Genomic DNA, 72,089 nt, shown 5'->3' on the forward strand with positions numbered 1-72,089 from the left:
ACAACTTCTCGGCCTCGACCGCCTGCATTTCTGCCTCCCCGTCAAGTTGGGATGTTGATTTTTTTTTTTTTAATATAGGAGACAGCAGATTTGAAGCATCCTCTGAGGTATGCCTTAAGGGTGTCCCATTTTAGGGCGTAATGAGTGTTTCCATCATGGATATGTGGATGGGGGTTTGATCCTCATCTTTTAGGATTTTAAGCCAGAATGGGTGAAGTTTCCAGTTAGGGGTTATCTTGTGATTGGGAAATTTCAGAGATCATAGAATTGGGCTGTGGTCCGAGATACCTCGGGTACAGTGGGTTATGTTAGAAGAGTATATAGCCAGTGTCGGGGAGCTTAATATTTAGTCAATTCTTGATAGGCTGTTATGGCCTAGAGAGTGACAGGTGTATTCGAGAGTATCAGGGTGGTGCAGACGCCGGAGGTCAATCCAGGCCACACTTTCGATTAGCTGTTGCATAGGAGAGCTAGTTATGTTGGAGGGGCAGGGGATGTCTGGAATCTGTCTTTAGCCGGGTTCATTACTTGATTGAAGTCCCCCATACAAACAACATATGCCAGGGGGTATTGGTGGGCAAACGCTATAGCAGCTTGTAGAATCTATAGATTGTTGTGGGGTGGGATGTATATGCATAAATTAATGTAAGGTTTGGAGTCTATCTCTGCATATACAGATACAAATCTCCCTTCAGGGTCTCTGCGGACGGTGATAGGGTTCCATCTCAGGGATTTATGGATAAGAATTGAAACTCCCCTAGAGAAGGAGGTATGAATGGAGCGACACCCATTGGACCCATGGTTTTTGGAGAGCATCAGCTTTGTCTATGGTGAGGTGGGTTTCCTGCAAGCTCACAATATGGGGGTTGCTTTGCCTGATGAAGGGGAAAACGGCCTTGCGTTTGGCGGCAGAACTTAGACCCCGCACATTCCGACTTAAGCAAGTTATCGACATTGGAACATATAGTTACATGAAATGCAGTTACGGTTCTCAGGTGGGCAAGCATATGGCATATACTAGGAGAGAGGTTATACCAGCACAGACAATAACCTGACCAGAACTAAATGTAACCAGTCTAAACCATTAATATTTGACGACCCGTTTAGTAATAACTTGACACGGGTGTCAAAGAAGAGGAAATCAGCTACAATCTTGTCTTAAGAGTAGCAGATGTTATGAAATTCCAGTGGCCTATAGGAGAACAAATTCCAATTGAGTCTATTGAGCATGGCAATGGGCTAGTACCATAGTTGTGCCCGTGTGAATAATTAGAATTGTCGTGAGTGCGCATTGTGGAACGATGTGGAGACAGGAACTAAATGATGCGACTCTTCTTTTCAAAGACAATCAGCGTCACCCACAGGTCAAAGGAATATGGAGACCACTGATGGCAGCGGAGACCATGTCAGCAAATCAAACAACACAAACCACCCGCCACAATCCGCAGACGGGCCGGGTACGCCATAGAGTATGGGATGTTTCTGTCCTTGAATCTCTTTTTGACTTCAGTGAAGGTAGCTCTCTGCTTCTGTAAGTCCGCAGAAAAATCAGGGAAGATGGAGATCACCGAGTTGTTGTATTTAAGGGGGCCCTTCAGTCTAGCTTGACGAAGGGCAGCGTCGCGGTCTCTACAGTTTAGAATTCTCGCCAGGAATGGACACGGAGGGGCGCCTGGCACCGGAGGCCTAGTGGGGACACGGAGGGGCGCCTAGCACCGGAGGCCTAGTGGGGACACGGAGGGGCGCCTGGCACCGGAGGCCTAGTGGGGACACGGAGGGGCGCCCGGCACCGGAGGCCTAGTGGGGACACGGAGGGGCGCCCGGCACCGGAGGCCTAGTGGGGACCCGGAGGGGCGCCCGGCACCGGAGGCCTAGTGGGGACACGGAGGGGCGCCTAGCACCGGAGGCCTAGTGGGGACACGGAGGGGCGCCCGGCACTGGAGGCCTAGTGGGGACACGGAGGGGCGCCCGGCCCCGGAGGCCTAGTGGGGACGCGGTGAGCTCTCCCTACTGTAAAGGAGGCAGAGAAGGTGTCATCACCCAATGTAGATTTTAGCCAGCTTTCTGATTCAGGTTGAGAGCCTTCAATTTTTTCGGGGAGGCCAACCATGCGCAGGTTGTTACGACGCAAACGAGTCTCCAGATCGTCTGTTTTGGATTGATAAAACTTTGATTGTCTTATTACCCTCTGTACCGCCGCAGGGAGTCCTCCACACTAGAAACGCGATCCTCCATCTCCGGCATTCTGCCTCGCATGTTTTGCAAATCTTGTCTTAACAGAGTAACATCTGACTTGACCTCCTCTATGTTGCCTGTGAGGGAGGACTTGCAGGCATTAATTGCTTCTAGGAGTTGGCGCACAGTTGGCTCTGGACCCTGTCCATGGTCGCCCTCTGCCTCCTTTGGGTGAGCAGCACGCGCCGAACGTAGCGTATGGTCAGGTGTGTTGGAGCAGGACGATTCTTTCAGTTTTTCGGCCGCTGTGCATCCCTTGGCTCGGGTGCCCATGATGAGCGGATATATTACAGAGGCATCTGAGTGTGTAATGGCTCTGTTATGCGATGGTATAGAGCAGGCGGCGCTGCCTGTGTAGCCCAGAGGAAGGGCTAGCTGGCGATTCAGATAGTATGGAGGGTCACGCGTATAGCGCCGAGTGAGTAAAGTTGCGGAATTCAGGAAATTGTGAGATTATAATGGCTGATTAGGGCCAAGAGTCTCTTCCAACGTCATGGATTACAATGTAATCGGGTCTCGTGAGGAATTCGTTAAAACGTGCAGCAACAGAAGGTAAGACGGTAGTCTGGTAGTTCGTCGCGCCGGCGGATTGGGGTCCTTTCTGAATAAACTTTGATTTGAAAGTGGTATGGTAAAATGTCACATATAAGTGTTGCTGCGTGCAGCCGCTGGTGAGCTAGGCCTCCATTGTGCGCACCGCGCCCGCCTCAGGAGTCAGCAGGGTCTCTCCTCCAAGGGAGCCACAATCCCAAAATGGTGGCAGATGGTAAAGGGGGTGTCTTCCAGTGGTTTATGTGCAAAAAGGGGGTCTCAGAGTAGGCTCCAAGGCCCGGTCGCTTCTAGGTCTAGATACAGTCCCCCCCACTGATATTAAGCACAGCCCCACAGTCTCTGGCAGGGACTTATTCGCCATCGCCGTCCTCAGAAGCCAGAGTCCAGGTAGAGGACCTCCCTTCCAATCGACACTCAGGCCGATGTGAAGCACCGCAGTCCCGCTGGGACAACTGGGTCTGAGGAATGGGGAGGTCCAGCACAGCGGGGCGACCGGTGCAGGAGGGTGGAACTCGGAACCAGGAGGGTGGAGCTCGTCCGGCGCCGCCTTAGCCGGGTCCAGGCCAGGGAGGGATCACCCCCTGGTCAGCGTAGGTGGCAGGGAGCCGCACGTATCGGTGAGCCGACAGGGGCCTGTGAGGCAAAGGATTACAGCAGCGTCGGGCAGGGGATTCCCCGACCGACTGGATCTCCGGTCAGTGTTGAGCGCCGTGGTCCCAAGAGAGCAGCAGGGGAGATCCAGTGCGGCAGGGCAGCCGGGGCAGGTAAGTGATTCCGCTGGATTTCGTTCGGTGTTGCCCCAGATGGTGCCCAAGTCTGGGCTAAAGAGGGATCACCGCAGGGTCCGCGAGGCAGGGAGTTTCAGCGGCGCCAATAGTACAAGGCGGGAGGCGCCAGCGGGTAGGGTGTTGGCGTGTGGCTCAGTTCCCGCTCCGGCCAGTGGCCTCCACAGCAGCGCCGGAGATAAAGCAAAAACTGTTCTCACCGAGCCAGTTCTCTTCAGCAGGAGCGATATGTCCGTTCAGGCTGGCAGGGTGTCAGTTAGGGTAGTGAGGCCAGTATATTTAGCAGGATTATGAAGGTCCCCCGGGGAGCTCCACTCAGATGCGACTCTCCATGTTGGTCGCTGGCCACGCCCCCCGCAGACACTCATTATTGTGCTGCTCTCCACCATGCTTCACTGCTGCCTGGAGACACTCATTATTGTACCGCTCTCCACCATGCTTTACTGCTGCCCGCAGACACTCATTATTATAGTGCTCTCCACCATGCTACACTGCTGCCTGCAGACACTCATTATTGTACAGCTCTCCACCATGCTTCACTGCTGCCTGGAGACACTCATTATTGTACCGCTCTCCACCATGCTTCACTGCTGCCTGGAGACACTCATTATTATAGCGCTCTCCACCATGCTTCACTGCTGCCTGCAGACACTCATTATTATAGCACTCTCCACCATGCTTCACTGCTGCCTGGAGACACTCATTATAGCGCTCTCCACCATGCTTCACTGCTGCCTGCAGACACTCATTATTGTACCACTCTCCACCGTGCTTCACTGCTGCCTGCAGACACTCATTATTATAGCGCTCTCCACCATGCTTCACTGCTGCCTGCAGACACTCATTGTACCGTTCCCCATGCTTCCCTGCTGCCTGCAGTCACTCATTATTATAGCGTTCTCCACCATGCTTCACTGCTGCCTGCAGTCACTCATTATTATAGCGTTCTCCACCCTGCTTCACTGCTGACTGCAGACACTCGTATGCTGTCATTTTTCTGCACCCCATTTTCTATGTTTTCATGTATAGTCGAGTCGCTCAGCCTTGTTTCTATGTGGAAGATAAGGCATTTTGGCTGCAGTTCTTCCATTAGGATCACTTCTGGGCAGACTTCTCCGAATAGTAGATGGTGTACCTGGTCCCACTGGTGTCTGCCAGATCTGAGCTGATGGCACAGCTGGACATCTTCCAATTTCAAAAGGAAATGAGCATGATGTGCCTTTCATCTGCTGCACTAAGTTTCCATGGCCAACCGCTGCAGCTACAGTCCTTAACATCGCCGGGTTTGGGTGTTTCTTCCAAAGATCTTGAACAGCCCTTCTTGAGACCCCCGTCTGCTGTGAAATTTTTGCCTGGGAGAGACCTTGCTACTGCTGTATAACTACCTTGTGTCTTCTTGTGATCAGTCTTGCCATGGTGTATGAGCTGTGACAGGAGACTGCCTGTTTCATAAATCTGCACACCCTCAGTCTAATACTTGGTGCCCCCTGTGACATTATGACATCATTCAGTCTTTTGGGTCGGGTCCATCGGCACGGCGCATCCTGACTTGGCAATCTTTGACGCATTCGGAGTGTTTCTGCAAGAAAGAGTGAGCAGATTGTGATGGCATCTTGTGTGTAGCGCCCTCTTCAGGTCACCTGCAGATCTTCAATTGGATCCAGGTCTGGGCTGCTGGGGCCATTCCAAAACATTGACCTTCCTCTGGTGAAGCCATTCTCTTGGTGATTTGGCGCTCTGCTTTGGGTCGTTGTCTGCTGAAAGGTGAAATTCTGAAGCCTGAAGGTTTTGGGGCAAAATGGAAGGATATTTGGGACTGTTCATAATTCCCTCCCCCTTGACTAATGCCCCAGTTCCTGCGGTCTGGGGGTCTTCTGGTGACGGCAGTGTTGGCTTTACACCAAACATCCCTTCTGGGATTCTGGCCAACAAGTTCCCCTCAGTCTCATCAGACAGAACACGTTCCCCACAGACTGCTGGCAGACCGGATGGAGGTTTTGGTAAAACATGGCCGGGCTTGGATGGTCTTCTTTGTTAGATATGGCTTCCGTCTTACCCCCCACCACCCCCCTGCCTTACAGTCCAGACATATGAAGAATACGGGAACTGGTGGTCACATGACTACACAACCAGGACTTAACAGACACTCCTGCAGCTCCTTTAGTGTTGCTGTTGGCCTCCCGGACCAATTGTTTTCTTGTCCTTTGATCAGTTTTTGAGGGACGTCCAGTTCTTGGTGAAATCACTGTTGTGGCAAATGTAACCCACTTCTTGCTGACAGTCTCCCCTATGCTCCATGGTACATGTAATGCCTTGGAGATGTTGTGGTCCCCTTCTTGCTGACGGTCTCCCCTATGCTCCATGGTACATGTAATGCCTTGGAGATGTTGTGGTCCCCTTCTTGCTGACGGTCTCCCCTGTGCTCCATGGTACATGTAATGCCTTGGAGATGTTGTGGTCCCCTTCTTGCTGACGGTCTCCCCTGTGCTCCATGGTACATGTAATGCCTTGGACATGTTGTGGTCCCCTTCTTGCTGACGGTCTCCCCTGTGCTCCGTGGTACATGTAATGCCTTGGAGATGTTGTGGTCCCCTACTTGCTGATGGTCTCCCCTGTGCTCCATGGTACATGTAATGCCTTGGAGATCTTGTGGTCCCCTTCTTGCTGACTGTCTCCCTTGTGCTCCATGGTACATGTGATGTCTTGGAGATGTCTTGCCCCCCTCCTCCTGACTGACACCTTCCAACAATCAGACCCCTTTGATGAGCTGTAAGATCTTTATGGACCAACTAAGAAAATGTCAGGAAAATCCCAGAAGAGCCGAACTTTATATGGGCAATCGGAATCACTCTAGATAATGGGGGCGGAGTGCAGACTACTAGTGAACAGGAGGTCACATGTGATTGGCCGATTCTGAACACAACCCCATCCCCGAATATAAGAGGGTGTGAACACTTATGCAACCACATTATACTAGTTTTGTTATTTTTGTCTCCCCCCCCCCCCCCCCCCCCCCCATCACGCTCTGCAGGGTACAGCCTCCCTGATTATTTATCCTTTTTGCCGAGCTTCGTAATCTTGACTATCAGGCTCATGGCGCAGCCGCCAAGGAAGAGACAAATCCAGGAATTCATGAAGGTCTCGGTCAGCAGGTGGTCTAAGATATAACTCTGAAAAGAAAGGACAGACATTAATATGTGAGCTCCTTAAAGCCCATTTAAAGGGACAGTACATATGAGCAAAGACTGCATGAGAAGGTAAGTTGGGATGTACCTGGAAGCAGTGGGAGAGGCAGCCGTTGGTGCGATGGCTGTACCCCACCGTGTTCAGAGCCTCCCGGGCAAAGTCATCGCTGGTCTTCACCAGTATGTTGGCGCTTGGATGTCGTGTCATGTTGGTGGACACTAAGTGTGGGAGGACAGACTGAGGAGAGAAGGGAGCCGTCACTTTGAGAAACTGTTATTTCCTGCAAATGGTGACTAAGGGCCTCACATTTACATAAACTACAGGAAATGGTGCGATCTCTATGCCAATAATAGCAGTCTCCAATCTGTTATATCATGTGTTATACTCCAGTCACACCCAGAGCTGCAGTCTCCAATCAGTTATATCATGTGTTATACTCCAGTCACACCCAGAGCTGCAGTCTCCAATCAGTTATATCATGTCTTATACTCCAGTCACATCCAGAGCTGCAGTCTCCAATCTGTTATATCTTATACTCCAGTCACATCCAGAGCTGCAGTCTCCAATCTGTTATATCATGTCTTATACTCCAGTCACATCCAGAGCTGCAGTCACCATTGTACTGTTATATCTTATACTCCAGTCACATCCAGAGCTGCAGTCTCCAATCTGTTATATCTTATACTCCAGTCACATCCAGAGCTGCAGTCTCCAATCTGTTATATCATGTCTTATACTCCAGTCGCATCCAGAGCTGCAGTCACCATTCTACTGTTATATCTTATACTCCAGTCACATCCAGAGCTGCAATCCCCATTCTACTGTTATATCTTATACTCCAGTCACATCCAGAGCTGCAATCCCCATTCTACTGTTATATCTTATACTCCAGTCACACCCAGAGCTGCAGTCACCATTCTACTGTTTTGAGAACATTAACAAAAGTGGCCGGCACTACTATGTGTCAGATGCTCTATAGCAGCACACTAATTGCAAAACACAATTTCTTTCCTTTGGTAATTAGCATTCTACTATTATATAATGCCTTATTTTCTAGTCACATTCAGAGCTGCATTCACAATTCTGCTACTTTCCGCATGCTTCTATCATATGTTAAAGAGAACCGTTCACCAGGTTTCATCTTTCTAAACTGTTGCTGTTTTGTAATATCTAAGCAAGACCAGAGCTGCGATCACAATTCTGCTGGTGCAGCACGTTTTATGCTTCAGTCACATCCAGAGCTGCGTTCACTTTTTCATCATGGTATCTGCCAGCGTTGTGTGGAGAGCCGCTCCTCTTATACCTCGGGAGACCTCACAGGGATTTGCTGGGAATGTTCTGTAAGGGGCAGCAGAGTTGTGACCGCAGCTCTGGGTGTGACTGGAGTAGTAGACATGTTACTGAAGATCAGTACATGATGGTACTTCCGAATGATTATACGGCAGCACTGTAGATTATACAAGGGTGGGCTCGGCCTGCACGTTATGGGGGCCCTCAGGGGCTCTCACATAATATAACGTCCGGACACACGTTCTCTCAGACATCCACCATAGTGTGTGTGTGTGTGACAGCTTTTACCTGCACTATAATCCCATCCGATCTGTACTCGACGTTGAGGGAGCGCGAGAAAAAGTCCATGAAGGCCTAAAAAAAGAGACCATGTGACGGTGAGATGATGGTGGGGGTCATAATGGTTATTTATTACAGCAGCGATGGAAGTAATAATGGTTATGATAGTGCTGGGAGTGATGATGCCAGTGACACCGATGATAGTAATAGTTCAAGGGCTGTCCCACTTCTATCTGTTTTGCTGCCGGAAGAAGACTGCTCCGTACATTGAGCAGTGGCCAGGGTTGGTACTGCAGGCTGAGTCTCATACACTTAATTAGGACTCAGCCTGCAGTACCCGCCCTGGCCACTGCTCAATGTACGGAGCAGTCTGCTTCCTGCAGCAAGAAGTGGGACAACCCCTTTAGGAATTATTAATATGGCAGAACCTCCAATAAAGTCTCCTGTCTGATGGTGAAGAAGTTAAAGAAGCTTATTTATAATAAATACAGTCTTTTTCAAAAACCATTCGGCCCCCAGAAGTTGTCATTTTACTATAAACTTCGTTCTGCAGTTCCATCTCAGCCAGCTACCTCGGAGGCTCCTTGTGTGTAGTGACCTCTTCTTTCACTTGTAGAGCTTGTTGACCACTAGACGCCTCTACGAAGAAGAGAAGAGATTTCCCCCCGTTACCAGAAGGGGGGCAATATTGGGATGGGTGAAGTTGGATTGTCGTATCGGTGAATTGTCCCCCACCGTCCGATCTGACCAGACTGTTAGGAGGTGTTGGGACCAGTGGATGTGTGAGGGCACACAAGATGACCGGGCTCTGGATGTCCCTACAGACCACCAGTAGAGAGGAGTGTCCGACCAGACTGTTAGGGGGTGTTGGGACCAGTGGATGGGGATACACAGTGTGACCGGGCTCAGGACCCCCTACAGACCACCAGTAGAGAGGAGCATCGGACCAGACTGTTAGGGAGTGTTGGGACCAGTGGATGGGGGGCACACAAGGTGACCGGGCTTAGGACCCCCTACAGACCACCAGTAGAGAGGAGCGCCTGACCAGACTCTTGGGAGGGGTTGGGACCAGAGGATAGGGGCACACAAGGTGACCAGGCTCAGGACGGCCCCTACAGACCACCAGTAGAGAGGAGGATCTGAACAGACTGTTAGAAGGTGTTGGGACCAGTGGATGAGCCACACCAGGTGACCAGGCTCAGAATGCCCCCTACAGACCACCAGTAGAGAGGAGCATCTGACCAGACTGCTAGGAGGTGTTGGGACCAGTGAATGTGTAAGGGCACATTCTCCTTAGTATATACATATAGAGGTGAGGTAGATTCTCCTCAGTATATACACACAGAGGGGAGGTAGATTCTCCTCAGTATATATACATAGAGGTGAGGTAGATTCTCCTCAGTATATACACATAGAGGGGAGGTAGATTCTCCTCAGTATATAAACATAGGTGGTGAGGTAGATTCTCCTCAGTATATGCACATAGAGGTGAGGCAGATTCTCCTCAGTATATACACCTAGAGGGGAGGTAGATTCTTCTCAGTATATACACATAGAGGGGAGGTAGATTCTCCTCAGTATATACATATAGAGGTGAGGCAGATTCTCCTCAGTTTATACACATAGAGGGGAGGTAGATTCTTCTCAGTATATACACATAGAGGGGAGGTAGATTCTCCTCAGTATATACATATAGAGGTGAGGTAGATTATCCTCAGTATATACACATAGAGGTGAGGTAGATTCTCCTCACTATATACACCTAGAGGTGAAGTAGATTCTCCTCAGTATATAGACATAGAGGTGAGGTAGATTCTCCTCAGTATATACACATAGAGGTGAGGTAGATTCTCCTCAGTATATACACACAGTTGAGGTAGTTTCTCCTCAGTATATACACATAGAGGTGAGGTAGATTCTCCTCAGTTTATACACATAGAGGGGAGGTAGATTCTTCTCAGTATATACACATAGAGGGGAGGTAGATTCTTCTCAGTATATACACATAGAGGGGAGGTAGATTCTCCTCAGTATATACACATAGAAGTGAGGTAGAGTCTCCTCAGTATATACACATAGAGGTGAGGTAGATTCTTCTCAGTATATCCACACAAAGGTGAGGCAGATTCTCCTCAGTATATACACATAGAGGTGAGGCAGATTCTCCTCAGTATATACACATAGAGGTGAGGTAGATTCTCTTCAGTATATACACATAGTGGTGAGGTAGATTTTCCTCTGTGTATATATACATAGTGGTGAGGTCGATTCTCCTCAGTGTATACACATAGAGGTGAGGTAGATTCTCCTCAATATATATATACATAGAGGAGCATTAGTTTCTGTATAGTTGAATGCAGTCACCTTCCTGGTTGCGGCTTTCTTCCGGTTCTAAATAAACTTCCTAAACTTTGTTGAAGCTCTACCAAGCCGAGTGGTGGAGAATGCGGGCATAGCATCTTGTGAACGATGTAAGTCTGATGTGAAATCTGTGTACAGAAATATTTCTTAACCTCAGAATATATTACCATTTATTAGCAGACGCTGTATTGATTATTGATATTGATTTTCCTCTTTCTCATAATTGTGCTGAGGGGAATGATGCTGCTGCTCATTATAGTGATGATGGTGATGATTTGAGTGCTTGTAATAGTTAAGTCAGTGATTCTGGTGATTAGAGTGATGATGATGATGATGATGATGATTGTGTTGTTGGCAATAAACCCTATTTTAGTACTAGGAAGTTTTAGACATTTTGTACCTTTTTGGAAGGGCTTCTACCCACTACTGCTTTTTTAACGCCGCGATATCGCTGTGTTTTTTTAATGCAGATGTCAGTTGGACTTTTTGTAACGTTTGTGCAATTTTTAACATCAGAAAGATCCACTGACATTTGCATTAAAGAAGCAGCGATATCGCAGCGTTAAAAACCGCTAGCGGGTAGAAGCCTTTTCTTCACTTTCGCACTTCTGACATTTACAATAAAAGCCGCCTAAAAGCTCATACAAAACTTCCATAGTTTTTGAACATCGATTCCCGGCAGATTCTCAGAATCCCTCTCAGCACGTTGGTGCAAATGTGCTAAAGGTACGAGCCCAAATCCCATGGTAACGATGTTAGTAATTATAGTGGGGGTCGTGGTATTGAGGATGGTGGTGAGGAGTGTCATGTTCGCGATAGTAGTGATGATGATGATGATGATGATGGTGATATGGCTTGTTGTAGTGAGGATGGTGATGTTGGTGGTTTATGAGTATAGTGATAACTAACCGTTGAGGATGGTGATGATAGTGATGTTTCTGAAAATATTTGTATTAATGAACACTTCAGCCATTGTAAAAGATCAGGCCCACGTCCCCCCAACATATAGTCACATTTACTGACCACAGACTGGACACGGATCCCCTACACACAGTCACACATATACTGACCACAGACAGGACACGGATCCCCTACACAAAGTCACACATATACTGACCACAGAGAGGATACGGATCCCCTACACACAGTCACACATATACTGACCACAGACAGGACACGGATCCCCTACACACAGTCATATATATACTGACCACAGACTGGACACGGATCCCCTACACACAGTCACACATATACTGACCACAGAGAGGATACGGATCCCCTACACACAGTCACACATATACTGACCACAGAGAGGACACAGATCCCCTACATACAGTCAAACATATACTGACCAGAGACAGGACACTGATCCCCCTACACACAATTACACATATACTGACCACAGACAGGGCACTGATCCCCCTACACACAGTTACACATATACTGACCACAGACAGGACACGGATCCCCTACACACAGTCACACATATACTGACCACAGACAGGATACGGATCCCCTACACACAGTCACACATATACTGACCATAGACAGGACACTGATCCCCCTACACACAGTCACATATATACTGACCACAGACAGGACACGGATCCCCTACACACAGTCACACATATACTAACCACAGACAGGACACGGATTCCCCCCACACAGTCATATATGTACTGACTGCAAACGGGACACGGATCCCCTACACACAGTCACACATATCCTAACCAGAGACATGACAGGGATCCCCTACACACAGTCACACATATACTGACCACAGAAATTACACGAATCCCCCCCACACAGTCATATATGTACTGACCGCAAACGGGACACGGATCCCCTACACACAGTCACACATATACTAACCATAGACAGGACACGGATCCCCCTACACACTGTCATATATATACTGACCATAGACAGGACACGGGTCCCCTACACACAGTCACACATATACTGACCACAGACTGGACACAGATCCCCTACAGACAGTCACATATATACTGACCATAGACATGACACGGATCCCCCCCACACAGTCATATATGTACTGACCGCAAACGGGACACGGATCCCCTACACACAGTCACACATATACTAACCATAGACAGGACACGGATCCCCCTACACACAGTCATATATATACTGACCACAGACATGACAGGGATCCCCTACACACAGTCATATATATACTGACTGCAGACGGGATACGGATCCCCCTACACACAGTCACATATATACTGACCACAGACGGGACATGGATCCCCTACAGACAGTCACACATATACTGACCACAGAGAGGACACGGATCCCCTACACACAGTCACACATATACTGACCACAGACAGGACACAGATCCCCTACAGACAGTCACACATATACTGACCACAGACATGACAGGGATCCCCTACACACAGTCATATATATACTGACCACAGACAGGACACGGATCCCCCTACACACAGTCACACATATACTGACCACAGACATGACACGGATCCCCCCCCCACAGTCATATATGTACTGACCGCAAACGGGACACGGATTATATACACACAGTTATATATATACTGACCATAGACAGGACACGGGTCCCCTATGCACAGTCTCACATATACTGACCACAGACGAGACACGGATCCCCTACATACAGTCAAACATATACTGACCAGAGAAAGGACACTGATCCCCCTACACACAATTACACATATACTGACCACAGACAGGACACTGATCCGCCTACACACAATTACACATATACTGACCACAGACAGGACACAGATTCCCCCCACACAGTCATATATGTACTGACCGCAAACGGGACACAGATCCCCTACACACAGTCACACATATACTGACCACAGAGAGGATACGGATCCCGCTACACACAGTCACACATATACTAACCACAGACATGACAGGGATCCCCTACACACAGTCATATATATACTGACTGCAGACGGGATACGGATCCCCTACACACAGTCATATATATACTGACTGCAGACGGGATACGGATCCCCTACACACAGTCACACATATACTGACCACAGACAGGACACGGATCCCCTACACACAGTCACACATATACTGACCACAGAGAGGATACGGATCCCCTACACACAGTCACACATATACTGACCACAGACAGGACACGGATCACCTACACACAGTCATATATATACTGACCAGAGACAGGACACTGATCCCCCTACACACAGTCATATATATACTGACCACAGACAGGACACGGATCCCCCTACACACAGTCACATATATACTGACCACAGACGGGACATGGATCCCCTACAGACAGTCACACATATACTGACCACAGACAGTATACGGATCCACCTACACACTGTCACACATATACTGACCACAGACAGGACACTGATCCCCCTACACACAATTACACATATACTGACCACAGACAGGACATGGATCCCCTACACACAGTCACATATATACTGACCACAGACAGGACACGGATCCCCTACACACAGTTACACATATACTGACCACAGACAGGACACGGATCCCCTACACACAGTCACACATATACTGACCACAGACAGGACACGGATCCCCCTACACACAATTACACATATACTGACCAAAGACAGGACACGGATCCCCTACACACAGTCACACATATACTGACCACAGACAGGACACCGATCCCCTACAGACAGTCACATATATACTGACCACAGACAGTATACGGATCCCCTACACACAGCCACACATATACTGACCACAGACAGGACACTGATCCACCTACACACAATTACACATATACTGACCACAGACAGGACACGGATCCCCTACACACAGTCACATATATACTGACCACAGACAGGACACGGATCCCCTACACACAGTCACATATATACTGACCACAGACAGGACACGGATCCACTACACACAGTTACACATATACTGACCACAGACAGGACACGGATCCCCTACACACAGTCACATGTATACTGACCAAAGACAGGACACGGATCCCCTACACACAGTCACACGTATACTGACCAAAGACAGGACACGGATCCCCTACACACAGTCACACATATACTGACCACAGACAGGGCACTGATCCCCCTACACACAATTACACATATACTGACCAAAGACAGGACACGGATCCCCTACACACAGTCACACATATACTGACCACAGACAGGACACGGATCCCCTACACACAATTACACATATACTGACCACAGAGAGGACACGGATCCCCTACACACAGTCACACATATACTGACCATAGACATGACACGGATCCCCCCCACACAGTCATATATGTACTGACCGCAAACGGGACACAGATTATATACACACAGTTATATATATACTGACCATAGACAGGACACGGATCCCCTACATATAGTCAAACATATAGTGACCAGAGACAGGACACGGATCCCCCTACACACAATTACACATATACTGACCACAGACATGACACTGATTCCCTACAGACAGTCACATATATACTGACCAGAGACAGTATACGGATCCCCTACACACAGTCACACATATACTAACCACAGACATGACAGGGATCCCCTACACACAGTCATATATATACTGACTACAGACAGGATACGGATCCCCTACACACAGTCACACATATACTGACCAGAGACAGGACACTGATCCCCCTACACACAGTCACACATATACTGACCAGAGAGAGGATACGGATCCCCTACACACAGACACACATATACTGACCACAGACAGGACACGGATCACCCTACACACAATTACACATATACTGACCACAGACAGGACACGGATCCCCCTACACACAATTACACATATATTGACCACAGACGGGACACTGATCCACCTACACACAATTACACATATACTGACCACAGACAGGACACGGATCCCCTACACACAGTCACATATATACTGACCACAGACAGGACACGGATCCCCTACACACAGTCACATATATACTGACCACAGACAGGACACGGATCCCCTACACACAGTTACACATATACTGACCACAGACAGGACACGGATCCCCTACACACAGTCACATGTATACTGACCAAAGACAGGACACGGATCCCGTACACACAGTCACACGTATACTGACCAAAGACAGGACACGGATCCCCTACACACAGTCACACATATACTGACCACAGACAGGGCACTGATCCCCCTACACACAATTACACATATACTGACCAAAGACAGGACACGGATCCCCTACACACAGTCACACATATACTGACCACAGACAGGACACGGATCCCCTACACACAATTACACATATACTGACCACAGAGAGGACACGGATCCCCTACACACAGTCACACATATACTGACCATAGACATGACACGGATCCCCCCCACACAGTCATATATGTACTGACCGCAAACGGGACACAGATTATATACACACAGTTATATATATACTGACCATAGACAGGACACGGATCCCCTACATATAGTCAAACATATAGTGACCAGAGACAGGACACGGATCCCCCTACACATAATTACACATATACTGACCACAGACATGACACTGATTCCCTACAGACAGTCACATATATACTGACCAGAGACAGTATACGGATCCCCTACACACAGTCACACATATACTAACCACAGACATGACAGGGATCCCCTACACACAGTCATATATATACTGACTACAGACAGGATACGGATCCCCTACACACAGTCACACATATACTGACCAGAGACAGGACACTGATCCCCCTACACACAGTCACACATATACTGACCAGAGAGAGGATACGGATCCCCTACACACAGACACACATATACTGACCACAGACAGGACACGGATCCCCCTACACACAATTACACATATACTGACCACAGACAGGACACGGATCCCCCTACACACAATTACACATATACTGACCACAGACGGGACAATGATCCCCCTACACACAGTCACATATATACTGACCACAGACAGGACACGGATCCCCTACACACAGTCACACATATACTGACCACAGACAGGACATGGATCCCCTACACACAGTCACACATATACTGACCACAGACAGGACACGGATCCACTACACACAGTCACATATATACTGACCACAGACAGGACACGGATTTCCCTACACACAGTCACACATATACTGACCATAGACAGGACACTGATCCCCCTACACACAGTCATATATGTACTGACCGCAAACATGACACGGATTATATACACACAGTTATATATATACTGACCATAGACAGGACACGGGTCCCATATGCACAGTCTCACATATACTGACCACAGACGAGACACGGATCCCCTACACACAATTACACATATACTGACCACAGACAGGACACTGATCCCCCTACACACAATTACACATATACTGACCACAGACAGGACACGGATCCCCTACACACAGTCACATATATACTGACCACAGACAGGACACGGATCCCCCTACACACAGTCACACATATACTGACCACAGACAGGACACGGATCCCCTACACACAGTCACATATATAATGACCACAGACAGGACACGGATCCCCCTACACACAGTCACACCTATACTGACCACAGACAGGACACGGATCCCCTACACACAGTCACATATATACTGACCACAGACAGGACAAGGATCCCCTACACACAGTCACATATATACTGACCAAAGACAGGACAAGGATCCCCTACACACAGTCATATATATACTGACCACAGACAGGACACGGATCCCCCACACACAGTCACACATATACTGACCATAGACATGACACGGATCCCCTACACACAGTCACATATATAATGACCACAGACAGGACACGGATCCCCCTACACACAGTCACACATATACTGACCACAGACAGGACACGGATCCCCTACACACAGTCACACATATACTGACCACAGACAGGATACGGATCCCCTACACACAGTCACACATATACTGACCATAGACAGGACACTGATCCCCCTACACACAGTCACATATATACTGACCACAGACAGGACACGGATCCCCTACACACAGTCACACATATACTAACCACAGACAGGACACGGATTCCCCCCACACAGTCATATATGTACTGACTGCAAACGGGACACGGATCCCCTACACACAGTCACACATATCCTAACCAGATACATGACAGGGATCCCCTACACACAGTCACACATATACTGACCACAGAAATTACACGAATCCCCCCCACACAGTCATATATGTACTGACCGCAAACGGGACACGGATCCCCTACACACAGTCACATATATACTTACCATAGACAGGACACGGATCCCCCTACACACTGTCATATATATACTGACCATAGACAGGACACGGGTCCCCTACACACAGTCACACATATAGTGACCACAGACTGGACACAGATCCCCTACAGACAGTCACATATATACTGACCATAGACATGACACGGATCCCCCCCACACAGTCATATATGTACTGACCGCAAACGGGACACGGATCCCCTACACACAGTCACACATATACTAACCATAGACAGGACACGGATCCCCCTACACACAGTCATATATATACTGACCACAGACATGACAGGGATCCCCTACACACAGTCATATATATACTGACTGCAGACGGGATACGGATCCCCCTACACACAGTCACATATATACTGACCACAGACGGGACATGGATCCCCTACAGACAGTCACACATATACTGACCACAGAGAGGATACGGATCCCCCTACACACAGTCACACATATACTGACCACAGACAGGACACAGATCCCCTACAGACAGTCACACATATACTGACCACAGACATGACAGGGATCCCCTACACACAGTCATATATATACTGACCACAGACAGGACACGGATCCCCCTACACACAGTCACACATATACTGACCACAGACATGACACGGATCCCCCCCCCACAGTCATATATGTACTGACCGCAAACGGGACACGGATTATATACACACAGTTATATATATACTGACCATAGACAGGACACGGGTCCCCTATGCACAGTCTCACATATACTGACCACAGACGAGACACGGATCCCCTACATACAGTCAAACATATACTGACCAGAGAAAGGACACTGATCCCCCTACACACAATTACACATATACTGACCACAGACAGGACACTGATCCGCCTACACACAATTACACATATACTGACCACAGACAGGACACAGATTCCCCCCACACAGTCATATATGTACTGACCGCAAACGGGACACAGATCCCCTACACACAGTCACACATATACTGACCACAGAGAGGATACGGATCCCGCTACACACAGTCACACATATACTAACCACAGACATGACAGGGATCCCCTACACACAGTCATATATATACTGACTGCAGACGGGATACGGATCCCCTACACACAGTCATATATATACTGACTGCAGACGGGATACGGATCCCCTACACACAGTCACACATATACTGACCACAGACAGGACACGGATCCCCTACACACAGTCACACATATACTGACCACAGAGAGGATACGGATCCCCTACACACAGTCACACATATACTGACCACAGACAGGACACGGATCACCTACACACAGTCATATATATACTGACCAGAGACAGGACACTGATCCCCCTACACACAGTCATATATATACTGACCACAGACAGGACACGGATCCCCCTACACACAGTCACATATATACTGACCACAGACGGGACATGGATCCCCTACAGACAGTCACACATATACTGACCACAGACAGTATACGGATCCACCTACACACTGTCACACATATACTGACCACAGACAGGACACTGATCCCCCTACACACAATTACACATATACTGACCACAGACAGGACATGGATCCCCTACACACAGTCACATATATACTGACCACAGACAGGACACGGATCCCCTACACACAGTTACACATATACTGACCACAGACAGGACACGGATCCCCTACACACAGTCACACATATACTGACCACAGACAGGACACGGATCCCCTACACACAGTCACACATATACTGACCACAGACAGGACACAGATTCCCCCCACACAGTCATATATGTACTGACCGCAAACGGGACACAGATCCCCTACACACAGTCACACATATACTGACCACAGAGAGGATACGGATCCCGCTACACACAGTCACACATATACTAACCACAGACATGACAGGGATCCCCTACACACAGTCATATATATACTGACTGCAGACGGGATACGGATCCCCTACACACAGTCATATATATACTGACTGCAGACGGGATACGGATCCCCTACACACAGTCACACATATACTGACCACAGACAGGACACGGATCCCCTACACACAGTCACACATATACTGACCACAGAGAGGATACGGATCCCCTACACACAGTCACACATATACTGACCACAGACAGGACACGGATCACCTACACACAGTCATATATATACTGACCAGAGACAGGACACTGATCCCCCTACACACAGTCACACATATACTGACCACAGAGAGGATACGGATCCCCTACACACAGTCACATATATACTGACCACAGACGGGACACGGATCCCCTACAGACAGTCACACATATACTGACCACAGACAGTATACGGATCCACCTACACACTGTCACACATATACTGACCACAGACAGGACACTGATCCCCCTACACACAATTACACATATACTGACCACAGACAGGACATGGATCCCCTACACACAGTCACATATATACTGACCACAGACAGGACACGGATCCCCTACACACAGTTACACATATACTGACCACAGACAGGACACGGATCCCCTACACACAGTCACACATATACTGACCACAGACAGGACACTGATCCACCTACACACAATTACACATATACTGACCACAGACAGGACACGGATCCCCTACACACAGTCACATATATACTGACCACAGACAGGACACGGATCCCCTACACACAGTCACATATATACTGACCACAGACAGGACATGGATCCCCTACACACAGTCACATATATACTGACCACAGACAGGACACCGATCCCCTACAGACAGTCACATATATACTGACCACAGACAGTATACGGATCCCCTACACACAGCCACACATATACTGACCACAGACAGGACACTGATCCACCTACACACAATTACACATATACTGACCACAGACAGGACACGGATCCCCTACACACAGTCACATATATACTGACCACAGACAGGACACGGATCCCCTACACACAGTCACATATATACTGACCACAGACAGGACACGGATCCCCTACACACAGTTACACATATACTGACCACAGACAGGACACGGATCCCCTACACACAGTCACATGTATACTGACCAAAGACAGGACACGGATCCCCTACACACAGTCACACGTATACTGACCAAAGACAGGACACGGATCCCCTACACACAGTCACACATATAGTGACCACAGACAGGACACAGATCCCCTACAGACAGTCACATATATACTGACCACAGACAGTATACGGATCCCCTACACACAGTCACACATATACTGACCACAGACAGGGCACTGATCCCCCTACACACAATTACACATATACTGACCAAAGACAGGACACGGATCCCCTACACACAGTCACACATATACTGACCACAGACAGGACACGGATCCCCTACACACAGTCACACATATACTGACCACAGACAGGACAAGGATCCCCTACACACAATTACACATATACTGACCACAGAGAGGACACGGATCCCCTACACACAGTCACACATATACTGACCATAGACATGACACGGATCCCCCCCACACAGTCATATATGTACTGACCGCAAACGGGACACAGATTATATACACACAGTTATATATATACTGACCATAGACAGGACACGGATCCCCTACATATAGTCAAACATATAGTGACCAGAGACAGGACACGGATCCCCCTACACACAATTACACATATACTGACCACAGACATGACACTGATTCCCTACAGACAGTCACATATATACTGACCAGAGACAGTATACGGATCCCCTACACACAGTCACACATATACTAACCACAGACATGACAGGGATCCCCTACACACAGTCATATATATACTGACTACAGACAGGATACGGATCCCCTACACACAGTCACACATATACTGACCACAGACATGACAGGGATCCCCTACACACAGTCATATATATACTGACTACAGACAGGACACGGATCCCCCTACACACAGTCACACATATACTGACCACAGACAGGACACGGATCCCCCTACACACAATTACACATATACTGACCACAGACGGGACACGGATCCCCTACACACAGTCACACATATACTGACCACAGACAGGACACGGATCCCCTACACACAGTCACACATATACTGACCACAGACAGGACATGGATCCCCTACACACAGTCACACATATACTGACCACAGACAGGACACGGGTCCCATATGCACAGTCTCACATATACTGACCACAGACGAGACACGGATCCCCTACACACAATTACACATATACTGACCACAGACAGGACACTGATCCCCCTACACACAATTACACATATACTGACCACAGACAGGACACGGATCCCCTACACACAATTACACATATACTGACCACAGACAGGACACGGATCCCCTACACACAATCACATATATACTGACCACAGACAGGACACGGATCCCCCTACACACAGTCACACATATACTGACCACAGACAGGACACGGATCCCCTACACACAGTCACATATATAATGACCACAGACAGGACACGTATCCCCCTACACACAGTCACACATATACTGACCACAGACAGGACACGGATCCCCTACACACAGTCACATATATACTGACCAAAGACAGGACAAGGATCCCCTACACACAGTCATATATATACTGACCACAGACAGGACACGGATCCCCCACACAGAGTCACACATATACTGACCATAGACATAACACGGATCCCCCCCACACAGTCATATATGTACTGACCGCAAACGGGACACGGATTATATACACACAGTTATATATATACTGACCATAGACAGGACACGGGTCCCCTATGCACAGTCTCACATATACTGACCACATCCGAGACACAGATCCCCTACACACAGTCACACATATACTGACCAGAGAGAGGATACGGATCCCCCTACACACAATTACGCATATACTGACCACAGACAGGACACTGATTCCCTACAGACAGTCACATATATACTGACCACAGACAGGACACGGATCCCCTACACACAGTCACACATATACTAACCACAGACATGACAGGCATCCCCTACACACAGTCACATATATACTGACTACAGACAGGACACGGATCCCCTACACACAGTCACACATATACTAACCAGAGACAGGACACGGATCCCCTACACACAGTCACATATATACTGACCAGAGACAGGACACGGATCCCCCTACACACTGTCACACATATACTGACCACAGACAGGACACGGATCCCCTACACACAGTCACATATATACTGACCAGAGACAGGACACGGATCCCCTACACACAGTCACATATATACTGACCAAAGACAGGACACGGATCCCCTACACACAGTCACATATATACTGACCACAGACAGGACACGGATCCCCTACACACAGTCACACATATACTGACCACAGACGAGACACGGATTCCCTACACACAATTACACATATGCTGACCACAGACAGGACACTGATCCCCCTACACACAGTCACACATATACTGACCACAGACAGGACACTGATCCCCCTACACACAATTACACATATACTGACCACAGACAGGACACTGATCCCCCTACACACAGTCACACATATACTGACCACAGACAGGACACTGATCCCCCTACACACAATTACACATATACTGACCACAGACAGGACACGGATTTCCCTACACACAGTCACACATATACTGACCATAGACATGACACGGATCCCCCCCACACAGTCATATATGTACTGACCGCAAACGGGACACGGATTATATACACACAGTTATATATATACTGACCATAGACAGGACACGGGTCCCCTATGCACAGTCTCACATATACTGACCACAGACGAGACACGGATTCCCTACACACAATTACACATATACTGACCACAGACAGGACACTGATCCCCCTACACACAGTCACACATATACTGACCACAGACATGACACGGATTCCCCCCAACACAGTCATATATGTACTGACCGCAAACGGGACACGGATTCCCCCCACACAGTCATATATGTACTGACCGCAAACGGGACACAGATCCCCTACACACAGTCACACATATACTAACCAGAGACAGGACACGGATATCCCTACACACAGTTACACATATACTGACCACAGACAGGACACGGATCCCCCTACACACAGTCACACATATACTGACCACAGACAGGACACGGATCCCCCTACACACAGTCACACATATACTGACCACAGACAGGACACGGATCCCCCTAGACACAGTCACATATATACTGACCACAGACGGGACATGGATTCCCCTACACACAGTCACATATATACTGACCACAGACAGGACACGAATCCCCTACAGACAGTCACACATATACTGACCACAGACAGGACACGGATCCCCTACACACAGTCACATATATACTGACCACAGACAGGACACGAATCCCCTACAGACAGTCACACATATACAAACCACAGACGGGACATGGATTCCCCTACACACAGTCATATATATATACTGACCATAGACGGGACACGAATCCCCTACAGACAGTCACACATATACTGACCACAGACAAGACACAGATCCCCTACAGACAGTCACACATATACTGACCACAGACTGGACACAGATCCCCTACACACAGTCACACATATACTGACCACAGACAGGACACGGATCCCCTACACACAGTCACACATATACTGACCACAGACAGTATACGGATCCCCTACACACAGTCACACATATACTGACCACAGACAGGACACGGATCCCCTACACACAGTCACATATATACTGACCAGAGACAGGACACGGATCCCCTACACACAGTCACATATATACTGACCACAGACAGGACACGGATCCCCTACACACAGTCACATATATACTGACCACAGACAGGACACGGATCCCCTACACACAGTCACACATATACTGACCAGAGACAGGACACGGATCCCCTACACACAGTCACACATATACTGACCACAGACGAGACACGGATTCCCTACACACAATTACACATATACTGACCACAGACAGGACACTGATCCCCCTACACACAGTCACACATATACTGACCACAGACAGGACACTGATCCCCCTACACACAATTACACATATACTGACCACAGACAGGACACGGATCACCCTACACACTGTCATATATATACTGACCATAGACAGGACACGGATCCCCTACACACAGTCACACATATACTGACCACAGACAGGACACGGATCCCCCACACACAGTCACACATATACTGACCACAGACAGGACACTGATCCCCCTACACACAATTACACATATACTGACCACAGACAGGACACGGATTTCCCTACACACAGTCACACATATACTGACCATAGACATGACACGGATCCCCCCCACACAGTCATATATGTACTGACCGCAAACGGGACACGGATTATATACACACAGTTATATATATACTGACCATAGACAGGACACGGGTCCCCTATGCACAGTCTCACATATACTGACCACAGACGAGACACGGATTCCCTACACACAATTACACATATACTGACCACAGACTGGACACAGATCCCCTACACACAGTCACACATATACTGACCACAGAGAGGATGCGGATCCACTATACACAGTCACACATATACTGACCACAGACAGGACACGGATCCCCTACACAAAGTCACACATATACTGACCACAGAGAGGATACGGATCCCCTACACACAGTCACACATATACTGACCACAGACAGGACACGGGTCCCCTACACACAGTCACATATATACTGACCACAGACAGGACACGGATCCCCTACACACAGTCATATATATATACTGACCACAGACAGGACACGGGTCCCCTACACACAGTCACATATATACTGACCACAGACAGGACACATATCCCCTACACACAGTCACACATATACTGACCACAGACAGGACACGGATCCCCCTACACACAGTCACATATATACTGACCACAGACAGGACACGGGTCCCCCTACACACAGTCATATATATGCTGACCACAGACAGGACACGGGTCCCCTACACACAGTCATATTTATACTGACCACAGACAGGATACGGATCCCCTACACACAGTCATATATATACTGACCATAGACAGGACACGGGTCCCCTACACACAGTCACACATATACTGACCACAGAGAGGACATGGATCCCCTACACACAGTCATATATATACTGACCACAGACAGGATACGGATCCCCTACACACAGTCACACATATACTGACCACAGACAGGACACGGATCCCCTACAGTAATATATAATGAGATTGGTGCTTGTCTATCGGGCCTTTGTGAATATGTATGATTGATTGGTTATATAATTGTTTGCTTTTATACTAAGAGTTACTGTAAGTTACTTTCGTTGTTGTCAGCAGCACAACCCCCACTCACACGGGGGGTGGGGAGGGGGGGGGGGGTGCTGCCGGGGAAAGCTGTTTTTTTTTGTTGTTCTTCATAAAAAGTGCGATCCCCAAACAAAGTTATGCTTCCTCTCTCATCGGGTTGTGTGAAGGTGCTGACGATCACCCAGCGATCAGGGAAAGAACCTTCCCAGGAGCTTCCTTGTCTGATCGTGTAGGAGGCTCCTCCAGCCTCATGCTGCATTATGGAATCCATTATAGGGCTTCTATAGAAATCTATACTGGACCTTCGTGTCGCTCTGATTCTATATAGAAACATGAGAAACAGATGTCATATGACTATTCATGGGCTTGAGTTGAAACCAGCTAATTAGTTGAATTATGAGACCCCTGAATGTGCTCTGAAAGAGAGGGGTGAGGCTGTCAGGAGATGCTCAAGTCTTGGGAAGAGACCGGCTGTTCACTGGAGCCTCTGTGATGGTACGCAAGTAAATCTGTTCGGGTTGATGTTCAGTGGCACTAGGTCTGGTACCAAGGGCAGGGTAACATGTTTAGCTAAAGGACAGACGGCCAGGAGTTTGTTTGGATGTCATGGACTGTGAAAAATGTAATAAGGTGTGACCATTGCTGGGCTGTGGAGCAGTTTTAAATGGAAACTACATTGTGGACGTGTATTCCTGAGGGGGGCGCCACCCGTTTTAGGACAAAAGATGGCGATCCTGATGTAACTGCCAATGTTTTCTATAGGTACCTTAGTAGCGCCGTACATCGTGATCATTGGATAAGGACGGGCCCCAGCAGCAGAGGAGAGGTTGATGATCAGACCTTTTTTCCTATGAAGAAAGAGAGGACAATGCCAGTCAGCATCCCATCAGTCATCGCCACATCGATATCTACAACCTCCCAGCTTGCATAGTGATATGGCTATGTGGGGACTCTGCTGTAGACGGGGTCCTGATCCTGGGGGTCGCTACAATCACTGCGATACCAAACTTATGCAGGCTTTTTTTTCTGTACTACTTTTACAAAAAAAAAATTTCTTTGCAAAAAGGATGAAATTATTTCCAGCCGCGCCTTCTGACCGCCACAACATGATTGTGGGAAGGCTTGTTGTTTGCAGGACTGCCTGTAGTTTCTCTAGCTGCCATTTTGGAGTTCCTGAGACTTTTGAAGCCCTTTTTTTTGGAGACTGGGTGACAAAAAAAAGCACAATTCTGTCGTTTTTTTTGTTTTTTTGTCTGACCACCTTCAATTTGTGGAATAAATAATGCGTACTTTAGTAGATTGAACTCTTCCGGACGCAGTGATATTACGTTTATTTTTTATTTATTTCATTATAAATACGTGGAAAGTTGTTTTTTTTGTTCGTTTTTTTACTTTTTGTTGCTTTTTTATTTTTAGTAAACTTTTCTTAAACTCAGCCTTACATTTTTTTTTAGTCCGCATAGCGTCTAATTTACGATCCTGGGATCACTCAGAGTGTAATGTAATACTATAGTATTGCACTATACTATCTATTAAAACTTTCTACAGGCTGATCATCAGTCCTGGCAGCCCTGGGGGCCTTCGGGTAGCCCCACGCAGCACTTTGTGATCTCATTGTAGGGGGCACTTTCAGGACGTCTGAACACTGATAAGGGCATTTAAATGGTTAACCTCCATGATCAGCATTCATGCTGCCGCGGCACGTGTCGGCTGTCAGGGACAGCTGGCACTTTCCGTGTACGGATGGGGATAGTCTCCCAGTCCCGCTCCATACAAACCTCACACACCCTGGAGTGTGAAAGGGTTAAGATATTGGTAAACTGTCCACAGATTGGCAAGGGTGCCAGGAGTTGCCCCCCCCATTAATCGGATATTGATGACCTATCCTGAGGATAGACTACCAATATCTTAGTCCTGGAAAGCCCCTTTAACCCCTTCCTGCTTCTGCCCCCTTTTTTTTTCCTCTCCACTTTCCTAAAAGTCCTAATTCCCTTTTCGCGGTTCCGCGGTCCCCTGAGGGTTCTTTTCTGTGAGGCAAGTTGTATCTTTAATGGTTTATAATTGTATAATATAATGAGCCGCAAACTGAAAAAAAACTTTCCAAGTGGAGAGAAATGGAAAAAAAATCAAACGGCGCAATTTTTGGCAGGCATTCGCTTTTATGATCACAAAGCCATAAAAATGTCGTTCTCTTTATTCCGTGAGTCAGTATGATTTCGGTGATACCAAATTTATATAGTTTTTTAACCCCTTAATGACACAGGGCGTAAGATTACATTCTGCACATTCATCGTGGTTATGGAGATCACGGCTGATTCTTACAGCCGGCACCCGCCTGCAACAGCGCCAATAAGCCGATCATCGGCTCAAGATACATAACCAGCATCAAAGTAGTTATCCCAACATGTAGGTGGGTTCGGGAAAAATTAGGGCTAGAAGGGGAAAGAGAGAATTTTAGCGAATAAACATGAGAAAACGAAAGGGTTGCACAGGGGTATCGGGTGAGGACCTATCATGGTACATAGTATTTATTAGATTTGCTGTTTTATTCCATTTCCTCCTGAGTATGGGGGGGGGACAAAGATGAGCACAGTTGTGGCACTGCATGTTCACTATGGAGGATTAATAATGTGCTGTTTTCATAATCCGGACTTTTGTGGATACGGTGACACCAATTTATTTTGATGAGATGACCAGGAAAAGAGTGTTTTTTCTTTTAAAACTGTTACTACTTTTTATTTTTTCTAATATTTAATACAACTTGCTTTTACTTTTTTTTAGTCCCCATCGGGGACTTGAACCTGGGATCGTTCATACAGTGTAATGCAATAATATAGTATTACATTATTATATTATGTTCTAATAGACAATCATTCATGGCAGTCCTGAGGGCCTCCAGAAGGCACCAGGCTGCCCTGACAATGGAACAGCCCCCTCCGATCGCACGGTGGGGGAGCCACTTGGAACCGCCAAATGCCGATCAGGGCATTTAAATACACGGACATATAGCATGGATGTCGGGGAGAGGTTAATAACCAGGCTCCCAGTGCTGCACCTTCAGATCTATGTAGACGTGCGCTGTAGGGCGTTTTTCTCGTAAGCGTCTTTTGATTACATACAATCTTTTTAGTTAATAGTTACACGAGGAACAAAGTATTTCCCGTCACCTTCAGGATTTACTGGTTAATCAGGGAGTAACTGGGATATTAAACTGTACAAAGTGCAGCGGTGCTGAGTACACTCTGCGAGGCCGGAGCCATGAGATAAAGCTTAATCGGTGCACAAGTGAAAGGTTCCCGAAGTTTATCATATAGTTTGTATTCGAGTTACTCAGCATTTTCCTCTTGCTGAGGGTGCGGGCAGACGAGCGTAGGCGTATTTACGTTCGCACGAGCGCAACGTATAATCGCCCGAGCGATCGTTTTTCACTGATCACGACCAGAGCTAGAAAGCGTATTTTCGTTTGTTCCTACTTTGCAAACGGTCTTTTCAGCGATCGAATATGCGTTGGCGCGTATTTCGGTCGCATATGTTCCGTTTTTTTTCGAATTGCCGTTTTTACGCGCCGTAAAATCGCCCATGTGAACGAATACATTCTAAACCATTGCCTCAGATGGTCACGTATATACGTTTGGTCGCAAAAACGCGCCGTTTATGCGCTCGTCTGCCCACACCCTCACAGTGAATGACAATCTATATTCAGAGGAGGTAAGTCTGTACAACTCTAGTCCTACTTCCAGCTGAGAGGTGGCTACAGTTGTATCCAATGTAGACAATGCTCTGTGAGCTCAACAGGTGGCACTTCAGACTGATACATTGTTGCAAACTACCAGAGAGAGAACATAAGATGTCCAAATTGTGGCCCAAAGACTGGACAAGATCTGTCTTCATCACACTTCCAAAAAAGGGTGATGATCAAGAATGTTCCAACTAGCGCCCCATCACCCTCATACCTCAAGAATGTTCTAACTAGCGCCCCGTCGTCCTCATGCCTCACGCCAGCAGAATTATTTTAAAGATCATACAAAACCGCATTGTGACAATTGTTGAACGGGAACTGCCGGACGTTCAAGCTGGCTTCACCAAAAGACGTGGAGAAGACCCGAGAGTATCAAAAGGACGTGTTACAGCAAGGCATGGGACTGTGTGGAACATGACAAGCTTTGGAAGTGTCTGAAGCACATGGACGTCCCAGAACATACTGAACAGCTTATAAGGTCGCTTTACAACAACCAAGAAGCAACAGTCAGGACGACTTATGGAAACACGGATTGGTTCGGAGTCGAGAAAGGCGTACGGCAAGGCTGTATTCTATCACCGGGCCTTCTCAATCTGTACGCAGAAACCATCATGAGGCGATGCAATCTGGACCAATCAGAAATCGGAGTCAAAATCGGTGGCAGAAATATCAACAACCTCCGATATGTCGATGACACCACCCTGCTGGCCGAAAGTGAGAGGGACCTGGAATACCTTATCCAACAAGTGGAAAAGGAAAGAGAACGCATGGGACTGGACCTCAACTGCAGGAAAACGGAAGTCATGACCGCGGTAGGCAACGGTACAGTGAACATAAAGATTAACAATGAAGAAGGTGAGACGGTCCAAGATTTCATCTTCCTTGCTTCCAAAATTGATTGCAATGGGCAACCTAAACCCGAGATCAAGAGGCGGATTACACTTGGTAGGAATGCAATGCAAGGAATGGAAGAGATCTGGAAAAGCAAGGACATTAGCATTGCCACAAAAACCAGACTGGTCAATGCAATCGTCCCATAATGACGTATGGTTGTGAAAGCTGGACGCTTAGGAAGACAGACAGAAGGAGAATTGATGCATTTGAGCTCTGGTGTTGGAGGAGAATGCTGCGGATACCTTGGACCTCCATGACAGCGAACAAGGTGGTGTTAGATCACGTCAAACCGAAAATATCACTAGAAGGCAAAGTCATCAAACAGAAGCTCTCTATCTTTGGCCACGTGAAGCGCACGAACCCACTGGAAACAGGACTGATGCTCGGCAAGGTCAGTGGAAAGAGAAGATCAGGACAACAAGGAACAAGATGGCTGGATACAATCAAGGCCACCAGCAACATGTCAATCACCGAACTGAAAGAAGGCATGAAAGACAGAAACGCATGGAGGACATTGATCCATGGAGTGACCGAGCGTCATATACAACTGAACGGATACTCATCATCAGAGAGATCCCAGCCGAGGTTGATGTGTTTAGCCCATAGAAAACTATCAATACAATAGTATCCAGGATCAGCGGAGAGCGGGACCAGCTATATACGGCTTACTGCCTCTGAATGGAATCCGAGTGTTCTTACTTTCTGCAAGCAGAGATAATCCAACTGGTAAGGAATTAGAACTGGTGTATAAGACAGTAGTGGAACCTTTACCCCGTACCTCTGAACCATTTTAGGGAGCACAATCTTGGTCATCTGAAAAACATAAGCATGTGATCAAATGTAAGGAACCGGAAGGCTCTTTATCACCCTGCAGGAGGAGGAGCAGACTCATAGCCCCCTTCTGTATATATCACCCTGCAGGAGGAGGAGCAGACTCATAGCCCCCTTCTGTATATATCACCCTGCAGGAGGAGGAGCAGACTCATAGCCCCCTTCTGTATATATCACCCTGCAGGGGGAGGAGCAGACTCATAGCCCCTTCTGTATATATCACCCTGCAGGAGGAGGGGCAGACTCATAGCCCCCTTCTGTATACATCACCCTGCAGCGGGAGGAGCAGACTCATAGCTCCCTTCTGTATATATCACCCTGCAGGAGGAGGAGCAGACTCATAGCTCCCTTCTGTATATATCACCCTGCAGGGGGAGGAGCAGACTCATAGCCCCCTTCTGTATATATCACCCTACAGGAGGAGGAGCAGACTCATAGCTCCCTTCTGTATATATCACCCTGCAGGGGGAGGGGCAGACTCATAGCTCCCTTCTGTATATATCACCCTGCAGGGGGAGGAGCAGACTCATAGCCCCCTTCTGTATATATCACCCTACAGGAGGAGGAGCAGACTCATAGCCCCCTTCTGTATATATCACCCTGCAGGGGGAGGAGCAGACTCATAGCCCCCTTCTGTATATATCACCCTGCAGGAGGAGGAGCAGACTCATAGCTCCCTTCTGTATATATCACCCTGCAGGGGGAGGAGCAGACTCATAGCCCCCTTCTGTATATATCACCCTGCAGGAGGAGCAGACTCATAGCCCCCTTCTGTATATATCACCCTGCAGGAGGAGCAGAATCATAGCCCCGTTCTGTATTTGACACCCTGCAGGAGGAGGAGCAGACTCATAGCCCCCTTCTGTATATATCACCCTGCAGAAGGAGGAGCAGACTCATAGCTCCCTTCTGTATATATCACCCTGCAGGAGCAGCAGACTCATAGCTCCCTTCTGTATATATCACCCTGCAGGAGGAGGAGCAGACTCATAGCCCCCTTCTGTATATATCACCCTGCAGGAGGAGGAGCAGACTCATAGCCCCCTTCTGTATATATCACCCTGTAGGAGGAGGATCAGACTCATAGCTCCCTTCTGTATATATCACCCTGCAGGGGGAGGAGCAGACTCATAGCTCCCTTCTGTATAGATCACCCTGCAGGAGGAGGAGCAGACTCATAGCTCCCTTCTGTATATATCACCCTGTAGGAGGGGCAGACTCATAGCTCCCTTCTGTGTATAATCACCCTTCTGGAGGAGGAGCAGACTCATTGCCCCCTTCTGTATATATCACCCTGCAGGAGGAGGAGCAGACTCATAGCCCCCTTCTGTATATATCACCCTGCAGGGGGAGGAGCAGACTCATAGCTCCCTTCTGTATATATCACCCTGCAGGGGGAGGAGCAGACTCATAGCTCCCTTCTGTATATATCACCCTGCAGGAGGAGGGGCAGACTCATAGCTCCCTTCTGTATATATCACCCTGCAGGAGGGGCAGACTCATAGCCCCCTTCTGTATATATCACCCTGCAGGAGGAGGAGCAGACTCATAGCTCTCTTCTGTATATATCACCCTGCAGGGGGAGGAGCAGACTCATAGCTCCCTTCTGTATATATCACCCAGCAGGGGGAGGGGCAGACTCATAGCCCCCTACTGTATATATCACCCTGCAGGAGGAGGGGCAGACTCATATCACCCTGCAGGGGGAGGAGCAGACTCATAGCCCCTTCTATATATATCACCCTGCAGGGGGAGGAGCAGACTCATAGCCCCTTCTATATATATCACCCTGCAGGGGGAGGAGCAGACTCATAGCTCCCTTCTGTATATATCACCCTGCAGGGGGAGGGGCAGACTCCTGTTTTTTCCCTTCTACTCCTTATGGTATTGGTACTTACTTGTATCATGGATTGTAGATTGCAGTTCATTATGTTTTCAATTCGCTGGAAATCAAAGCAAATGGAGAGTATAAGTATTTCTCAAAACACAAAGCATATTTCTGGATCCGTCCGGGTTAGTTCTGTTCTGCTGCTTCTGTTATGGCCCATTTAGATGGAATGATTCTCAAAGTTCGTTAAGTGTTGAGAGTGAGTGATAACCGTTATCTGTAAATACGCGCCCGTTGTGCAGTGATCGTTATTCATTCATCCTTGTCTTTCAGTCCGCTTAAAATCTATCGTTTGGTTTATATGAAATCCCTTCAGTCGTTTAACGATCTTTGCCTCATTATTTCACCTGCAGTGACGCCTTTTAAACAAATTATCGTTTATTGTCCACTTTTCAACGATTATCGTTACGTTTTAACGGTCGTTTTTAAAAGCAAACCCTTCGCTCACTTTTGATCGCCTAAACGATATTTGAGCGATAATCGTTGCGTCTAAACGGACCGTAAGTCCCGCCTAGCGCGCCCGTTGGTTGGCTGCAGGAGCTGCCTCTTCCGTCAAACACCTTAGATGTTGCGGTTCATATTGACCGTGGTATGCAAGTGGTTAAACAATGGAAGAGCAACTTTTATGGTCTTTGAATGGAAGCTGATGACGGCTGGGCACAGTTATTATACTGCCCTGGTGCTGCAGTCTTCTAGATTGGCACCATAAAAGGTGACCTGAACAGCGGTGGACGGCTTTATTATGTGGGAGACCCATCCTGACTTAGAGGGTCCGGAGAGTTCACAGACCCTCCCTCTCTTTTTTACATTTTGTTATCTTGTGGCCTTATGCAAATTGAAAACATTACCCTCACCCAGGACCCCATAATGACCAAGTGAACACGGACGGCGCATTCATAAACTCTTGGGCCTGTTTTTGGCGTAAAAAAGTCGCACGTTTTTCCACAAGTGGTGTTTGTGTACAAAACTGCAACTTGTCTTCATTCTTCGCTGTCGCTGGCATTATTTTAAGTGTGTGGGGCCTGTGCAGAGACCGACAGATTACCTAGATTTTACTCCAAAAACTGGCGTAAATCACACCAAAAAGGTACACCAGGTCGGACCTGAATAGGCGCACAGAGTTGCCTGGGATGCGCTGCATACGTGATGAGGCATACGCCTCTTCTTGTGTTTATTGGGTCGAGGTAAGGCTTACTAAGTCCGGCCCGGCTCAGTACTTCGGTGAAGCACCTTTGGCGGGGATTCCAGCCTCTAGTCTTCTTGGGGATGATGCCACAAGGTTTTCACAGTTGGATTTGGGGATTTGAGGATTTTGCCCTCTGTCAGGCTGGATGCAGGCCGTCTGTGGACAGTCATGTTCAGGTCTCTCCAGAGATGTTGGATTGGGTTCAGGTCAGGGCTCAGGCCGGGTCACTCAAGGACATTCACAGAGTTGTACCTAAGTGACTCCTGTGTTGTCTTGGCCGTGTGCCATTGTCATGTTTGGAAGGTGAACCTGCTGCCCGGTTTGAGGTCTCTCATGTTCTGGATCAGGTTTTAATTAAGAATATCTCTGTACTTTGCTTCATCTGGCGTTCCATCAACCCTGAACTCTTCTTCCCCGATGTCTTAGTTTGGGGGTCGGCAGCTCTGGGAAGAGTCCTGGTTGTTGTTCTTCCATGTAAGAGTTATGGAGGCCACTGGACTCTTGGGAACTTTCAGTGCAGAAGAAATGTTTTGTAACCTTCTCCAGATCTGTGCCTCCACACAATCCAGTCTCTGAGCTCTACGGGCAGTTATTTTCCACTCTGTCATCATGGGGCGCTGAGTGCAGAATGATGGGGAAAACTGGAGGTTTTAAAATTTGCCTAAGGCCACAACATAACAAAATGTAAGAAAAAAAGTGAGAGGGTCTGAGGGTTTCCGGACCCCCGAACTGTTGTGTCCCACTCACATAGCTGAGCATTTGTTAAACTGCATCAGTATTGGAAATCTTCTGTGACCTAAACGGTGCAGCTTCACAAATCTCCGGGCCTGATAGTTTGCTATAATGTATAACTAGATACAAAGTACACACATTGTATCCCGCCTACTGTATACCGGAAGTGCACAACATCGTGCCTAGGGACACCATGCATGCTGCATTGGCTGTACGGTAGCTACCTGTTTCCCCGAAAATAAGACACTGTCTTATATTTTTTGCCCTAAAAGAGGCAGTGTCTTATTTTTAGGGGGTGTCTTATACTCACCTAGCCGGCGGCATCCCGGTTCCTCACGCTGGTCTTCTGTCGTTGTGGCAGGCTGCTGTGTCCTCCGCGCTGACAGCACTCTCTTCCTGGTAACTAACAGGGCTTTGAATACTCTGCCCCCAGCAGGCAAGTGCTGTGATTGGATCACGAGCGCCCCTAAGTGGCTGTGAATGATTGAGCGCCATCATTACTATGTTAGTCCTGATCTCGCCCCTTCAGACTATCACTTGATTGGTCCATTCATGGAGACATTAAGGGGTTATCTATTCACCTTGGACCAAGAACTTAAGTAAGTGGTGCATGCATGGCTCGCTGCTTGGCCAAAACAGAGCCATACAATGCCTAGAGAAGGCCAAACTTTGCCTCTATAGCAGGGCTGTCAAACTCATTTTTACCGAAGGCCCACATCAGCATTATGGTTCTAGTTCTGAAAAATTTGGGCGCAGGTCCCCCAACACAGATACTTGACTCGAAACTGTCAGATAGTCAGTGGAAAGGAAAAATTATGGCAGTTAGCAGAATCTTGTAAAAGCTTCCAAAAACTCCTTAGTGCAGAGCCCTTACGCTCTAGGTTAAGCAGCAGTACAATGCGATCCCCCTCAGGTGTGTGCAGCAGGCTATGGGATATGGATAGGCAAGCTGGTAGCGAGGACTAGACAGGATGTACAAGCCACCTCGCAGTCTGAGCCCCGGCAAAGAGCGCTGTACTGCAGAATAGGCTCAGTGGGAGAAGCAGACAGGGGAGGCACACCAAAGGCTTCAGAGGCTGCAGTAATGGCCACAGTGCTCAGTTCATTTGCACCCAACGTCGCAGTGTAGGTCCGAGATAGCGGTTACAATCTCTGTACCTGTTGGCAGGCCACAAAAGTCCACAGTGCGCCAGAGGGTCTTTCTAGCATAGCTTAGGCCCCTCTGATCTAGAATAGGCTGTTCTGCTTTCAGACCTCGCAGGCCACATAAAATGATGTTGCCGGTCAGTTTTGGCCCATGGTCTTTGAGTTTGACACGTGCTCTGTAGAGCCACAATGTGCTGTGCAGATAGGAGATCAGTATTCTCATATCTATCATCACTGACTCCTTGCTTTCACCATTCCTCATCACCCCTTCTCCTGACCATCTCTGAGGTTTCCTCCCGTGCTGCACCTCACTTCTCCTCACCGCACTCTGTTCTGTCTTCATCCTCTCCCATCTATATGGTGGTACTTACTTCTAGAACAGCAGTTGTGGCTCTTTATATACAGGTTGTCTCAAAGAAGAGGAACCATGTAACATTGAGCTCACCTTGTTGATATCCGGGACCTCATGAAACCTTGTTACTTCATTGAAGTAAGTCATCCCAACATTATTCACTGTAGTGAGAGAAAATACTAGTTAGGTTCTGTTTTCACTGGCGTTCAGCTCTTCTGTCATATAGGTCACATCACACATGAGTCTGGAGAGAGGAGATAGATTAGATAGACATGGGATCCTCAGATAACCAAATGTGTATGGTGCAGTCTGATTGACTTCAAGGGATAACCGGGAACAGGCACATTGGGTTTCATCAAATTCGATCCTGTGTTCCCCTAGCTAATCTCCCCAGAAGTGACCAACACCTTCCCAAATGGCTCCAGAGGCAACGTCATCTAGAAGTCAAAAAACATCTCAAAACAACCCAAGCCAAGATAGAAAGAGAACCTTCTAATCGGTGGGAGTTTAGCTGCAGGAACAATCACTGATCCTGAGAACAGAGGTCCATCCATTTCCCGACTAAATGGAGAACAGGTTGAGCATATGTACTACTGCTATATACATTTCTATGGGAGTGCTTGAAATTAACACGTAATAGTGTTCAGTAATCTCTACCGCTCCCATTAAAATCAATGGAGTAGCAGCTTGCATGCACAACCTCTGCTCCATTCATGCGGGGACCTTCGGACCTCCGTTCTTGGGATCCGTGGTTGCTCCAGCAGTCTGACTTGCACCAATCGGGAAGTTATACCCTATCCTGTGGATAGGGGGTAACTTTCTATCTCTGCACAACCCCTTTAATCTAAGGAACTACCTAGAATGCCGATGTCCAGGTCTTTCAAGGCCTTCTCCACCTTTGTATAAATCTCAGCTCCTCCCGTGAAATCCAACTGGATGATTTTGGTTTTTCGTCGGGTCAGGTTTTCTTTGGATATAAGATATATATGAGAGTTAAGTCTTCATTCTTGATATTGGATGTTTGGAGTAAACATTCATTGTTTACTCTGTATTTGTATTTTCTGTAGATGGTGACTTGTATCATGGGTGGCATCTTCTTGCTCCTTACCTATCTCTTTTGCAACTTTTTCAAGCTTCTCCAAAGTCCGACTGATGAGAATGACATCAAATCCCCTCTTGGCCAACTAGAGAGAAGACAAAGAAGTATGAGGCAGATGTAAGCAATACATCAAAGACTGATGGACCACAGTCTACTGACCTCCAGTGCATAGGCCTTCCCGATTCCATCTGTTGCGCCAGTTACCACTGTGGGAGAAGTGAACAGACTATTGTTATAGGGAATTTTCCTTTTTGTTCCAGTTCCTTATTATTTTCAAGATCTGTGCTTCCCATTTGAGAAAACCTACATTGACCTAGTTCTTGTTACGAGCTTGGATGTAAACACCCGAGACTACTAGGAGAATTTTTCTGGTTCTCCAGACACCATGGTCGGAAAGTCCCATCATTTAGTTTTCTTATATCACATGACTGATGATTTATGAGTATACCGGGTATTTCTTGCCTTCAGTTGACCTCCACTTCATACCACTTACAAAGGTGCACAAACATATTATGCAAGTGTAACAATGCTAGCTGGGCGCAAGATGGCAGAACTGAACTTTACCCATAGCAGTTGCCTTTCGTGGGTGCTAACGATATCTCCCAGTAGTCAGATACCCCCAGGACTTAACAATATGAAGCACATATAACACTAGTAGGTAACAAAGATGCAAGAATAGGAATTCACCAAAAGATGGCAGAAACATAATGGTGAATGTAATCGAATGATGATGTTAGTCAGATAATGGAGGAAATGGGTGATAGAGAACAGATCAGTGCAAACTGACCCTTGATCTTGCTTTCCATAAGTCTTCCCCTAATTTATTCCTGACACTGACCCTAACACCTGGCACCACTGTCCTTAAAGATATCCCTAATGGCAACTCCCTCTGTAACACTGACCCTGACATACAATGAGAGGGTTCTAAGAATCAGACTAGGAAAGCAAATTGAGCAGAGCCAAACTTAAAAGAAGGAAATACAGATAGAAGCAAGGAAAGAGCAAAGAAACTGCAAGGTGAAGATGCAAAGACTGGACTAGAAATAACCACAGGAACAAGATTACAGTGACAAGGAACAAAGCTACACTAGGAGCAAGATGCTAGAAACAAACAAGGAATAGTGGATTCAAATGTACATACCTTACGCTACAACCTGCAACACACTGCAGAGGCCAGGAATATATCAAGAAAGGCTAAACAATTGGGAAGTCCTTTCCAAACAAAGCTTAACTGCAGTGTTGTGGTCAACTAACCTACTTTAATGGATCTGCTGTGGGACAGTTATATAGTAACAGCTAGAACATTAGCAGCAGTTACTGTAACCAAGATCTTTATGAGTAAACATAAAGAGAGCGTGCGAGGGTTTCTCTCTCTCATAATGCTTCTCATATAAGCCTAAGAGCTCTAGTTTCTTAGAAGCTGCCTTGAGTACCTTTCTGACCTTGCCGACTATGATACACCTTGCTCTTGGGGTGATCTTTGAGATGGTTTTGTAACCCTTTACAGTCTGATGAGCATCAACAATTCTCCTTCTGAGGTCCTCTGAACTCTCCTTTGTTCGTGCCGTGATACATTTCCACAGGCGCGTTGTGAAGATCAGACTTTGACTCACAGCTGAATTACTGAAAGGCCCCGAATGTAATTTCACCTTCAAATTATCTGCTAATCCTAAAGGTTCACATACTTTTGCCTTTCGCAGACATGTGATGTTGGATTATTTTTTGCTTCTCTTTACTTACTTTTAGGATTTGTGTGAAGGTCTGATGTAGTTTTAGGTTAGCTCTAAGCAGATTTCTGCTCTATTGGCTGTTTCTCACATTATGCACTGTGCTGCCCACTCTGCTCACTAGTAGTCTACAAGTAACCACCGATGTACAGAGCCTTGCAGAAGCATTAACCCCCAGTGTACAGAGCCTTGCAGAAGCATTCACCCCCAGTGTGCAGAGCCTTGCAGAAGCATTCACCCCCAGTGTGCAGAGCCTTGCAGAAGCATTCACCCCCAGTGTGCAGAGCCTTGCAGAAGCATTCACCCCCAGTGTGCAGTGCCTTGCAGAAGCATTCACCCCCAGTGTGCAGTGCCTTGCAGAAGCATTCACCCCCAGTGTGCAGTGCCTTGCAGAAGCATTCACCCCCAGTGTGCAGTGCGTTGCAGAAGCATTCACCCCCAGTGTACAGTGCCTCGCAGAAGCATTCACCCCCAGTGTACAGTGCCTCGCAGAAGCATTCACCCCCAGTGTACAGTGCCTCGCAGAAGCATTCACCCCAGTGTACAGTGCCTTGCAGAAGCTTTAACCCCCAGTGTACAGTGCCTTGCAGAAGTTTTAACCCCCAGTCTACAGTGCCTTGCAGAAGCTTTCACCCCCAGTGTGCAGTGCCTCGCAGAAGCATTCACCCCCAGTGTACAGTGCCTTGCAGAAGCATTCACCCCCAGTGTACAGTGCCTTGCAGAAGCATTCACCCCCAGTGTACAGTGCCTTGCAGAAGCTTTAACCCCCAGTGTACAGTGCCTTGCAGAAGCATTCACCCCAGTGTACAGTGCCTTGCAGAAGCATTCACCCCCAGTGTACAGTGCCTCGCAGAAGCATTCACCCCCAGTATACAGTGCCTTGCAGAAGCCTTAACCCCCAGTGTACAGTGCCTTGCAGAAGCAGTCACCCCCAGTGTGCAGTGCCTTGCAGAAGCCTTAACCCCCAGTGTACAGTGCCTTGCAGAAGCAGTCACCCCCAGTGTGCAGTGCCTTGCAGAAGCATTCACCACCAGTGTGCAGAGCCATGCAGAAGCATTCACCCCCAGTGTACAGTGCCTTGCAGAAGCATTCACCCCCAGTGTACAGTGCCTTGCAGAAGCATTCACCCCTAGTGTACAGTGCCTCGCAGAAGCATTCACCCTCAGTGTACAGTGCCTCGCAGAAGCATTCACCCCCAGTGTACAGTGCCTCGCAGAAGCATTCACCCCTAGTGTACAGTGCCTCGCAGAAGCATTCACCCCTAGTGTACAGTGCCTCGCAGAAGCATTCACCCCCAGTGTACAGTGCCTCGCAGAAGCATTCACCCCCAGTGTACAGTGCCTCGCAGAAGCATTCACCCCCAGTGTACAGTGCCTTGCAGAAGTTTTAACCTCAGTGTGCAGAGCCTTGCAGAAGCATTCACCCCCAGTGTACAGAGCCTTGCAGAAGCTTTAACCTCAGTGTGCAGTGCCTTGCAGAAGCATTCACCCCCAGTGTACAGTGCCTTGCAGAAGCATTCACCCCCAGTGTGCAGAGCCTTGCAGAAGCATTCACCCCCAGTGTGCAGTGCCTTGCAGAAGCATTCACCCCCAGTGTGCAGTGCCTTGCAGAAGCATTCACCTCCAGTGTACAGAGCCTTGCAGAAGCATTCACCCCCAGTGTGCAATGCCTTGCAGAAGCATTCACCCCCAGTGTGCAGTGCCTTGCAGAAGTATTCACCCCCAGTGTGCAGTGCCTCGCAGAAGCATTCAACCCCAGTGTGCAGTGCCTTGCAGAAGCATTCACCCCCAGTGTACAGTGCCTTGCAGAAGCTTTAACCCCCAGTGTACAGTGCCTTGCAGAAGTTTTAACCCCCAGTCTACAGTGCCTTGCAGAAGCTTTCACCCCCAGTGTGCAGTGCCTTGCAGAAGCATTCACGCCCAGTGTACAGTGCGTTGCAGAAGCATTCACCCCCAGTGTACAGTGCCTTGCAGAAGCTTTAACCCCCAGTGTACAGTGCCTTGCAGAAGCATTCACCCCCAGTGTACAGTGCCTTGCAGAAGCATTCACCCCCAGTGTACAGTGCCTTGCAGAAGCATTCACCCCCAGTGTACAGTGCCTTGCAGAAGCTTTAACCCCCAGTATACAGTGCCTTGCAGAAGCCTTAACCCCCAGTGTACAGTGCCTTGCAGAAGCATTCACCCCCAGTGTGCAGTGCCTTGCAGAAGCATTCACCACCAGTGTGCAGAGCCTTGCAGAAGCATTCACCCCCAGTGTACAGTGCCTTGCAGAAGCATTCATACCCAGTGTACAGTGCCTCGCAGAAGCATTCACCCCTAGTGTACAGTGCCTCGCAGAAGCATTCACCCCTAGTGTACAGTGCCTCGCAGAAGCATTCACCCCTAGTGTACAGTGCCTCACAGAAGCATTCACCCCCAGTGTACAGTGCCTCGCAGAAGCATTCACCCCCAGTGTACAGTGCCTCGCAGAAGCATTCACCCCTAGTGTACAGTGCCTCGCAGAAGCATTCACCCCCAGTGTGCAGTGCCTTGCAGAAGCATTCACCCCCAGTGTGCAGTGCCTTGCAGAAGCATTCACCCCCAGTGTGCAATGCCTTGCAGAAGCTTTAACCCCCAGTGTACAGTGCCTTGCAGAAGCATTCACCCCCAGTGTGCAGAGCCTTGCAGAAGCATTCACCCCCAGTGTGCAGAGCCTTGCAGAAGCATTCACCCCCAGTGTGCAGTGCCTGGCAGAAGCATTCACCCCCAGTGTGCAGTGCCTTGCAGAAGCATTCACCTCCAGTGTGCAGTGCCTTGCAGAAGCATTCACCCCCAGTGTGCAGAGCCTTGCAGAAGCATTCACCCCCAGTGTGCAGTGCCTTGCAGAAGCATTCACCCCCAGTGTGCAGTGCCTTGCAGAAGCATTCACCCCCAGTGTGCAGAGCCTTGCAGAAGCATTCACCCCCAGTGTACAGTGCCTTGCAGAAGCATTCACCCCCAGTGTGCAGTGCCTTGCAGAAGCATTCACCACCTTCTTTTGTTTACATGAAAGCTTGAATTTTAAACTGATTTTAATTAAAATTTTATTTTAAGGACCTGAAAACATCGTCCAGATTGGAGCGAATTTAAATACAGAATAATCTTTGGGGGAAACCTGTGTCTGCGGGGATGTGAGATGTGAACGGAGGGTCATCTGCCAGCAGGACAAGGACCCTCAACATACTGGGTCTAAGGGGGAACATAGAAATGTGTTTTGGAATGTCCGAATCAGAGGCCAGACCTCAACCCCATGGAGAATCTGCAGCAGGACTTGCCGACCGCCGGACCCCAACCCATCTAGGGAGCGGTTGGAGAATAAGCAACAATCTCCATACCTAGGGGTGCGAAGCCAACAGAGACCCCAAGAGTATGTGCAACAAAAACGTTACCAAAGTAGCGAAAGTATTGAAGTATACACAAAGTATTGAGTCTCCGGGGGTGAATACTTTTGCACATAGAAGTTCTCTATTTCTTGTCTTTAATTACTGTTTGTTTGCACCTCCAGTGGTCAGCGTGTAATTAACAAGCCCCCTTAAATCCATTGTACTCCAGCCTATAATGCAATGGGGTGAATACCGTTACCAACGAGTGTTTTCATGCTTGATCTGGGCCATGTGTTAATCTACATGGCATAATGGAACCGTGTATGGGATGGGTCTGGGCTGTGAGAGTCAGACCCCCTATGAGCTGACAATACCGGTTGGTTGGAGTATTTGTGCTTTATTATTGGGGTAGTACATGGATCCCCCATGGTCATGGCGTACCCCAGCCCCTCTTACCTGCCCATCCTCCATACTTCTTGAGGTTGGTCCTCCACCACCGGGACAGGATATGATTTTTGCACCCGGCCAGCAGGCTCCATACCTGTTTCAGGAGGAGATATGATAGAGCCAGGAGCCCCAGCAGGTTGAGCCACTGGTGGCATTGAGACTCCTCCATGTTAGCGGTCCCTGTAGGTCCTATATGCTGTGCCGATCCTACTGTGTGGTTGCAGTCCTACCTGGCGCTCTGTGTGGTAATGTGTGATTACAGACGGCTCCCACGATATAACCTTATAATCATCCATGTGGGAAGGCTTAGCCGCTTGTATAATATTGCCTCATATGTAAATAGTGAAGATTGTACGCCCGCTGATATCCTCACCCCACCCTTGTTGGCCGTCCCTTTCTTTATTGCTGTTGAATGGGAGAAAATCTCTGCAGTTCTCCTCTTTAACCCCTTACGGATGCGGCACTTTTTTTGGGTTTCATTTTCAGTTTTTCCTCCTCACTACTGAAAAGCCCCAACTCTTTTATTCATCCACCCACATGGCTGTCTGAGGGCTTGTTGTTTGCAGGGTGAGTTGTGTTTTTCAATTATACTATTTAATGTACCATATAACGCCGTGAGAAACTTTTTATAAAATTGGCAAGAAATGGGAAAAAGCCATAAATTCCGCCATCTTTGGGGGGTCTTGTTTCTACAGCATACGCACTGAAGTAAAAATGACACGATAACGTCTTTATTTCTTGGGTCAGTACAATTACGCGGATACAAAATTTAGATTTTTTTGGCTGTACTATTTTCATTTTTTGCTGCAGATATATATATTTTTTTTATTATTTTCTGCCGCCATAACTTTATTTTTCCATCAATATAGTCGCGCGACGGATTGTTTTTTGGGGGGACATTTCAGTTTCTATTGGTACCATTTTGAAGTACATATGACTTTTTGATCGCTAATTATTACAATTTTTTTCTTAACCCCTTAACGACCAGCCCATAGTGTTTTTACGTCCTGCTCAAGTGGGCTTTATTCTCTGAGGACGTAAAAACATGCGTCCTACAGAGAATAAAGCCCCATGGGCTCTGGACGTGACAGCTCCATGCTGTCGGTGCCCGCAGGTAGCCGTCAGCATGGAGCTGTCATCCTGGGCTGCGGGCAGTCCCCCCCGGCATTGCGATTGACTCTATCCCATGGATAGCGCCGATCGCAATAAAGTGTAAAAAAAAGTTATAATAGTTAAAGATTCAGCTGCCCTGATGGATCGGATCCATCAGGGCAGCTGAAAGTACTTACCCGGCTTCCCTGATGTCTGCCGCGGAGAATGGGTCCTCCGGGACTCGGCGCGGCTCTTCTGCGCATGTGTGCCAGACGAATTACGTCACGCGCATGCGCAGAAGAATGGGAGCCCCGGGGAGTTTAAAATCTCCTGGTTCCCGGCTCCTGAAGGTAGCCGGGAACCAGGAGATGTCCCCGGGGACCACGGCGAGCGGTCCCCAGGCCCGTGATCGCCGCTATCCAGTGGATAGCGGCGATCGCGAAAAAGTAAAAATAAGGTTAATTTCACCTCCCCTCATGGATCGGATCCATGAGGGGAGGTGAAAATACTCACCCCCAGTCCTCAGCGGTGTTCCGGTCTTCCGGGACCTGGGTCCCCTTCTGCGCATGCGCGCCCGATGATTGACATCAGGCGCGTGCACAGAGAGGCTCAGGACCCGGGAAATTTAAAATCCCTCTGCTCCTGGCTGCCATGTGTAGCCAGGAGCAGAGGGATGTCACTGCAGAGAGGATCACTGTCATCCAATGGATAGCAGTGATCATTTAAAGTAAAAAAAGTAATTAAAAAAAAGTGTAAAAACTTTAAAAAAAAAGTTTAAAAACGCTTACATTTCATCTCCCCTCACGGATCATATCCGTGAGGGAGGATGAAATTACGTAGCTAAGGCCCCCGGATTTATCCGCAGACCTTACCACAGCTTCTGCGCACGCACCCGTCGCCAAAGCGGCGGACGCATGCGCAAAAGCTGTGGATTGCCAGGATAACTTAAAATCTCCCTGCTCCTGGCTACAAAACTGAGCCGAGAGCCTGGAGATTTCACGGAGGGCCGCGGTGAGCGGTTCCTGATCACGTGTTCGCCGTTATCCAATGGATAATGGCGATCACGTAAAAGTTTTTTTTAAAAGTTAGTTTCATCTCGATGAAACTTTTTACCGGAGGCCTCCGTATTTGCACCCCGACGCGATCCTCATCTGTGAACTTACCTGGATTCTGCACATGCGACCGCTGGCAGAATACCGGACACATGTGCAGGAGTCGGGGAGCCCAGGAAACTTAAAATCTCCTTGCTCTCGGCGACCAACGATCGCTGAGAGCCTAGCGCAGTGACGGGTGGCCTCGTTGAGCAGTCCCCGGTCCCGTGATACAAAGGTAGCGATCTACCTTTGGCCGGTCTCACATGACCGGATAGGAATTACGGATTCCGCATGCGTCTGATCTGTGGTAATACGCAGATCAATCGCATTGGATTACACAATTCCGCTCACATTAGCGGGTCGGAATTACATAATCCACTCGCAGAAAAGAGAACGCAGCAGGTTCTATTTTACCGTGGATATCCGCAGCATAGAGCCCATTGTGCTCCATGGTCATGGATATACCCGCAGCCCATACGCAACTACCCTGTATACGGGCTGCGGGTACCCGTGTCATCGCTAAGCAACGGTGCGAGAAATACAAACAAAAAAACGGTGTACTACGAATGACCGCCTGCGTGAGTAGGCAGTTATGCGCAGTACATTACGCGGCCGTACGCAGGGTCACAGCCGGGCTCACAGATGGGATCCGCTGCGGGCCTCCGCAAGTGGATTCCCCATAAGGCTGTGTGAGCCCGGCGTTATTCAGACCGCTACCTGTAATCCGTAATTTACAGGAAGCCCCGGGAACGCCCGCCTGCCTGCAGTTCCAGGAGCAGCTTGTTGAGCGTCTTCTGTGTGAGACCGCCGCACCTCATCAAGCTTACGAAGACTCACGAAACGCTACTTTTTACACCCCATAACTGCCACTGAGGTCAAAAAATACCCCCAAAAAGCATGAGAGGAGGGGGGGATACCCGGTTTTCTTGCCCCATGTGCCTATTCCAACCAGCCTCCGTAATTACCCCTGTCTTCGGACATAAAACGCAGTTTATATTATTACCTTTATCTAATAATTAGGGAATGCCAAAAAATGGGGATGGCGGGGGGGGGGGGTTATTTTTAGGAAGTCAATTTTTTTTCTGTATGTCAGCAATGGGGCCTGGAATTTATTCAGTTGTACCCTGAAATCCAGCGGGCATTCCCTCCATTATGGGCCTAGCCATGTGTCCTGTAAGTAGATTAGGGCCACAATGGGTATGTTTCTGAACACGGGACAAATGGGGGTATCCATTTTGGGGTGAACCTCTTCATTCCTATGTACACTGTACAAAAAAACCCTGTTTTTAAATTGACACAATTGCCAAAAAATGAAAATCGTAATTTTTTCCTTCTGCTTTGCTTAGATTCATTCAAATACTGTGGGGTCAAAATACGCAGTACTCCCCTAGATGAATTTGTTAAGGGGTCTAGTTTTCAAAATGGGGTCACTTGTGGGGGTTCTCCATCGTTTTGGTCACTCAATGGCTCTACAAGAGGGCAATGGGGCCTAAATCTCCTTCAAGCAAAATTTCTGTTCCGAAAGCCACCGGTTGCTCCTTTCATTTTGGGCCCCATTGTGCATACAGACATAAGATTAGAGCCACAATGGGTATGTTTCTGAGCACAGGACAAACAGGGGTACCCATTTTGGGGTGCAAGTCTTCATTCATATATGTGCTGTACAAAAAAAACTGCTTTTGAAATGACAGAATTACCAAAAAAATGAAAATCGTAATTTTTTTCCTTCGGCTTGGCTTAGATTTATTCAAAAACTGTGAAGTCAAAAAAGTCATTGTACCCCTAGATAAATTCGTTAAGGGGTCTACTTTTCAAAATGGGGTCACTTGTGGGGGTTCTCCATCGTTTTGGTTACTCAATCGCTCTACAAGTGTGCAATAGGGCCTAAATCTCCTTCAAGCAAAATTTCTGTTCCGAAAGCCACCGGTTTCTCCTTTCATTTTGGGCCCCATTGTGCATACAGACATAATACTAGGGCCACAATTGGTATGTTTCTGAGCATGGGACAAACAGCGGTATCCATTCTGGGGTGCAAATCCTCATTTTCATGTGTACTATAGAAAAAAGTCCTGTCTTTAAAATGACATATTTGCAAAAATATGAAATTTTAGTTTTTCTCCTCTAAATTGCATTGACTCCTAAAAAAAAACTGTGGGGTTAAAATACTCATGACACCCCTCAGTGAATACGTTAAGGGGTGTAGTTTTTAAAATGGGGTCATTTGTGGGGGTATCTCCCATGAGCCTTTCCAATCTTGGCTTGGTGTAGGAAAACAAAGTGTTCCTCAAAATGCTGAAAAGTAATGTTAAATTTGTACGTCTCCTAAATCGTAAAAAAAAAAACCGAAAGTTTTTCCAATGTGCGCCCAAAATAAAGTAAACGGATGGAAATATACATCTTAGCAAAATTTTCTATATTATGTTTGCACATATTTAAGATATTGCAGTTGAAAATGTGAAAAAATGACGATTTTTTCAAAATTTTCCCAATTTTGGCGCTTTTAATAAATAAACACAAATTCTACCGGTCTTTTTTTTCCACCTAAATGAAGTACAACATGTGGCGAAAAAACAATGTCAGAATCGCTTGGATATGCAAAACCTTTCTGGTGTTTTTCCATGCTAAAATGACACGTGTCAGATTTGCAAAATTTGGCCTGGTCATTAAGGCGCAAACAGGCGTGGTCACTAAGGGGTTAAAGAGCAGGTGACCAAAAACCACAATTTTGACGTTCTTGTTTTTGTTTTTTCATTTAGATTTTAAATGTTATAAATACGGCAAAAGGGTTTTTAAAACTTTTTTGTCAACTTTTTTTTAATAATTATAAAAAAAAATTTTAAACAAATTTTTTTTAGCTCCCATAGAAGATATGAACTTGGTTTGATCCCTCCTTTGGCGTGATGTAATACCATTGCATCATACTAAGATCTGAACAGCAATCTGCAAATGGCCGCCCTGGGGCTTTCAAAAGTCCCCCAACTGCCATGGCAACTGTGAAGCACCCCACAATCTCACCCATTGGGGCATTTAAATGCTTCTGTCAGAATTGACGTCAGCATTTAAAGGGTTAACAGCTCCGATCAGTGGCAGTGCTGATCGGAGCTGCCACCGGATGTAGCAACCAGACCGTACCTGCCCTTCCACTCCAACCCCTGTCCACACAAACCTGGAGCGTTCAGCGGTGAAGTTCCTGCTTTTGTAGAGTCACAGAAAAATAGAGATCCATGATGACTGTCAGAATGATATCAGCAGAGGCTTCTAGAGAGGTTGGTTGTCACCCGGTGCCATTCAGCGGGAGGACACAAGGACATTTCCAAGTTAATTGAGGGCAGGTAAGTCAATGATTAAAGCGAACGCCTGGTGCTTCCATTTATTCAGTAATGTTGATCGGCAATGACATACATTTCGGGAAGGTCCCAGGCAGGTTTTACTGAAAATAGCTGCAGGTTTTCGAGCCAAAGCCAGAAGGGGATTCCTGATATCTTGGTGACCGTTTACCTGAAGACATGTCCTCCTAGGTGGGAGCACGGCTTTATCAGGGCAACATTTAAGGCCTCCTTCCCACGAACGGATTTCCGCCGCGTAGTTCGCGGCGAAAATCCGCTGCGTTGCCCGCAGCTATTAGGTTCTATTGAACCTAATAGCACAATGCTCACGATGCGTAATTCCACCGCGGAATTACGCACCGCGATTTCTCCCGTCCTCACCCGCAGCATGCTCTATTTTCTGCGGGTGAGGACGGGCTGTACGCACTGACGGCTTCCATTGCAGTCAATGGAAGCCGTCCATTCACGCTATCTCCCGCTGTAACCAGCGGGAGATAGCGTGAAAAAACGCTTTCCCGCCCACCGCCGCGCGTCATATGACGCCAAATGACGCGGTCCGGCCGCGTCACGTGACACGGCCGGCCGTGCACGTGACACGGCTGGTGACGCGAGGGCGGTGGGCGGTGACGGGCGGTGACGCGCGGCGGTGGGCGGGGAAGCGATTTCACGCTATCTCCCGCAGGTAAGTATAGGGGCTCTGGGGGGCGCCGTGACGGGCTTCGCAGCGGAATATTACGCTGCGGAGCCCGTCACGCTCGTGGGAAGGAGGCCTAAGTCTTATGGTCAGCAATAGGCTAGATTTGCCATATTTTTCCTCCACAATTTCTCTTTTTTTTTTATTCCTCTGTGATTCACAAATTTATATAATTTACGGTGGAAACTGTTAGACAAACTGCCGCAGTCCACAAGAGAACTGCTACAAACTGCTGCAGTCCACAAGAGAACTGCTACAAACTGCTGCAGTCCACAAGAGAACTGCTACAAACTGCCGCAGTCCACAAGAGAACTGCTACAAACTGCTGCAGTCCACAAGAGAACTGCTACAAACTGCTGCAGTCCACAAGAGAACTGCGACAAACTGCCGCAGTCCACAAGAGAACTGCTACAAACTGCTGCAGTCCACAAGAGAACTGCGACAAACTGCTGCAGTCCACAAGAGAACTGCGACAAACTGCCACAGTCCACAAGAGAACTGCTACAAACTGCTGCAGTCCACAAGAGAACTGCGACAAACTGCCGCAGTCCACAAGAGAACTGCTACAAACTGCTGCAGTCCACAAGAGAACTGCGACAAACTGCCACAGTCCACAAGAGAACTGCTACAAACTGCTGCAGTCCACAAGAGAACTGCTACAAACTGCCGCAGTCCACAAGAGAACTGCTACAAACTGCTGCAGTCCACAAGAGAACTGCTACAAACTGCTGCAGTCCACAAGAGAACTGCGACAAACTGCCGCAGTCCACAAGAGAACTGCTACAAACTGCTGCAGTCCACAAGAGAACTGCGACAAACTGCTGCAGTCCACAAGAGAACTGCGACAAACTGCCACAGTCCACAAGAGAACTGCTACAAACTGCTGCAGTCCACAAGAGAACTGCGACAAACTGCCGCAGTCCACAAGAGAACTGCTACAAACTGCTGCAGTCCACAAGAGAACTGCGACAAACTGCCACAGTCCACAAGAGAACTGCGACAAACTGCTGCAGTCCACAAGAGAACTGCGACAAACTGCCACAGTCCACAAGAGAACTGCGACAAACTGCTGCAGTCCACAAGAGAACTGCGACAAACTGCTGCAGTCCACAAGAGAACTGCTACAAACTGCTGCAGTCCACAAGAGAACTGCGACAAACTGCTGCAGTCCACAAGAGAACTGCGACAAACTGCCGCAGTCCACAAGAGAACTGCTACAAACTGCTGCAGTCCACAAGAGAACTGCGACAAACTGCCACAGTCCACAAGAGAACTGCGACAAACTGCTGCAGTCCACAAGAGAACTGCGACAAACTGCCACAGTCCACAAGAGAACTGCGACAAACTGCTGCAGTCCACAAGAGAACTGCGACAAACTGCTGCAGTCCACAAGAGAACTGCTACAAACTGCTGCAGTCCACAAGAGAACTGCGACAAACTGCTGCAGTCCACAAGAGAACTGCGACAAACTGCCGCAGTCCACAAGAGAACTGCGAGAAACTGCTGCAGTCCACAAGAGAACTGCGAGAAACTGCTGCAGTCCACAAGAGAACTGCGACAAATTGCCGCAGTCCACAAGAGAACTGCGACAAACTGCCGCAGTCCACAAGAGAACTGCGACAAACTGCTACAGTCCACAAGAGAACTGCGACAAACTGCCGCAGTCCACAAGAGAACTGCGACAAACTGCGCAGTCCACAAGAGAACTGCAACAAACTGCTGCAGTCCACAAGAGAACTGCGACAAACTGCGGCAGTCCACAAGAGAACTGCGACAAACTGCCACAGTCCACAAGAGAACTGCGACAAACTGCCGCAGTCCACAAGAGAACTGCGACAAACTGCCGCAGTCCACAAGAGAACTGCGACAAACTGCCGCAGGCCACAAGAGAACTGCGACAAACTGCTGCAGTCCACAGGAGAACTGCGACAAACTGCCGCAGTCCACAAGAGAACTGCGACAAGCTGCCGCAGTCCACAAGAGAACTGCGACAAACTGCTGCAGTCCACAAGAGAAATACGACAAACTGCCGCAGTCCACAAGAGAACTGCGTCAAACTGCAGCAGTCCACAAGAGAACTGCGACAAACTGCTGCAGTCCACAAGAGAACTACAACAAACTGCCGCAGTCCACAAGAGAACTGCAACAAACTGCAGCAGTCCACAAGAGAACTGCGACAAACTGCTGCAGTCCACAAGAGAACTACAACAAACTGCCACAGTACACAAGAGAACTGCGACAAACTGCCGCAGTCCACAAGAAAGCTGCGTCAAACTGCCGCAGTCCACAAGAGAACTGCGACAAACTGCCGCAGTCCACAAGAGGACTGCGACAAACTGCTGCAGTCCACAAGAGAACTGCTACAAACTGCCGCAGTCCACAAGAGAACTGCTACAAACTGCTGCAGTCCACAAGAGAACTGCTACAAACTGCTGCAGTCCACAAGAGAACTGCTACAAACTGCTGCAGTCCACAAGAGAACTGCGACAAACTGCTGCAGTCCACAAGAGAACTGCGACAAACTGCCGCAGTCCACAAGAGAACTGCTACAAACTGCTGCAGTCCACAAGAGAACTGCGACAAACTGCTGCAGTCCACAAGAGAACTGCGACAAACTGCCACAGTCCACAAGAGAACTGCTACAAACTGCTGCAGTCCACAAGAGAACTGCGACAAACTGCCGCAGTCCACAAGAGAACTGCTACAAACTGCTGCAGTCCACAAGAGAACTGCGACAAACTGCCACAGTCCACAAGAGAACTGCGACAAACTGCTGCAGTCCACAAGAGAACTGCGACAAACTGCCACAGTCCACAAGAGAACTGCGACAAACTGCTGCAGTCCACAAGAGAACTGCGACAAACTGCTGCAGTCCACAAGAGAACTGCTACAAACTGCTGCAGTCCACAAGAGAACTGCGACAAACTGCTGCAGTCCACAAGAGAACTGCGACAAACTGCCGCAGTCCACAAGAGAACTGCGAGAAACTGCTGCAGTCCACAAGAGAACTGCGAGAAACTGCTGCAGTCCACAAGAGAACTGCGACAAATTGCCGCAGTCCACAAGAGAACTGCGACAAACTGCCGCAGTCCACAAGAGAACTGCGACAAACTGCCGCAGTCCACAAGAGAACTGCGACAAACTGCTACAGTCCACAAGAGAACTGCGACAAACTGCCGCAGTCCACAAGAGAACTGCGACAAACTGCGCAGTCCACAAGAGAACTGCAACAAACTGCTGCAGTCCACAAGAGAACTGCGACAAACTGCGGCAGTCCACAAGAGAACTGCGACAAACTGCCACAGTCCACAAGAGAACTGCGACAAACTGCCGCAGTCCACAAGAGAACTGCGACAAACTGCCGCAGTCCACAAGAGAACTGCGACAAACTGCCGCAGGCCACAAGAGAACTGCGACAAACTGCTGCAGTCCACAGGAGAACTGCGACAAACTGCCGCAGTCCACAAGAGAACTGCGACAAGCTGCCGCAGTCCACAAGAGAACTGCGACAAACTGCTGCAGTCCACAAGAGAAATACGACAAACTGCCGCAGTCCACAAGAGAACTGCGTCAAACTGCAGCAGTCCACAAGAGAACTGCGACAAACTGCTGCAGTCCACAAGAGAACTACAACAAACTGCCGCAGTCCACAAGAGAACTGCGACAAACTGCAGCAGTCCACAAGAGAACTGCGACAAACTGCTGCAGTCCACAAGAGAACTACAACAAACTGCCACAGTACACAAGAGAACTGCGACAAACTGCCGCAGTCCACAAGAAAGCTGCGTCAAACTGCCGCAGTCCACAAGAGAACTGCGACAAACTGCCGCAGTCCACAAGAGGACTGCGACAAACTGCCGCAGTCCACAAGAGAACTGCGACAAACTACCGCAGTCCACAAGAGAACTGCGACAAACTGCCACAGTCCACAAGAGAACTGCGACAAACTGCCGCAGTCCACAAGAAAGCTGCGTCAAACTGCCGCAGTCCACAAGAGAACTGCGACAAACTGCCGCAGTCCACAAGAGAACTGCGACAAACTGCAGCAGTCCACAAGAGAACTGCGACAAACTGCCGCAGTCCACAAGAGAACTGCGACAAACTGCTGCAGTCCACAAGAGAACTGCGACAAACTGCCACAGTCCACAAGAGAACTGCGACAAACTGCCGCAGTCCACAAGAGAACTGCGACAAACTGCCGCAGTCCACAGGAGAACTGTGACAAACTGCCGCAGTCCACAAGAGAACTGCGACAAACTGCTGCAGTCCACAAGAGAACTGCGACAAACTGCCGCAGTCCACAAGAGAACTGCGACAAGCTGCCGCAGTCCACAAGAGAACTGCGACAAACTGCCACAGTCCACAAGAGAACTACAACAAACTGCCGCAGTCCACAAGAGAACTGCAACAAACTGCAGCAGTCCACAAGAGAACTGCGACAAACTGCTGCAGTCCACAAGAGAACTACAACAAACTGCCACAGTACACAAGAGAACTGCGACAAACTGCCGCAGTCCACAAGAAAGCTGCGTCAAACTGCCGCAGTCCACAAGAGAACTGCGACAAACTGCCGCAGTCCACAAGAGAACTGCGACAAACTGCGCAGTCCACAAGAGAACTGCGACAAACTGCCGCAGTCCACAAGAGAACTGCGACAAACTGCCACAGTCCACAAGAGAACTGCGACAAACTGCCGCAGTCCACAAGAAAGCTGCGTCAAACTGCCGCAGTCCACAAGAGAACTGCGACAAACTGCAGCAGTCCACAAGAGAACTGCGACAAACTGCCGCAGTCCACAAGAGAACTGCGACAACCTGCTGCAGTCCACAAGAGAACTGCGACAAACTGCCACAGTCCACAAGAGAACTGCGACAAACTGCCGCAGTCCACAAGAGAACTGCGACAAACTGCCGCAGTCCACAGGAGAACTGCGACAAACTGCCGCAGTCCACAAGAGAACTGCGACAAACTGCTGCAGTCCACAAGAGAACTGCGACAAACTGCCGCAGTCCACAAGAGAACTGCGACAAGCTGCCGCAGTCCACAAGAGAACTGCGACAAACTGCTGCAGTCCACAAGAGAACTGTGACAAACTGCTGCAGTCCACAAGAGAACTGCGACACACTGCAACAGTCCACAAGAGAACTGCGACAAACTGCCGCAGTCCACAAGAGAACTGTGACAAACTGCTGCAGTCCACAAGAGAACTGCGACACACTGCAACAGTCCACAAGAGAACTGCGACAAACTGCCGCAGTCCACAAGAGAACTGCGACAAACTGCCGCAGTCCACAAGAGAACTGCGACAAACTGCCGCAGTCCACAAGAGAACTGCGACAAACTGCTGCAGTCCACAAGAGAACTGCGACAAACTGCCGCAGTCCACAAGAGGACTGCGACAAGCTGCCGCAGTCCACAAGAGAACTGCGACAAACTGCTGCAGTCCACAAGAGAAATACGACAAACTGCCGCAGTCCACAAGAGAACTGCGACAAACTGCCAGAGTCCACAAGAGAACTGCGACAAACTGCCGCAGTCCACAAGAGAACTGCGACAAACTGCGGCAGTCCACAAGAGAACTGCGACAAACTGCTGCAGTCCACAAGAGAACTGCAACAAACTGCCGCAGTCCACAAGAGAACTGCGACAAACTGCAGCAGTCCACAAGAGAACTGAGACAAACTGCTGCAGTCCACAAGAGAACTACAACAAACTGCCACAGTCCACAAGAGAACTGCGACAAACTGCCGCTGTCCACAAGAAAGCTGCGTCAAACTGCCGCAGTCCACAAGAGAACTGCGACAAACTGCCGCAGTCCACAAGAGAACTGGGACAAACTGCCGCAGTCCACAAGAGAACTGCGACAAACTGCTGCAGTCCATAAGACAACTGCTACAAAACTGCGCAGTCCACAAGAGAACTGCGACAAACTGCTGCAGTCCACAAGAGAACTGCGACAAACTGCCGCAGTCCACAAGAGAACTGCGACAAACTGCGCAGTCCACAAGAGAACTGCAACAAACTGCTGCAGTCCACAAGAGAACTGCGAAAAACTGCTGCAGTCCACAAGAGAACTGCGACAAACTGCAACAGTCCACAAGAGAACTGCGACAAACTGCCGCAGTCCACAAGAGAACTGCGACAAATTGCCGCAGTCCACAAGAGAACTGCGACAAACTGCCGCAGTCCACAAGAGAACTGCGACAAACTGCTGCAGTCCACAAGAGAACTGCGACAAACTGCTGCAGTCCACAAGAGAACTGCAACAAACTGCTGCAGTCCACAAGAGAACTGCGACAAACTGCTGCAGTCCACAAGAGAACTGCGACAAACTGCCACAGTCCACAAGAGAACTGCGACAAACTGCCGCAGTCCACAAGAGAACTGCGACAAACTGCCGCAGTCCACAAGAGAACTGCGACAAACTGCCGCAGGCCACAAGAGAACTGCGACAAACTGCTGCAGTCCACAAGAGAACTGCGACAAACTGCCGCAGTCCACAAGAGAACTGCGACAAGCTGCCGCAGTCCACAAGAGAACTGCGACAAACTGCCGCAGTCCACAAGAGAACTGCGACAAACTGCAGCAGTCCACAAGAGAACTGCGACAAACTGCAGCAGTCCACAAGAGAACTGCGACAAACTGCCGCAGTCCACAAGAGAACTGCGACAAACTGCAGCAGTCCACAAGAGAACTGCGACAAACTGCTGCAGTCCACAAGAGAACTACAACAAACTGCAGCAGTCCACAAGAGAACTGCGACAAACTGCAGCAGTCCACAAGAGAACTGCGACAAACTGCCACAGTACACAAGAGAACTGCGACAAACTGCCGCAGTCCACAAGAAAGCTGCGTCAAACTGCCGCAGTCCACAAGAGAACTGCGACAAACTGCCGCAGTCCACAAGAGAACTGCGACAAACTGCCGCAGTCCACAAGAGAACTGCGACAAACTGCCGCAGTCCACAAGAGAACTGCGACAAACTGCCGCAGTCCACAAGAGAACTGCGACAAACTGCAGCAGTCCACAAGAGAACTGCGACAAACTGCCGCAGTCCACAAGAGAACTGCGACAAACTGCTGCAGTCCACAAGAGAACTGCGACAAACTGCCACAGTCCACAAGAGAACTGCGACAAACTGCCGCAGTCCACAAGAGAACTGCGACAAACTGCCGCAGTCCACAGGAGAACTGTGACAAACTGCCGCAGTCCACAAGAGAACTGCGACAAACTGCTGCAGTCCACAAGAGAACTGCGACAAACTGCCGCAGTCCACAAGAGAACTGCGACAAGCTGCCGCAGTCCACAAGAGAACTGCGACAAACTGCTGCAGTCCACAAGAGAACTACAACAAACTGCCGCAGTCCACAAGAGAACTGCAACAAACTGCAGCAGTCCACAAGAGAACTGCGACAAACTGCTGCAGTCCACAAGAGAACTACAACAAACTGCCACAGTACACAAGAGAACTGCGACAAACTGCCGCAGTCCACAAGAAAGCTGCGTCAAACTGCCGCAGTCCACAAGAGAACTGCGACAAACTGCCGCAGTCCACAAGAGAACTGCGACAAACTGCGCAGTCCACAAGAGAACTGCGACAAACTGCCGCAGTCCACAAGAGAACTGCGACAAACTGCCACAGTCCACAAGAGAACTGCGACAAACTGCCGCAGTCCACAAGAAAGCTGCGTCAAACTGCCGCAGTCCACAAGAGAACTGCGACAAACTGCAGCAGTCCACAAGAGAACTGCGACAAACTGCCGCAGTCCACAAGAGAACTGCGACAACCTGCTGCAGTCCACAAGAGAACTGCGACAAACTGCCACAGTCCACAAGAGAACTGCGACAAACTGCCGCAGTCCACAAGAGAACTGCGACAAACTGCCGCAGTCCACAGGAGAACTGCGACAAACTGCCGCAGTCCACAAGAGAACTGCGACAAACTGCTGCAGTCCACAAGAGAACTGCGACAAACTGCCGCAGTCCACAAGAGAACTGCGACAAGCTGCCGCAGTCCACAAGAGAACTGCGACAAACTGCTGCAGTCCACAAGAGAACTGTGACAAACTGCTGCAGTCCACAAGAGAACTGCGACACACTGCAACAGTCCACAAGAGAACTGCGACAAACTGCCGCAGTCCACAAGAGAACTGCGACAAACTGCAGCAGTCCACAAGAGAACTGCGACAAACTGCCGCAGTCCACAAGAGAACTGCGACAAACTGCTGCAGTCCACAAGAGAACTGCGACAAACTGCCGCAGTCCACAAGAGAACTGCGACAAACTGCCGCAGTCCACAAGAGAACTGCGACAAACTGCTGCAGTCCACAAGAGAACTGCGACAAACTGCCGCAGTCCACAAGAGAACTGCGACAAGCTGCCGCAGTCCACAAGAGAACTGCGACAAACTGCTGCAGTCCACAAGAGAAATACGACAAACTGCCGCAGTCCACAAGAGAACTGCGACAAGCTGCCGCAGTCCACAAGAGAACTGCGACAAACTGCTGCAGTCCACAAGAGAACTGTGACAAACTGCTGCAGTCCACAAGAGAACTGCGACACACTGCAACAGTCCACAAGAGAACTGCGACAAACTGCCGCAGTCCACAAGAGAACTGTGACAAACTGCTGCAGTCCACAAGAGAACTGCGACACACTGCAACAGTCCACAAGAGAACTGCGACAAACTGCCGCAGTCCACAAGAGAACTGCGACAAACTGCCGCAGTCCACAAGAGAACTGCGACAAACTGCTGCAGTCCACAAGAGAACTGCGACAAACTGCCGCAGTCCACAAGAGAACTGCGACAAGCTGCCGCAGTCCACAAGAGAACTGCGACAAACTGCTGCAGTCCACAAGAGAAATACGACAAACTGCTGCAGTCCACAAGAGAAATACGACAAACTGCCGCAGTCCACAAGAGAACTGCGACAAACTGCGGCAGTCCACAAGAGAACTGCGACAAACTGCTGCAGTCCACAAGAGAACTACAACAAACTGCCGCAGTCCACAAGAGAACTGCGACAAACTGCAGCAGTCCACAAGAGAACTGAGACAAACTGCTGCAGTCCACAAGAGAACTACAACAAACTGCCACAGTCCACAAGAGAACTGCGACAAACTGCCGCTGTCCACAAGAAAGCTGCGTCAAACTGCCGCAGTCCACAAGAGAACTGCGACAAACTGCCGCAGTCCACAAGAGAACTGGGACAAACTGCCGCAGTCCACAAGAGAACTGCGACAAACTGCTGCAGTCCATAAGACAACTGCTACAAAACTGCGCAGTCCACAAGAGAACTGCGACAAACTGCTGCAGTCCACAAGAGAACTGCGACAAACTGCCGCAGTCCACAAGAGAACTGCGACAAACTGCGCAGTCCACAAGAGAACTGCAACAAACTGCTGCAGTCCACAAGAGAACTGCGAAAAACTGCTGCAGTCCACAAGAGAACTGCGACAAACTGCCACAGTCCACAAGAGAACTGCGACAAACTGCCGCAGTCCACAAGAGAACTGCGACAAATTGCCGCAGTCCACAAGAGAACTGCGACAAACTGCCGCAGTCCACAAGAGAACTGCGACAAACTGCTGCAGTCCACAAGAGAACTGCGACAAACTGCCGCAGTCCACAAGAGAACTGCAACAAACTGCTGCAGTCCACAAGAGAACTGCAACAAACTGCTGCAGTCCACAAGAGAACTGCGACAAACTGCTGCAGTCCACAAGAGAACTGCGACAAACTGCCACAGTCCACAAGAGAACTGCGACAAACTGCCGCAGTCCACAAGAGAACTGCGACAAACTGCCGCAGTCCACAAGAGAACTGCGACAAACTGCCGCAGGCCACAAGAGAACTGCGACAAACTGCTGCAGTCCACAAGAGAACTGCGACAAACTGCCGCAGTCCACAAGAGAACTGCGACAAGCTGCCGCAGTCCACAAGAGAACTGCGACAAACTGCCGCAGTCCACAAGAGAACTGCGACAAACTGCGCAGTCCACAAGAGAACTGCGACAAACTGCCGCAGTCCACAAGAGAACTGCGACAAACTGCAGCAGTCCACAAGAGAACTGCGACAAACTGCTGCAGTCCACAAGAGAACTACAACAAACTGCAGCAGTCCACAAGAGAACTGCGACAAACTGCAGCAGTCCACAAGAGAACTGCGACAAACTGCCACAGTACACAAGAGAACTGCGACAAACTGCCGCAGTCCACAAGAAAGCTGCGTCAAACTGCCGCAGTCCACAAGAGAACTGCGACAAACTGCCGCAGTCCACAAGAGAACTGCGACAAACTGCCGCAGTCCACAAGAGAACTGCGACAAACTGCCTCAGTCCACAAGAGAACTGCGACAAACTGCCGCAGTCCACAAGAGAACTGCGACAAACTGCCGCAGTCCACAAGAAAGCTGCGTCAAACTGCCGCAGTCCACAAGAGAACTGCGACAAACTGCCGCAGTCCACAAGAGAACTGCGACAAACTGCAGCAGTCCACAAGAGAACTGCGACAAACTGCCGCAGTCCACAAGAGAACTGCGACAAACTGCTGCAGTCCACAAGAGAACTGCGACAAACTGCCACAGTCCACAAGAGAACTGCGACAAACTGCCGATGTCCACAAGAGAACTGCGACAAACTGCCGCAGTCCACAGGAGAACTGCGACAAACTGCCGCAGTCCACAAGAGAACTGCGACAAACTGCTGCAGTCCACAAGAGAACTGCGACAAGCTGCCGCAGTCCACAAGAGAACTGCGACAAACTGCTGTAGTCCACAAGAGAACTGCGACACACTGCAACAGTCCACAAGAGAACTGCGACAAACTGCCGCAGTCCACAAGAGAACTGTGACAAACTGCTGCAGTCCACAAGAGAACTGCGACACACTGCAACAGTCCACAAGAGAACTGCGACAAACTGCCGCAGTCCACAAGAGAACTGCGACAAACTGCCGCAGTCCACAAGAGAACTGCGACAAACTGCCAAAGTCCACAAGAGAACTGCGACAAACTGCTGCAGTCCACAAGAGAACTGCGACAAACTGCCGCAGTCCACAAGAGAACTGCGACAAGCTGCCGCAGTCCACAAGAGAACTGCGACAAACTGCCGCAGTCCACAAGAGAAATACGACAAACTGCCGCAGTCCACAAGAGAACTGCGACAAACTGCCGCAGTCCACGAGAGAACTGCGACAAACTGCAGCAGTCCACAAGAGAACTGCGACTAACTGCTGCAGTCCACAAGAGAACTACAACAAACTGCCGCAGTCCACAAGAGAACTGCGACAAACTGCAGCAGTCCACAAGAGAACTGCGACAAACTGCTGCAGTCCACAAGAGAACTACAACAAACTGCCACAGTCCACAAGAGAACTGCGACAAACTGCCGCAGTCCACAAGAAAGCTGCGTCAAACTGCCGCAGTCCACAAGAGAACTGCGACAAACTGCCGCAGTCCACAAGAGAACTGGGACAAACTGCCGCAGTCCACAAGAGAACTGCGACAAACTGCGCAGTCCACAAGAGAACTGCGACAAACTGCTGCAGTCCATAAGACAACTGCTACAAAACTGCGCAGTCCACAAGAGAACTGCGACAAACTGCCGCAGTCCACAAGAGAACTGCGACAAACTGCTGCAGTCCACAAGAGAACTGCGACAAACTGCCGCAGTCCACAAGAGAACTGCGACAAACTGCGCAGTCCACAAGAGAACTGCAACAAACTGCTGCAGTCCACAAGAGAACTGCGAAAAACTGCTGCAGTCCACAAGAGAACTGCGACAAACTGCCACAGTCCACAAGAGAACTGCGACAAACTGCCGCAGTCCACAAGAGAACTGCGACAAATTGTCGCAGTCCACAAGAGAACTGCGACAAACTGCCACAGTCCACAAGAGAACTGCGACAAACTGCTGCAGTCCACAAGAGAACTGCGACAAACTGCGGCAGTCCACAAGAGAACTGCGACAAACTGCGCAGTCCACAAGAGAACTGCGACAAACTGCTGCAGTCCACAAGAGAACTACAACAAACTGCCGCAGTCCACAAGAGAACTGCAACAAACTGCAGCAGTCCACAAGAGAACTGCGACAAACTGCTGCAGTCCACAAGAGAACTGCGACAAACTGCAGCAGTCCACAAGAGAACTGCGACAAACTGCTGCAGTCCACAAGAGAACTACAACAAACTGCCGCAGTCCACAAGAGAACTGCAACAAACTGCCGCAGTCCACAAGAGAACTACAACAAACTGCCACAGTCCACAAGAGAACTGCGACAAACTGCCGCAGTCCACAAGAAAGCTGCGTCAAACTGCCGCAGTCCACAAGAGAACTGCGACAAACTGCCGCAGTCCACAAGAGAACTGCGACAAACTGCCGCAGTCCACAAGAGAACTACAACAAACTGCCACAGTCCACAAGAGAACTGCGACAAACTGCCGCAGTCCACAAGAAAGCTGCGTCAAACTGCCGCAGTCCACAAGAGAACTGCGACAAACTGCCGCAGTCCACAAGAGAACTGCGACAAACTGCCGCAGTCCACAAGAGAACTGCGACAAACTGCCGCAGTCCACAAGAGAACTGCGACAAACTGCCGCAGTCCACAAGAGAACTGCGACAAACTGCCACAGTCCACAAGAGAACTGCGACAAACTGCCGCAGTCCACAAGAAAGCTGCGTCAAACTGCCGCAGTCCACAAGAGAACTGCGACAAACTGCCGCAGTCCACAAGAGAACTGCGACAAACTGCCGCAGTCCACAAGAGAACTGCGACAAACTGCCGCAGTCCACAAGAGAACTGCGACAAACTGCTGCAGTCCACAAGAGAAATACGACAAACTGCCGCAGTCCACAAGAGAAATATGACAAACTGCCGCAGTCCACAAGAGAACTGCGACAAACTGCTGCAGTCCACAAGAGAACTGCGACAAACTGCCACAGTCCACAAGAGAACTGCGACAAACTGCCGCAGTCCACAAGAGAACTGCGACAAACTGCAACAGTCCACAAAGAGCTGCGTCAAACTGCCGCAGTCATTAAGAGAACTGTGACAAACTGCTGCAGTCCACAAGACAACTGCAACAAACTGCCGCAGTCCACAAGAGAACTGCGACAAGCTGCCGCAGTCCACAAAAAGCCGCGTCAAACTGCAGCAGTCGTTAAGAGAACTGTGACAAACTGCCGCAGTCTGCAAGACAACTGCCGCAGTCTACAAGGGAGCTGCATCAAACTGCCGCAGTCCACAAGAGAACTGCGACAAACTGTTGCACTCCACAAGAGAACTGCGACAAACTGCTGCAGTCCACAAGAGAAATACGACAAACTGCCGCAGTCCACAAGAGAAATATGACAAACTGCCGCAGTCCACAAGAGAACTGCGACAAACTGCCGCAGTCCACAAGAGAACTGCGACAAACTGCCGCAGTCCACAAGAGAACTGCGACAAACTGCCGCAGTCCACAAGAGAACTGCGACAAACTGCCGCAGTCCACAAGAGAACTGCGACAAACTGCCGCAGTCCACAAGAAAGCTGCGTCAAACTGCCGCAGTCCACAAGAGAACTGCGACAAACTGCAGCAGTCCACAAGAGAACTGCGACAAACTGCTGCAGTCCACAAGAGAACTACAACAAACTGCCACAGTCCACAAGAGAACTGCGACAAACTGCCGCAGTCCACAAGAAAGCTGCGTCAAATTGCCGCAGTCCACAAGAGAACTGCGACAAACTGCCGCAGTCCACAAGAGAACTGCGACAAACTGCCGCAGTCCACAAGAGAACTGTGACAAACTGCCGCAGTCCACAAGAGAACTGCGACAAACTGCCGCAGTCCACAAGAAAGCTGCGTCAAACTGCCGCAGTCCACAAGAGAACTGCGACAAACTGCCGCAGTTCACAAGAGAACTGCGACAAACTTCCGCAGTCCACAAGAGAACTGCGACAAACTGCCGCAGTCCACAAGAGAACTGCGACAAACTGCTGCAGTCCACAAGAGAAATACGACAAACTGCCGCAGTCCACAAGAGAAATATGACAAACTGCCGCAGTCCACAAGAGAACTGCGACAAACTGCCGCAGTCCACAAGAGAACTGCGCCAAACTGCCGCAGACCACAAGAGAACTGCGACAAACTGCCAGTCCACAAGAGAACTGCGACAAACTGCCGCAGTCCACAAGAGAACTGCAACAAACTGCCGCAGTCCACAAGAGAAATATGACAAACTGCCGCAGTCCACAAGAGAACTGCGACAAACTGCCGCAGTCCACAAGAGAACTGCGACAAACTGCTGCAGTCCACAAGAGAACTACAACAAACTGCCACAGTCCACAAGAGAACTGCGACAAACTGCCGCAGTCCACAAGAAAGCTGCGTCAAACTGCCGCAGTCCACAAGAGAACTGCGACAAACTGCCGCAGTCCACAAGAGAACTGCGACAAACTGCCGCAGTCCACAAGAGAACTGCGACAAACTGCCGCAGTCCACAAGAGAACTGCGACAAACTGCCGCAGTCCACAAGAAAGCTGCGTCAAACTGCCGCAGTCCACAAGAGAACTGCGACAAACTGCCGCAGTCCACAAGAGAACTGCGACAAGCTTCCGCAGTCCACAAGAGAACTGCGACAAACTGCCGCAGTCCACAAGAGAACTGCGACAAACTGCTGCAGTCCACAAGAGAAATACGACAAACTGCCGCAGTCCACAAGAGAAATATGACAAACTGCCGCAGTCCACAAGAGAACTGCGACAAACTGCCGCAGTCCACAAGAGAACTGCGACAAACTGCCGCAGTCCACAAGAGAACTGCGACAAGCTGCCGCAGTCCACAAGAGAACTGCGACAAACTGCTGCAGTCGTTAAGAGAACTGTGACAAACTGCTGCAGTCCACAAGAGAACTGCGACAAACTGCTGCAGTCCACAAGAGAACTGCGACAAACTGCCGCAGTCCACAAGAGAACTGCGTCAAACTGCAGCAGTCCACAAGAGAACTGCGACAAGCTGCAGCAGTCCACAAGAGAACTGCGACAAGCTGCCGCAGTCCACAAGAGAACTGCGACAAACTGCTGCAGTCGTTAAGAGAACTGCAACAAACTGCCGCAGTCCACAAGAGAACTGCGACAAACTGCCGCAGTCCACAAGAGAACTGCGACAAACTGCTGCAGTCCACAAGAGAACTACAACAAACTGCTGCAGTCCACAAGAGTACTGCTACAAGCTGCCATAGTCCACGAGACAACTGTGACAAACTGCCACAGTCCACAAGAAAGCTGTGTCAAACTGCAACAGTCCACAAAAAGCTGCGTCAAACTGCCGCAGTCGTTAAGAGAACTGTGACAAACTGCCGCAGTCCACAAGAGAACTGCGACAAGCTGCCGCAGTCCACAAGAGAACTGCGACAAACTGCTGCAGTCGTTAAGAGAACTGCAACAAACTGCCGCAGTCCACAAGAGAACTGCGACAAACTGCCGCAGTCCACAAGAGAACTGCGACAAACTGCTGCAGTCCACAAGAGAACTACAACAAACTGCTGCAGTCCACAAGAGTACTGCTACAAGCTGCCATAGTCCACGAGACAACTGTGACAAACTGCCACAGTCCACAAGAAAGCTGTGTCAAACTGCAACAGTCCACAAAAAGCTGCGTCAAACTGCCGCAGTCGTTAAGAGAACTGTGACAAACTGCCGCAGTCCACAAGAGAACTGCGACAAGCTGCCGCAGTCCACAAGAGAACTGCGACAAACTGCAACAGTCCACAAAAAGCTGCGTCAAACTGCCGCAGTCATTAAGAGAACTGTGACAAACTGCTGCAGTCTACAAGACAACTGCTACTAGCTGCCACAGTCCACGAGACAACTGTGACAAACTGCAACAGTCCACAAAGAGCTGCGTCAAACTGCCGCAGTCATTAAGAAAACTGCAACAAACTGCCGCAGTCCACAAGAGAACTGCGACAAGCTGCCGCAGTCCACAAAAAGCCGCGTCAAACTGCAGCAGTCGTTAAGAGAACTGTGACAAACTGCCGCAGTCTGCAAGACAACTGCCGCAGTCCACAAGAGAACTGCGACAAACTGCTGCAGTCCACAAGAGAAATACGACAAACTGCCGCAGTCCACAAGAGAAATATGACAAACTGCCGCAGTCCACAAGAGAACTGCGACAAACTGCCGCAGTCCACAAGAGAACTGCGACAAACTGCCGCAGTCCACAAGAGAACTGCGACAAACTGCCGCAGTCCACAAGAGAACTGCGACAAACTGCCGCAGTCCACAAGAGAACTGCGACAAACTGCCGCAGTCCACAAGAGAACTGCGACAAACTGCCGCAGTCCACAAGAAAGCTGCGTCAAACTGCCGCAGTCCACAAGAGAACTGCGACAAACTGCTGCAGTCCACAAGAGAACTGCGACAAACTGCTGCAGTCCACAAGAGAACTACAACAAACTGCCACAGTCCACAAGAGAACTGCGACAAACTGCCGCAGTCCACAAGAAAGCTGCGTCAAACTGCCGCAGTCCACAAGAGAACTGCGACAAACTGCCGCAGTCCACAAGAGAACTGCGACAAACTGCCGCAGTCCACAAGAGAACTGCGACAAACTGCCGCAGTCCACAAGAGAACTGCGACAAACTGCCGCAGTCCACAAGAAAGCTGCGTTAAACTGCCGCAGTCCACAAGAGAACTGCGACAAACTGCCGCAGTCCACAAGAGAACTGCGACAAACTGCCGCAGTCCACAAGAGAACTGCGACAAACTGCAACAGTCCACAAAGAGCTGCGTCAAACTGCCGCAGTCATTAAGAGAACTGTGACAAACTGCTGCAGTCCACAAGACAACTGCAACAAACTGCCGCAGTCCACAAGAGAACTGCGACAAGCTGCCGCAGTCCACAAAAAGCCGCGTCAAACTGCAGCAGTCGTTAAGAGAACTGTGACAAACTGCCGCAGTCTGCAAGACAACTGCCGCAGTCTACAAGGGAGCTGCATCAAACTGCCACAGTCCACAAGAGAACTGCGACAAACTGTTGCACTCCACAAGAGAACTGCGACAAACTGCCGCAGTCCACAAGAAAGCTGCATCAAACTGCCGCAGTCCACAAGAGAACTGCGACAAACTGCCGCAGTTCACAAGAGAACTGCGACAAGCTTCCGCAGTCCACAAGAGAACTGCGACAAACTGCCGCAGTCCACAAGAGAACTGCGACAAACTGCTGCAGTCCACAAGAGAACTGCGACAAACTGCTGCAGTCGTTAAGAGAACTGCAACAAACTGCCGCAGTCCACAAGAGAACTGCGACAAACTGCCGCAGTCCACAAGAGAACTGCGACAAACTGCTGCAGTCCACAAGAGAACTACAACAAACTGCTGCAGTCCACAAGAGTACTGCTACAAGCTGCCATAGTCCACGAGACAACTGTGACAAACTGCCACAGTCCACAAGAAAGCTGTGTCAAACTGCAACAGTCCACAAAAAGCTGCGTCAAACTGCCGCAGTCGTTAAGAGAACTGTGACAAACTGCCGCAGTCCACAAGAGAACTGCGACAAGCTGCCGCAGTCCACAAGAGAACTGCGACAAACTGCAACAGTCCACAAAAAGCTGCGTCAAACTGCCGCAGTCATTAAGAGAACTGTGACAAACTGCTGCAGTCTACAAGACAACTGCTACTAGCTGCCACAGTCCACGAGACAACTGTGACAAACTGCAACAGTCCACAAAGAGCTGCGTCAAACTGCCGCAGTCATTAAGAAAACTGCAACAAACTGCCGCAGTCCACAAGAGAACTGCGACAAGCTGCCGCAGTCCACAAAAAGCCGCGTCAAACTGCAGCAGTCGTTAAGAGAACTGTGACAAACTGCCGCAGTCTGCAAGACAACTGCCGCAGTCCACAAGAGAACTGCGACAAACTGCTGCAGTCCACAAGAGAAATACGACAAACTGCCGCAGTCCACAAGAGAAATATGACAAACTGCCGCAGTCCACAAGAGAACTGCGACAAACTGCCGCAGTCCACAAGAGAACTGCGACAAACTGCCGCAGTCCACAAGAGAACTGCGACAAACTGCCGCAGTCCACAAGAGAACTGCGACAAACTGCCGCAGTCCACAAGAGAACTGCGACAAACTGCCGCAGTCCACAAGAGAACTGCGACAAACTGCCGCAGTCCACAAGAAAGCTGCGTCAAACTGCCGCAGTCCACAAGAGAACTGCGACAAACTGCTGCAGTCCACAAGAGAACTGCGACAAACTGCTGCAGTCCACAAGAGAACTACAACAAACTGCCACAGTCCACAAGAGAACTGCGACAAACTGCCGCAGTCCACAAGAAAGCTGCGTCAAACTGCCGCAGTCCACAAGAGAACTGCGACAAACTGCCGCAGTCCACAAGAGAACTGCGACAAACTGCCGCAGTCCACAAGAGAACTGCGACAAACTGCCGCAGTCCACAAGAGAACTGCGACAAACTGCCGCAGTCCACAAGAAAGCTGCGTTAAACTGCCGCAGTCCACAAGAGAACTGCGACAAACTGCCGCAGTCCACAAGAGAACTGCGACAAACTGCCGCAGTCCACAAGAGAACTGCGACAAACTGCAACAGTCCACAAAGAGCTGCGTCAAACTGCCGCAGTCATTAAGAGAACTGTGACAAACTGCTGCAGTCCACAAGACAACTGCAACAAACTGCCGCAGTCCACAAGAGAACTGCGACAAGCTGCCGCAGTCCACAAAAAGCCGCGTCAAACTGCAGCAGTCGTTAAGAGAACTGTGACAAACTGCCGCAGTCTGCAAGACAACTGCCGCAGTCTACAAGGGAGCTGCATCAAACTGCCACAGTCCACAAGAGAACTGCGACAAACTGTTGCACTCCACAAGAGAACTGCGACAAACTGCCGCAGTCCACAAGAAAGCTGCATCAAACTGCCGCAGTCCACAAGAGAACTGCGACAAACTGCCGCAGTTCACAAGAGAACTGCGACAAGCTTCCGCAGTCCACAAGAGAACTGCGACAAACTGCCGCAGTCCACAAGAGAACTGCGACAAACTGCTGCAGTCCACAAGAGAAATACGACAAACTGCCGCAGTCCACAAGAGAAATATGACAAACTGCCGCAGTCCACAAGAGAACTGCGACAAACTGCCGCAGTCCACAAGAGAACTGCGACAAACTGCCGCAGTCCACAAGAGAACTGCGACAAGCTGCCGCAGTCCACAAGAGAACTGCGACAAACTGCTGCAGTCGTTAAGAGAACTGTGACAAACTGCTGCAGTCCACAAGAGAACTGCGACAAACTGCTGCAGTCCACAAGAGAACTGCGACAAACTGCCGCAGTCCACAAGAGAACTGCGTCAAACTGCAGCAGTCCACAAGAGAACTGCGACAAGCTGCAGCAGTCCACAAGAGAACTGCGACAAGCTGCCGCAGTCCACAAGAGAACTGCGACAAACTGCTGCAGTCGTTAAGAGAACTGCAACAAACTGCCGCAGTCCACGAGACAACTGTGACAAACTGCCACAGTCCACAAGAAAGCTGTGTCAAACTGCAACAGTCCACAAAAAGCTGCGTCAAACTGCCGCAGTCGTTAAGAGAACTGTGACAAACTGCCGCAGTCCACAAGAGAACTGCGACAAGCTGCCGCAGTCCACAAGAGAACTGCGACAAACTGCTGCAGTCGTTAAGAGAACTGCAACAAACTGCCGCAGTCCACAAGAGAACTGCGACAAACTGCCGCAGTCCACAAGAGAACTGCGACAAACTGCTGCAGTCCACAAGAGAACTACAACAAACTGCTGCAGTCCACAAGAGTACTGCTACAAGCTGCCATAGTCCACGAGACAACTGTGACAAACTGCCACAGTCCACAAGAAAGCTGTGTCAAACTGCAACAGTCCACAAAAAGCTGCGTCAAACTGCCGCAGTCGTTAAGAGAACTGTGACAAACTGCCGCAGTCTACAAGAGAACTGCAACAAACTGCCGCAGTCCACAAGAGAACTGCGACAAACTGCTGCAGTCGTTAAGAGAACTGCGACAAACTGCCACAGTCCACAAGAGAACTGCGACAAACTGCAACAGTCCACAAAAAGCTGCGTCAAACTGCCGCAGTCATTAAGAGAACTGTGACAAACTGCTGCAGTCTACAAGAGAACTGCAACAAACTGCCGCAGTCATTAAGAGAACTGTGACAAACTGCTGCAGTCTACAAGACAACTGCTACTAGCTGCCACAGTCCACGAGACAACTGTGACAAACTGCAACAGTCCACAAAGAGCTGCGTCAAACTGCCGCAGTCATTAAGAAAACTGCAACAAACTGCCGCAGTCCACAAGAGAACTGCGACAAGCTGCCGCAGTCCACAAAAAGCCGCGTCAAACTGCAGCAGTCGTTAAGAGAACTGTGACAAACTGCCGCAGTCTGCAAGACAACTGCCGCAGTCCACAAGAGAACTGCGACAAACTGCTGCAGTCCACAAGAGAAATACGACAAACTGCCGCAGTCCACAAGAGAAATATGACAAACTGCCGCAGTCCACAAGAGAACTGCGACAAACTGCCGCAGTCCACAAGAGAACTGCGACAAACTGCCGCAGTCCACAAGAGAACTGCGACAAACTGCCGCAGTCCACAAGAGAACTGCGACAAACTGCCGCAGTCCACAAGAGAACTGCGACAAACTGCAGCAGTCCACAAGAGAACTGCGACAAACTGCTGCAGTCCACAAGAGAACTACAACAAACTGCCACAGTCCACAAGAGAACTGCGACAAACTGCCGCAGTCCACAAGAAAGCTGCGTCAAACTGCCGCAGTCCACAAGAGAACTGCGACAAACTGCCGCAGTCCACAAGAGAACTGCGACAAACTGCCGCAGTCCACAAGAGAACTGCGACAAACTGCCGCAGTCCACAAGAGAACTGCGACAAACTGCCGCAGTCCACAAGAAAGCTGCGTCAAACTGCCGCAGTCCACAAGAGAACTGCGACAAACTGCCGCAGTCCACAAGAGAACTGCGACAAACTGCCGCAGTCCACAAGAGAACTGCGACAAACTGCAACAGTCCACAAAGAGCTGCGTCAAACTGCCGCAGTCATTAAGAGAACTGTGACAAACTGCTGCAGTCCACAAGACAACTGCAACAAACTGCCGCAGTCCACAAGAGAACTGCGACAAGCTGCCGCAGTCCACAAAAAGCCGCGTCAAACTGCAGCAGTCGTTAAGAGAACTGTGACAAACTGCCGCAGTCTGCAAGACAACTGCCGCAGTCTACAAGGGAGCTGCATCAAACTGCCACAGTCCACAAGAGAACTGCGACAAACTGTTGCACTCCACAAGAGAACTGCGACAAACTGCCGCAGTCCACAAGAAAGCTGCATCAAACTGCCGCAGTCCACAAGAGAACTGCGACAAACTGCCGCAGTCCACAAGAGAACTGCGACAAGCTTCCGCAGTCCACAAGAGAACTGCGACAAACTGCCGCAGTCCACAAGAGAACTGCGACAAACTGCTGCAGTCCACAAGAGAAATACGACAAACTGCCGCAGTCCACAAGAGAAATATGACAAACTGCCGCAGTCCACAAGAGAACTGCGACAAACTGCCGCAGTCCACAAGAGAACTGCGACAAACTGCCGCAGTCCACAAGAGAACTGCGACAAGCTGCCGCAGTCCACAAGAGAACTGCGACAAACTGCTGCAGTCGTTAAGAGAACTGTGACAAACTGCTGCAGTCCACAAGAGAACTGCGACAAACTGCTGCAGTCCACAAGAGAACTGCGACAAACTGCCGCAGTCCACAAGAGAACTGCGTCAAACTGCAGCAGTCCACAAGAGAACTGCGACAAGCTGCAGCAGTCCACAAGAGAACTGCGACAAGCTGCCGCAGTCCACAAGAGAACTGCGACAAACTGCTGCAGTCGTTAAGAGAACTGCAACAAACTGCCGCAGTCCACGAGACAACTGTGACAAACTGCCACAGTCCACAAGAAAGCTGTGTCAAACTGCAACAGTCCACAAAAAGCTGCGTCAAACTGCCGCAGTCGTTAAGAGAACTGTGACAAACTGCCGCAGTCCACAAGAGAACTGCGACAAGCTGCCGCAGTCCACAAGAGAACTGCGACAAACTGCTGCAGTCGTTAAGAGAACTGCAACAAACTGCCGCAGTCCACAAGAGAAC

The 72,089-nt window shown here is 49.1% G+C and overlaps 1 protein-coding gene across 1 annotated transcript; it reads right to left on the bottom strand.

The window, feature by feature from the left end:
* Window positions 1-6,595: 6,595 nt before the first annotated feature.
* Window positions 6,596-43,964, bottom strand: LOC136610894 (very-long-chain 3-oxoacyl-CoA reductase-B-like). The gene is made up of 11 exons (XM_066590093.1): window positions 43,737-43,964; window positions 38,373-38,419; window positions 38,223-38,298; window positions 37,971-38,081; window positions 37,208-37,275; window positions 33,709-33,753; window positions 31,758-31,792; window positions 27,113-27,194; window positions 8,337-8,402; window positions 6,846-6,995; window positions 6,596-6,742 (listed from the first exon to the last, which is right to left on the bottom strand). The coding sequence occupies exons 1-11, from the start codon at window positions 43,894-43,896 to the stop codon at window positions 6,620-6,622; spliced, it is 963 nt and encodes a 320-aa protein (XP_066446190.1). The 5' UTR covers window positions 43,897-43,964; the 3' UTR covers window positions 6,596-6,619.
* Window positions 43,965-72,089: the final 28,125 nt, after the last annotated feature.

The sequence above is a fragment of the Eleutherodactylus coqui genome, chromosome 2 (genome assembly GCF_035609145.1).
Source record: "Eleutherodactylus coqui strain aEleCoq1 chromosome 2, aEleCoq1.hap1, whole genome shotgun sequence".
Taxonomy (NCBI): Eukaryota; Metazoa; Chordata; class Amphibia; order Anura; family Eleutherodactylidae; genus Eleutherodactylus; species Eleutherodactylus coqui.

Bases quoted from the DNA above. Each gene is read 5' to 3' on its own strand.
- LOC136610894 (XM_066590093.1), bottom strand. From the start codon at position 43,896: ATGGAGGAGTCTCAATGCCACCAGTGGCTCAACCTGCTGGGGCTCCTG. The intron at 27,195-31,757 runs GTACGGGGTAAA...CTTTCTTCATAG, and splicing joins CTCCCTAAAATGGTTCAGAG to GAAAAAAGGTCTGATCATCA. The intron at 6,996-8,336 runs GTAAAAGCTGTC...TTCTCTCCTCAG, and splicing joins CGGATGGGATTATAGTGCAG to TCTGTCCTCCCACACTTAGT.